Source organism: Phoenix dactylifera, chromosome 2, assembly GCF_009389715.1.
Source record: "Phoenix dactylifera cultivar Barhee BC4 chromosome 2, palm_55x_up_171113_PBpolish2nd_filt_p, whole genome shotgun sequence".
NCBI lineage: Eukaryota > Viridiplantae > Streptophyta > Magnoliopsida > Arecales > Arecaceae > Phoenix > Phoenix dactylifera.
The window spans coordinates 25,913,582-25,985,670 of NC_052393.1; the positions used below are offsets into that span (position 1 = coordinate 25,913,582).

At 39.9% G+C, this 72,089-nt stretch overlaps 4 protein-coding genes across 6 annotated transcripts in view; 1 reads left to right on the forward strand and 3 right to left on the reverse strand.

Moving 5' to 3' along the window:
* Nucleotides 1-11,694: 11,694 nt before the first annotated feature.
* On the reverse strand, nt 11,695-13,234 carry LOC103722928 (protein BRANCHLESS TRICHOME). The gene has a single exon (XM_008813663.4). The coding sequence runs from the start codon at nt 12,797-12,799 to the stop codon at nt 11,855-11,857; it is 945 nt and encodes a 314-aa protein (XP_008811885.2). The 5' UTR covers nt 12,800-13,234; the 3' UTR covers nt 11,695-11,854.
* A 24,571-nt stretch (nt 13,235-37,805) lies between these two features.
* Nucleotides 37,806-39,838, reverse strand: LOC120109936 (3-ketoacyl-CoA synthase 1-like). The gene has a single exon (XM_039123765.1). It carries the CDS (start codon nt 39,629-39,631, stop codon nt 38,054-38,056), a length of 1,578 nt encoding a protein of 525 aa, XP_038979693.1. The 5' UTR covers nt 39,632-39,838; the 3' UTR covers nt 37,806-38,053.
* Nucleotides 39,839-49,709: 9,871 nt separating this feature from the next.
* Nucleotides 49,710-59,085, reverse strand: LOC120103768 (sugar transport protein MST3-like). Of its 3 annotated transcripts, XM_039123767.1 has the most exons (6): nt 58,856-59,085; nt 57,198-57,248; nt 52,967-53,120; nt 52,543-52,865; nt 51,581-52,210; nt 49,710-50,332 (listed from the first exon to the last, which is right to left on the reverse strand). In XM_039123767.1, the coding sequence occupies exons 3-6, from the start codon at nt 53,097-53,099 to the stop codon at nt 49,871-49,873; spliced, it is 1,548 nt and encodes a 515-aa protein (XP_038979695.1). In that variant the 5' UTR covers nt 53,100-53,120; nt 57,198-57,248; nt 58,856-59,085; the 3' UTR covers nt 49,710-49,870. The 3 variants fall into 3 exon arrangements, with proteins under 3 accessions (XP_038979695.1, XP_038979696.1, XP_038979694.1); XM_039123768.1 differs by lacking the exon at nt 57,198-57,248; XM_039123766.1 differs by lacking the exons at nt 57,198-57,248; nt 58,856-59,085 and having other exon boundaries at nt 52,967-53,590.
* Nucleotides 59,086-70,537: 11,452 nt separating this feature from the next.
* LOC120110017 (pyrophosphate-energized membrane proton pump 3-like) overlaps nt 70,538-72,089 on the forward strand; it is a 10,003-nt gene continuing 8,451 nt past the window's right edge. The window contains exons 1-2 of the mRNA XM_039123978.1: nt 70,538-70,755; nt 70,875-70,960. The gene's annotated coding sequence lies outside the window, so the exon portion shown is untranslated. The remainder of the gene's footprint in view (nt 70,756-70,874; nt 70,961-72,089) is intronic.

A 72,089-nucleotide genomic window follows, 5' to 3' on the forward strand; every position in this document is an offset into this window, starting at 1 on the left:
GGTTATTAACGTCGCAAAGCTCGGTTTATCACATCAAATCACCGCTATTCCGGACAGCTAAAAGCCTAAAGGCGGCTGCCATCAATAATTATTCTAGATAAATTGGAGCTCGGATGGCTCGTCTTTTTATGTTCTTATTCCGGATAATATCAACGATAAAAGAGAAAGGGCCAACCTCCCAAAAGAAAACAAAAAAATGGGAATGGCGTAATAAGGAGGTGGGGTTTGGAGGGATAGCTATTTCCCGAGAAAGGACTAGAGAGGGGAGAATGACGTGGGCGCAGTTGGTATAGCATTGATGAAGGCCTGCTGTGAGCCAGCTGTCTCCCAAAGGCCAAGTCCCTATCACACTCTCTCTCTCATCTCTCTTCTTTTAAATTTGGTTCACAGAACCTTGGTTTGTACTCCACCGCTCTTTTTACTCTCTTCTTCTTGCTCAAACTTTTAAACGCACCGATCACTGGAACTCGTTTTGACACCCTCTCAGTGATAGACGGGTTTCAGCCTTTCCGGACGTCAACTTCTTAGCGTGTCAAATGGGATGGTATGCAGGATGGTGCTTGGACTAGGTAGTAGTATTGCGTTACACTTGTTTTAAAGAAGAGAATTTTTTTTTTTTTTTTTTTGTTGTTGTTGTTGTTGTTGCGATAAAGGAAGCAAGATTCTTTTTGCTTTAACGTTGCCGCTCTCGCACGTCCGTCCATTCGTTCACCTCGAACGGCGAATCGTCCTCCTCTACGTACATTTGTACGTGCTCCAACCCAAAGCAACCAATTTCCCGTGATTCTTAGTACCCGTCGTTAACTATGGTTAGCCCTGGGGAAGGGTTTTATTATTATTATTATTATTCCTTCTTTTTAAGCATTGTTCTTCAGCCTGAAATTTTTAATGCGAAATAGAGAGTTTTTTTTCTTCCCCTCACAACAGTATTAGCATGTTATAAAATATTTTCCTGAAAATGATGGTCAAACTTGCTTTTGCCTTCCTGCTATAACAATAAATCAATCCTTAATATATAAATCTTGGATATATGAATGCAGTCTCTAAAATTAAAAATAAATAATAAAAATTAATTATTTTAAATAAAATTACAAAGAATGCCATCCAATCCAATCATTATGTAGACATTAGTAATCAGATAGAAGCTTAGTTAATTAGTAAGCAACGTCATGTAAGAATGATGTAATGTACAAATTTTTAAATAATGATGATTCACAAATCACAACAATATCCTCACAAAAATTTAAAAATCAGTGTTCCCTCCTTCTACTATTTTGAAAATAATTTATTTGCAGAATTATCTATTTTATATGAATTGATGCTCAAACAGTTCACATAATCATGATGGAAGGAAGATTTTGGCACATGCATCTGTATATATTTTTTTTAATTTTTAGTTATTTCTTCACAGTTAACCTAGCATGCTAGATTGGCCATACTTGCATGAGAATACAAGCATGTAGCTAAGGCTGTTTAAATTCCATGCAATCTGCCTTTTTGATGAAGTTGATTCTATGGCTCCAACTGCTTCAGCCTAGGAAACTAATAGCCAACTCCATCATTTAGGACTCTTTGGTTCACATTAAAAAAAAAATGGTCTTTGGTTTAGTTGGAATCATAAAGTAAAATTTAATGGACTAAATGAGTTCTTACAGTTTACAAACTCTTTATCTTTTTCCTCCTTCCCCTTTCTCTCTCGGTAGAGGATATTCTCCAACCTGTATATTTTTTGCTTTCTCTTGATTTGGCAGAATGTATTCAAGTTAAAGCTATATGAATTGCCGTTTTTAAAAATATATTTATATATTGGGCCTACATTTTTTTTTTTCTCCGGTAAGATCTGTCCCTTCATGTTTTTATTATTATACTTATATTATCATGTAGGACTCTCAGAAAAATTAAAGTGAAAAAAAGAGATGCATGACCAATTGACCATAACGTTTCCATATATGCTGTGTGATGCTTGTCACCTTCATCCACAGATGGCGTGCATGCGTCCGTCCACTTGAATGACTTGACTCCCGTCACGGGGATGGCAATTGGCATCGCAACCACTGGATGGGGGAGCCAAAGGTGTCTCCACTTGGCCAAAAAAAGGGAATCTCAGAGGACGATAGAACATGGCCAAATTAGCTGGTGGATTGTGGAAGGGAGCTACCACCACCAAGGAAACAGCATGAAACGATGATATTATCTACACAAAGTAAGGAGGTAAATCCAGTGGGCCAATCTGGACCGCCCCTTTATTGCACTGCCGACACTGTCGGTCGGATAGGGTTCGATTCGGATGCTCCCTGATTTCGATTACATCAAGAGAGGCCCTATCTTTTAATCATGGCCATCTATGATTGGCAATTCACCGTAGCACATTAGCAGCATGCCGATGGATCGTATATTCATATCGAACCACAGATAGCCGTGGTAATATGCTCTCTGTAATCCAAATCAGGATGGAAGAGGATCCCAATTCGATGGATTTGGATGGCACTGAAAGTGGGTTCAATGGGCTAAGATAGATGAAGAATTGGTACAATTAATGGTTGTGATGGAATAAAATATTCGAGGACACTATCCTTTATGGTGCTATTTTTCCTATGTCAAGATAGGTATGGGCATGGGTCACATCAACTTGCATGTGGCCTTTGTTCGGTCTCCATTGCTCTTCCATAACCGCGGGCCACTCCATGCAAGGACCACTTCATGCGACAAAGCTAGCTATTTGCCAGCTAGGTCTCATCCCTCCGCAAAAGCTAGTGCACTTCTAGGGTAACATGGAAAATCTAGCAGAAAAGAGTTAGGTGGCCAACATATAATATTTTTGTTAAATTCTTATAGGATAGAGCACTAATTAAGAAAGTTACAATCCAGCTATGCAACTTTTGTCCAAGACTTTGGTATTATTGGAGTGCAAGTCAAATGAGCATGCATATGTGATACCTGCGCGCGCAGCACAGGCTTTCGCTCGACCCGCCTATAGAGGGTTGTCACGCTCCAAACCTATCACTTGGGACGACCACATGATATGGTCGCAAGAAGAAGGTGAAATAGGGACTGCTCTATTTCATGTAATCCGGTGGCTCGTGTACCTCAATCTTGCCATGATTCGGTGACTCTTTCTGGCAAAATTCGAAGGAAAAAACTAGGGAAGTGCTTGGGATCGACAATGAAATCTAGCCTATTCTTCGATGGATCTCAAAGGAGGAGGATGGGTGGTCTTAATAAGCAAAATTTCATGAATTTCAATGTTTGGATCGCCCTGAAACCCTAGTCAGAAATGCGATCGTGCTCGGAGAGGAAGAAAACTCCCAACGGGAGGATTCCTCCCTGTTTCCCTGACGTGCAGCGCACGTGTTGAGTTGGGCCCGGCCTCTTTGGGCCGACCCACAAGCCCAACTCCTACGGGCCATTACATTCTCCCTCTCTTAAAATAATTTCGTTCTCGAAATTAACATACTTAAGGCTTTGAGGATACTCAAATCAAATCTCCTTAACTAGGAAATCAAATCAAGTCTACCATTATAAAACCTTTAGAATTAATATTTTTGATCAGATTCAAAATGACCTAACCTACCATACATTCGCTACGCAATTTTGATAAAATCCCACCGAAGTAATATGAGTTCGCTAATTAATTTCCAAAATTTGTCAAACCCCATAGTTCCTAGTGATTTTAAATCCATGCTCTAATACCACTTCTATAACGCCCCGTATGTGCCACATGTGGAATCAGGTAAAAGAAATATATGTTACTTCCCCATATGGTTGGCAGAGAATAGAAGATTTTAATGGTGGGTTGAGAAGAATTTAATCATAAAATCTCAAAAAAGAATGGGATAAGGAAAATCACCTTCCAGTAGGAATCTAATGTCCTATATTTTCAGGATAGATCTGAGAGCTTCGGCAATTGCATCAAAACTATGTTCTTCCCTCCATTCTCATCGTCTTAACTTCAGCATTTGAGGTGTTTGATCAATGGATTTTTTTTTTTATTATTCAGGTATCCAAAAAGGCCCTAATAGAAATTGTCAATGATATAAAAAAAAAGGTAAATATGTGAAAGAAAAACAAATTAAAAACAGAACTAGGGCATCTTTGGGACAATTTTACCACCTGTGATGCTTGGACCCTTTCCATAAACCCAATCGAAACAAAGTCTTAGCTTAGAGTAAATATATTATTTCACCTTGGCCCAATGAGTAATCTTAATTCTGTATTTGGTACCCTTGAAAGCTTTCATGGATAACGCATAGACACATTCTAAGGTAAAGGTTTATTTAAGTTTACGAATTGGACTGGCGAATCTGCCATCTCTAAGTTACGTAAAAACCAAATAAAAATCTATACCAATTCTAACTTAGGAAGTGATCTATAAAAATATAAACCAATCTTGGTTATGAAAACGATTTTGAAGCTGATCCCTCATTGTCAGTAAAACAGCCAACACCGTGGGAAAGTGACAATAAATGTTGGAGATCAATGAGTTACAACCAAGTAATAGCAGCACAAGCTAAATCTCATCTGCCACATTGAACTTAGGGCTCATTTGGTTCGCAGGAAGCATTTTTCCTCCTGAGAATATGGTTCCTGAGAAACAGATTCCTATGAAGAGGATGCCCGGAAAAGTACTTTTGGCATATTTGGTTAACCATGAGAAAGTGACAGATTTTCAGAGTGCTTCTGTTTGGTTGACCATCCATTTTTCTGAAAAAGTTATATGTAATTCCTATTATACTCTTAATAAAAATTAGGTCTTTAATACCTCTTTAATACTGAAGGGCCTTTTTGGAAAAAAAAATAAAAATGAAGTGATTCCCGTCTTACGGAAAAGTAACTTTTCCATGTTTCTCATTGGAAAGACTTTTCCATCAAATGTGGGAATCATATTCCCATGGGAATACAACTTTCTCATCTATTTCCTTTGAAAACTCCAATCAAATAAGAGGCATCTCATTACTTTCCCGTTGACCACACTTTCCTCCCTTCTTTTCTCGCTGTTGTGGACTAAAAGTAGCTGCGTTTCTCTCTAGAGGCATTGTCCGCTTTGGGGGTCGAGAGATGCGGCGTTGAACGACGCACGTATCCGAAGCTCTCCTCACGGCTTTGTCCCACAAAAGGGTCCTCTAAAGAGAAAGAGGGGAGCCCCCATTTAAGGCACAATACTCTTCGTCACACAAGCAGTATGGGACTAAAAGTGTCTCCCCCATCCCCAACACAACCCTCCCTGACGGAGAGTGCTGTGATTCCACCTCGCGGTTTTACAGGGTGCAGGGGGAGGTCCACGCTCACCGCACCAACTGTTGTGGACTAAAAGTAGCTGCTTTTCGCTCCAGAGGTGTTGTCCGCTTTTCTCTCCAAAAGTATTGTCCGCTTTAGGGGTCGAGAGACGCGGCGTTGAACAATGCACGTACCTGGAGACCTCCTCACGGTTTTGTCCCACAAAAGGACCCTCTAAAGAGAAAGAGGGGAGCCTTCCCATTTAAGACACAACACTCTTCGTCACACAAGCAGTATGGGACTGAAGGTGTCCCCCCCATACCCAACACATGCGAACCAAACGAGCCCTTAATTCTTCACCACATTTGAATGTTCACAAATTTATATCTGTTTGTTGTGCATGAATATAATGCTAATTGCTGCGAAGTAACAATGCAAAATGATTTAAAAGATGACTAAGAGACTACCTAAACCACAACAAGATTTGATGAATTAATTATATAATAAACAAAAGTTGTACTCTGTCATGGACATAAATTTGATTTGATTGTCAATGTTTATTATACCAAGGGACATGAGTGAGAGAGACAAATATGCTTCACACGGCAGTAGAAATCTATGAAAGATAGTAGGACACTTCATGCACAAGAGCTTTAGAAATTTGAGCTCAGAAAAACCTACAATCTTATCTAGAAGGTGATTAAATTTCTCAAGGGAGCGTCTGGTTGTCTTGGAAAGAATTCATTAGCCAAACTTGCTCAGAAGAAAGAAAATTTTAGCCAAATAATGGTCCATACTGGTTTCTGGCCATGGATATTATGCCACCAGAAGGTATAACTGAAAATAAGCTTGAAATAAATCAAAATTTCAGCCAGGCAACATAGCTTCAAGCATAATTCATGGGCATTGGTTCACAAAGATTCAGAACTCCTTTTCAGTCTTGTACTTTTTTGAACATATTACAAATCTTTTTTAAAATTGTAAGCCTAATATATAGATAACTAAATCCAGCAAACAGTCATTATTTTCTACATACCTGAAGATGGGGGCGGACTCTCCTAGAAGGCGTGTTTACATATAATCACACAATAATTCAACAATTTGGAAAACTCCAAAGCCTAATGAAGCTGGCATAGACACTGACTATGCTTCACCATCTAAATACACATGCATAAATTAAACTACAAATTCCACATTACAGGGGGAAAGTATCACACATCTCAGCTTAAATAATTTATTTTCTTGGTGTGAATAGCTCATATCTAGCACTTAAAAAGCTACAGTCATTGTAAGATGGTCTTGCGATCTGTTTCAGGGTGTCTTGCTCCAATTGCACAAATAATTACATAAATCATAAGTTTTATGGTTGTACGTACAGAGCCTCGACAGTTCGATTTTAACATAACTTGTGCTTTCAAAATGCACACAAAACCACCTTTCAGACATACCTTCAGTAATAAATCATGTCAAAGTTCGCCAATTTGTTAATATTTGTGCCCCAGACAAGGGATACTTCTGCAGGCCTGGTATAGGGCATAAGGATGAGAGGGTTCGTATTCATTTAGCTAAATCATAATTTAGTGATGCATCTGTTGTTTGATAGATATTATCATGTTATCATAGTTCTTACATCTTCTAGAATCATCATGTTATGTTGCAGTTTAATAATAGGAGAACAAGGGACATTTTACAAGAAACAAATTCCAATCACTATTGCTATTTGGCCAATCAAAATCGATTAGATTCTAAGTTCAAGAATTAGAAAGAATTTAAGAAAGATACGCCATCTCAGTATCGAGCCATTCTATTACTGTATCGGTACGTCCAGTACATAAGCCTCTAAACTCCATACCGGTACCAAACTGTTAGGTATTGTATATCTTATATCTAAGCTTCTTCACTGTCACCTGCCACCATCAACGTGGAGGAAGAGCAAAATGCCATTATTTAGTGTACAGCCTTCACAAAACTGCACAGGCACGCAAGACTCTGCAAATATTCGGTAATCCAAAAGAGGGATAAGAGAAAGAGATAAGATTCTCTTTGTAAAGATACGTGAGCAGAATTCTAATGGGAGATGGAGATAAAAAGTGGTAAGGAGAAGTATATCCGGGATTAGCACCCCGAATAGTCTGATTTTAAATTTATATTACTTTTTTTCATGCTTGCTTTTTGAAATATAACCAAAATATTTGGAACTAAAATTTATGAAAATTATTTATGCATACTTACATTTATATTTAAATTAAATATTATGCATGCTCTATATTAAAAAATAAATTTAAAAATTGTGGATCAAGCATGAAGTATTTTACTTGAGCATAATCATGAGCATTAAAAGAATTATGGTCACTGTATGTCTGATTAAACTAGTATTGAAATGGATTAAATGATTACTTTCTAATCTTATTATGATCCAGGTCTAGCCAACTGTACTAATTATTGGGCATACATTCAAAAACTAGTTTCTTTTAGATCTAGGTGGACAGGGCTTCTTGCTATTAGAGCTAATACCTTTCAAGCCTAGCCAGCTGAGATTGATTGATAACATATGCTAATCATAGGTATATCATATTGTTAGGAGCTAATCTCTTTGGCCTTGTTATGGGACTAATTGTGGTTGTGTGAATTAGAGTTAATTCCTTTTGAGCCTAGCCAATTGAGATTGATCGTTGGCACATGCTGATCGATAGCATGTTTTGTACTCAAGAGCTAGTCTCTTTCAGGTTTGTCATGGGATTGATCGCGGCCATGGTCACTAAGATTGGAAGAGAAAAAAAGTTGTAATTGCTTTGAAAATTTAATAAAAAGAGGGTTTAATTTTTTTTCAAAGCAAGCATTTAAAATTAATTTTTATGATAGTACTTTGAAAGGTGAATTTTTAAGTTGTCAAATATTTGCATATTGATTGTGGATTTTTTTTCTGAAATTTTACCATGTTAGTTTCTATTACACTTAATCATGATATATGGCACTTGTTTGAACATTTTTATAAATATATATGCTTGATCCAACCAGAAGTGCAGTTATTATTTACTGGGTTGTTAGCTCACTTGCCTTTGCCTTATATTTTTACCGGATATTGATGAGTAGCTCAAACAGGATTACGCGCTGAGCATCGAAGGATTATGGTTTAGCTAGTTGTCCCTCGACGAGTAAATTTATATCAAAAATTTATTGTATGATTTTGGAGGAAAATTTATTTAATTGAAACTTTTAGATGATTTATCATTCTCTACTCCTTGCTTTGATGTATATTTTTTTGTAAATTAATTAATTTATATAGGCCTTGCATCTTATAAGCTAAACCCAATAGGATGTGTAGCCATCTATCAAGGTGCATGACATCGTATTAAAATTCAAATGTTGTCCTTCTCCACCTTTCCATGGCAAGATAGTTGGATGTAAATGGGTTTGTAAAGTGAAGTAGAAATCTGATGGAAGTATTGAATGGTTTCAAAGTTCTCTTGGTGGCCAAAGGGTACCAACAATACGCGGATATTGACTTTGATGAAACATTCCATCCGGTTGTGAACATAAATCATTAGATTGGTACTTAGTCTAACTATGTCAAAACAATGTCCAATTAAGTAGTTAGACTTAAGAATGTCTTCCTTCTTCTTTTTTTTTTTGGTAACAAAAGAATGTCCCTCTTACCACAAACATAACATATTTTATTTGTATTTTTATTTTATTTATTTTTGTTTGAGGCTTAAATTGATTATATTTATCCTTTATAAATTTCTTATTTTTGTTTCTCTCTACCAAATTTACCTTATATTGAAAATCATTGGACAATTTATCCTTTTCTCTATACTTTTCTTCTTTTTGAAGCGAACAATTAAATCACTCATAGCCAACAAATCTCTTTTATGTTTTAATGAAAAGGCAAAAGATTTTCACTTAAGGGGTAGTTTGTCAGTAACTACAACCTAGAAATTTCTAATCAAGATTAATTCCTTTTTGAGTCATATCATGAACCAAAGCTTTCAGTTCATGAGTTTGTTGCACTACTAATTTTTCATCTATCATTTTATAGTATAGTAACTCTCCTACAATGTATTTTTCCAAACCTTCATCTTCTCTACCATTTTTTTGTTCTGGTGCAACCCGTAACTCATGTGCAGTGGAAGTAGTACAATTTATATCAGAAAGAGCAGATAAAATTCTACCATAACAAATAAAATTCTTTTTTATATCTGATTATGTGCGGGTGGTAGTAGCAGTTGTTGAATCTCCAGTGATAGAGGTGATGATACTCTTATTAAGATTAAAGTTTTCAATAACTAAATATAATCCTGAAAAGGCCAGCCAATAGCACATCTGGCATTGCCAGCAACTAAAATTTTGTCCAAAGAATTTTTCTAAATTTGCAGAGGTATAATCATCTAAGGATGACATAAGCAAAGTAGTAAAAAAAACAGAATTCTACTCTAAAATTGTTGGAAAATCTATCTACTAAAACATTATAAATCTCTTTTATATGACTTTTTTGTTTTATCTTTAATATTTAATTAATGTCTTTCTATACATACTGAATAAATAAATTAAGTTTTGATGTTATTCAGTTTGAGGTACGCTACAAAAGGCACTTACTTTAGAGTAGAATTTATTCTGTCTAAGTGCAAATAGTTGATAGCGGTCTACTTCCAAAATACTAGGAACTGCTTCGTGTTTTCCTTGAAGTGGACTCTAATGAAGGAGAATCAGGGTCGAACTGGAACTAGCCAAATTCAGATGTGTTGAAAATCAACAAAACTGATTGAAGCAATCTTTCTCAATCCTCTTATATGTGGACACAATCTTCTTCTCAAATATTTAATGGGTGTACTAGAGTTCATTCACTTAGTACTCTCAATTTTTTTCTCTAATTTTGGTATTATTCAGATGAAAGGAGATGTTGTTCTGATGGATGGAAAGTACAGTTCCTTTCCTAGTTATAGATGTCAAAGGGTGAGTATGATTAGATGCTTAAGTATCTTTCTTTTTTTTTTGCTTAAACGCTTAAGTATCTTTTCGTTGAATGTATCTCTTCTATTCAGGCTATGACTCGAGATGGGCTGGTTATTCAGGCCAAGCATGTCTTTCGGGAGGCCAATGGGGCCACTGACTGGGTGGCTTCTTTTGTTGCCCATCACTCCGGTGTACACCTTTGGGTGGGCGAGGTGGAGTTGCCTATTGCTCTACGAAATATATTGTTTTTTGACTTTTTTAGCTGTATCCGTACAAGCTTGGTATGATACTTCCGTTTTAGCACCAAAAAAAAAAAAATTGCATCTCTTCACATAATCCATCCATTCATCAAGGGTTATGTCCCTTGGGATCACCATTAGATCAGATGCATCTTTTTGTGAAAACGTATCTCTTCATTTACGGAAGTCTTCTACAGAGTCCGTTTGCAAAGCATCCTATCGCATGTCTTTTGAGAAGAGAAAGCATCTCTATGCTTTTAGGCTCAACAATCTATGTGGGCACATGTATATCTTCCTTCGGTGGGAATATGGCACAGAGGTGGAGTATCCTATGGTTGCTTCCATTGTTGCTGAACCACAATGGCTTTGGATATCCTCTGTGATTTGGTAATTTCATCCATTCTTTATCCTCTCTTATTCTGTGATAAAATTGGTGCCATGTATCTCACTGCAAATTTTGGATTTCACAGTCGAAATTAACATGTCGAGGTTTATGTCTGTTTTGTTCACTAATTGGTGAAGAAGGGATCGGTGTGTTTCCTTCATCTCTAATGATGCTCAGATTGCAGATGTCATGACAAAGGGTCTTCTACCAACTAGATTCAGGTTGTTGAGAAGCAAGCAAACCATCCTCTCGCTGCCAAAAAGCTTAAGGAGAGGGTGTTAAAGATCAGGATAAACAAGTGGCTGGTTGATTTTGTTATTTTGGAGAAAGTTAAATTTTAATATTTTCTGTTGTAATTAATGAATGTAAAGATAAACTCGATATATAGGTAACTGAACTCAGTATAAATATTAACCAACACAAGTCATTTAGATATCAAGGAAAGAGGGTTTCCAAATCAGAATTCTTTCACTGATAAGATAAAAACAAAATTACATGTTACTCCATAATGCCTCCACATGAACACAATTACCCAATGACAAGCCTTGTAGCTATACGTTCATTACAAAAATAAATATCATGATACAAGACAGTAATTGCAGCTGTAATTTTAACATTTCTTTGATTAGAGTTCTCACCACAGTCTAATACTCCTTTTAGTTAGAACTTATCCACTATATTTAAAAGGCCCATGAATAAAAATAACGACATATATATATTATTAATTAACAAGAAATATTAATTGCCTCAAGAGTCCCTTTTTTTTTTTTTAAGTAATCACGTTCATCCCCGTGCAGCAACTAGGTGCAGGTGCAGTGAACTTGCTCAACTTTTGTAAACTATAATATGGAATAATTAATGGAACAATTAACGAATCATAGCGAGAAAATCCCAAGCAAGAAATAATAAAAACAAACTACATTGCAAATGAATAGTGTCTGATACAAGGTGTACAGTCTTTATGCGTGATTGGGAGCAAAAAGAAGGCAAAAAAGAAAACAAGGAAAAAAGAAAAAAAAAAGAAGGCAACCAAAGCAACACTCCATAGAATTAACGAGGTCGGTCACATAACCAGATTCTCTGAATTTCCCAAGAGGCCCAAACCCACCGGATTCCTGTGCCTCAGAAGGATCCGCAGCTGAGCCCTTTGACACTCTAGATTAGACCCCAAGTGCACCCTCCCCTCCTTAGAAGAGCCATGAACCCGAACAACCCTAGGGAACTCCACAAACCCCTTGATCCCTCTCTTGATGTGAGGATTCTCCGGTTCCCTACGCTGCTGACTTGGCTGGCTGGCTGGTCCAGTTGATCCCACCGTGCCACCATTGTTCTCACTGAAGCTCTCAGCATTCTCACATGGACCTCTCTGGATTGATGGAACAGTATTAAGCTTTAACTCACCTTCCTCCTGATCCCCTTTCTTTGGCATCTCTCTCTTGCCCTGGATCGCTGCCATCTCCTGAAGCTTCTCCTCCATCAGCAACCTGGCCTCTGAGAGCTTCATCTGCACCCTCTCCTCCCGCCACACCTCGGCAATCCTCAGCATCCTCCTCTCCTCGTCGATATCCCTCAGCACCCGGTCCACCTCCTCCTTCTTCCTCGCAAGCTCCCCCTCGAGCCTCCTGCACAGGCCATGCGCCGCCTCCCTTGCCTTCCTCTCCTCCGTCAGCTCTCTCGCCATCGCCTTGTTGAGCGACTCCACCTTCCGCCGCATCCGCCGCTCGAACTCCAGCTCAGCCTTCAGCTCCTCAATCTGATCTTGCGCGAGTTCGAGCTCGGAAGGAGTCCGGTCGCAGTCCATTGGCCTGAGCAAAGCGGCGAGATCGAGTTCGGAGGCCAGGATCAGTCGAAGATAAGGAGAGATGCAGCTGGAGGAGTGGAGGTGGAGAGTGGAATCATTGCAGCACTCGGCGTAGTGTGGATTGTCGTAAAGCTTCCAGGTTGGTAAGGTGCTGATGATGGGTCCGGCGACCGGAGAATTTCTGAGGTTTATTAAGGATCCTTCCATCTTCTCCGCAACTGTTTGCTTAGCTTCTTTTCCCCTGGGGGATGATTGCTTCGCTTCTTTTCGGCCTTGAGATTATTATTTTTTTTTAGATCACTTCTTTTGGAGCAAGGAGGAAAAGAGCAAGGTCATTCCACCCAACAATAAGGTGGGTTGGTGGCAAAAGGGAGGGGAAGGGCCATCACATGCACCTTCCACCCTTTCATATCATCATGGCTGTCATTGCTTTCTTTATTTCCAAGCATGGCTGCATCTCTTTTAGAGATATTGACCTTTAATCTCTGGCTGCCGGTCATGGCGAAGCTGGCTGCAGGCTGGGTCATATGTTATCCAAGGCATAGCCCTTTGGAGCTTCTGTTGATTTATAGGTTATTGTGGTTATCGAGTACGTGCTACCTTGAAGCCTTCACAGTCTCGATATGATCTTTTATAGCCTTGCACATGATCGAAATATTTTTTTATTTTGGATGGGGATTACGTGCACTTTCTTTCTTTTTCTTTTAGGAAAGGGTTACTTGCAATTGGGACTACTACGGCATCATGCTGTCAATCCAAATGAATCATATCATGTACATTTGATATGCTTACAATATATCACGCATTTATGTGTGGCTGACTCTTTAATATTCCCTCTATATTTTGCAGCTCCATGCATTCGAGCCTAGGGGTAAGTGGGTAACATCATAATGCTACCACCTTGGTTTTCCTTTAACAAATTCATGTGATTCAACGTTTAGCACAAAAAAGTAGTAGAATTTTAGAATGGATAAATGTGCTTGTGGGAATAGATCTAAGATATGATTCAGGTCAGATCTAAGTTGGCAGCTGGCACTGGACCCTTGCGGCCCTAAAAATGAATGTTCTGGAGCCCATAGAATATGGCAAGTAGGATTTTTTAAGAAACACAACAGCATTTCTTAGGAGGATGGGAGTTGTATCTTTCATGCCAAAGAAGGATAGTCTTCTTTCTTCGCATGAACCCATCTTCATCGGCTGAGCTATAAATTAAGCTGTAGCTTGAACCAATGTGAAAATAAACCAGGTTTATACCTACTTTAAGGCATGTCTAAATGTCTGATTCTAACAAAGATTCACGGACTAGTCCCACAAAGCGGGTCAAGATCTGAAGTCCACTAGGAGGCTTGCCAAGTGCACCAGGTCAACTGGTCGGCAGCCGGGGCGTGGAATTGGATGAGTCCAATCAGGGAATTGCAGGCTAAGGATAAGGAACCGATGTTAGGAAAGATGTTGCCATCACAGGGACTATCACATGCAGGAATCTTCAAGCTATCTATTTGCTTTTTTTATTTATCCTTGTGTTTAAGTTGCTTTTATTTGCTCACGAGGGAGAACAAAGATAAAAAGGCTAAGGGACCACCTGGACAAGGATAAATTGAGTTTATCCCGTTTATCCCGGGATAACTTCAGGCAGAAAAAAAACTGATCAGTCTCATGCAGATTCCCGTGCCATGCTCCACGAAGGAGGCCAAGGCCGACGCCATCTGTGCCACGCTCGACCACTGCGACGTCTCTTCCGTGGGGTTTTTGTTCCGACAAGACCCATCTCCATCGCCTGGAGGCTATCATCACCAGCGTCGCCACCATCGCCACGGCCAGGACTTGAATCCAAACACTCACAAGGATGGAGAAGGAGAGCAGAGTGGACTCACCTCAAGCGGATTCAAAAGAAAGTCCGCCTCGTAGATCTAGATCCAATCTGCCTTAATGAAGCTGCCGTGGATTCGGGTTTCAACCGAACCCAATCAAACCTGCAGACACAAACCCGATCCATTTGGGTTAAGATAGCTTGTCACGTCATCAAGCCATGTAACCTACCATGTCATCCGCCACATCAATAGAGTCATCACGCCTGGCTAGCTACGAGTACCATATAAAATGTCACATCAGCAGAGACAAGCTATCAGACTCAGTCGGTTGCCACATTAGCCCGCCACATCAGTGATCCACCTCAGTGCTAGAACCTTGTCAGCAAGCCATGTCAGCATCTGGAGTTGACTGGTATGGCTTGGTTGCATTGACCAGACCCGTCCGAACTAGTTTGATTCTTTTGACCGCTCAGTTCACACATTATTTTTGAACCGATTCAGGTCGATTCTCTACATTTTCAAGTGTCTTCTTTTCATTTTTGTTCTTCATTTGCCCTGATCCTGCCTCTATAATTGCTTTTTTCCTTCTATTTTCCAATTCATCATCGCATACCGGCAACTATGAATAAATTTGATGCCCCTTTGTCTATTTTTATCGCTTTCAATGGATCCAGAGATCAACTGGCTCTATTGGCATACAAAACAACCAATTTTTCCAAGCTTAATGACTCAAGTTTGGAAACCAAATGGGGACAACAAGATGATGGCAATTGGATCAAACCATAGTATAACTTATAAGCTGCAAATAGGTATGCACACATGTACCTCATTTGAATTGAATATTTATTAAACTAACCACTTGTGGATGATTTCAAATGCATGAGATCTAGCTTTCACAGCTTACGACTTCTCTAGAATTTGAGAACTAGATCTATCCAAGCATGAAGGCAGCTTTAGCCGAGTAGCAAAGCCCTAGATCCATCAAGGCTCAGTAATGGTTCTTGGAGACCAACCTCTTAATAACTCCTTGAGATCGACCTCTAAGGACTCCGGAAGACCCATCTCTAATGACTTCTTGAGACTGATCTATAAATGACTCATGAAGACCGACCTCCTAACAACTCCTTGGGACCGACTTTTAATGGCTCATAAAGACCGACCTCTAATAGCTCCTTGAGACCAACTTATAATGGTATGTAGAGACTTACCTCTTAACAACTCCTTAAGACCAACCTTTAACGGCTCCTTAAGATCGACCTATAACAGCTCATGGAGACTAACCACGCCTCCTTGAAACTGACCTATAATGGCTCTTAGAGATTGACTTCCTAATGTCTTCTTGAGACCAATCTATTGTGGCTCTTGGATACTGACCTCCTAATAGCCCCTTAAGATCAACCTATAACGGCTCCTGAAGATCGACCTCCCAATGGCCCCTTGAGATTGACTAATAATGGCTTCTAAAGATCGTTCTCTTAACGGCTCTCTGAGACCAACCTAATAATGGCTCTTCGAGGCCAACATAATGCTCCTAAAGATGACCTCAGGCAATGATGACTAAAGGAGGACCCATCCACCTAAGATTGAGAAAATGGGGGCAAGGGTCTAACAATTGATCTTTAGGCCATAACATCTCCCAAGTCGACCATAGAGGACCGTGACCTTAGCGATACAACTTCAAAACTTAGACAAGTTCTTTACTCAATTGTAAGTATTAAAGAAGATTTAGTTCTTCCTATTGATTGAATTCTCATATAAAGAAAAGATCAGGATCTCTCCAGGCATGAAAACATCTCCGGCCAACTGAGAGGGCAAAGGAGAAAGTAAGCTAACAACAGCTTCTAGAGACCGGCCTGATATCAACTGTTGGAAACCAACCTCACTCGATTATAGCTCTGGCCGACCTAGAGAGCAAAGTCAAAGATAGGTCGACCTTGCACAACAATAGCTCTTAAAGGCGACCTAAAGAAGAAAAACCTAATATACCAAACTTCAAGATGTCACGACATCTAAAGGATGAGCAGAGATTGCGACCTTTACAAGCTGACCTCAAGCAATAATAGCTTGCAGAAAGCCGACCTAGCCTCCCAGCTTAAGACTTCCAAAGGCTAGACCGAGGGGCAAGGGTCAAAGAGCCGACCTCAACGACTTTTTGGTTAAAGAACCGACCTCAGCGGCTCTCACGTCGAAAAGGTGACCTCAACGACTCTCAATACAAAAAGCTAAGCCCAATAGCTCCCAAAACAAGAAGATCTCAATGGCTAAGATCAACCAAAGATCTAGATGGCTAATCACATTCCCGACCTGATAAGATACCACATGTCTCATCATACAAACTACCAGCCTTTCTGCATTTCAAATAAATTCACCCAAAACAACCCGCTAAAAATTTACGGTTACTACCTAAAGTTATCATAACCTAAACATGTGAGCTACGACTTGAAAAATAAGCGGAATAAGGCAGATCATACTTGACCTATCGGTGTACCTGTCTACTTTCTTAACCCGAGCTAAAGGAATGGCTCGGCATGGAAGTGAGAGGCATGTGATGTGGCCAAAAGCAGCCTATCACAAGTTGACACATAGTATAGCAAAGATCTGTTTCAATTGGACTTATATTTCTAAGCTAAACTAGATAAGAAAAGCCAAGAGATAGCTTTTCACTTGTTTCAAAATTCTAAAGAGTCTTAACTTCAATAGGACAAGGACTCCCCATCTATAAAAGGAAGGTCAGGATACCATGTACTCATCATGAGATTATTCTATCTTACTCTTAGGTCAGATCCGGCAACCTCCTTTGCCCTTCTTTCCGTGTAACCAAGTTGATTGGTGCTCTCCAGTTCTTCACCATCATCCGACCAAATTTTGGTGGCAACAAACATGAGAAAACACACACACACACACACACACACACACACTCACGTACATTTCATAAATATTCTACATTGAAGGGAAAGTTTAAGCTATAAATACTCCTCTTAATTATTTAAGCTGCTAACTGCGTGATATCATGGAAAGTTTCTTTCCCTTCATTCTATTGTTCGCGGGTAGGTGTGGAAGCCTTTCCGAAGGGGAAGAATGGAGGAACTCACGGACCCAAATCTAGTAATGTATGAACATGAAGATGCTGCTATATATGGAGGAAGAGATATTGAGAGTGGGGCTTGTTGGGCTTCTATGCACCCAAGAAGTTCCTCCCTTATGGCCATTTATTGCTCAAGCACTGCAGACGCTGTCGAGAGTGGATGAGCAACTCCCTACTCCCACCAGACCGCCTTCCACCAATGAACCTACCTTGGAATTAAAAGTGATTTCGGAGTGGAATTTGCATGTGATCAAAGATCATCATGGCAGACTGGTAGCGGCGGACAATCGGCGTACTCCTAGCTCGACTATCATTAAGGCGTAGCTTCGGGCAGCATGGAAGGATCTCTCCTATGCGAGGAGGGTACTTGGTGCAAATAGGATACTCCTCGAGAAGGATTCATCTATAGTAATCGATTGGATACGGAGAGTGGATCAATATGGGAACGGCCACCCACCGATTCGCGAGACTCGCAAACTGGTCAGGAGGATGTTATCTTTTCAAGCAGCATATGTGTATCGGAAGGTGAACAGAGCGGTAGACTAGGTTGCCTCCTATGTTGCTCGGCACTCCGAAAAAGTTACCCAGACTTGTGCCGATGAGCTTTCTTCTTACTTGTATCATTTTATTTCTTTTGACTTAGTAGGCTGTACGCACATAAGAGCTATATGAAATACCGTTTTTACTACTTAAAAAAAAAGACGATTTCAGAAAATCAATTTTCTTTCAGTTCCATGGCCAGTGTCCCAAACAGCTCTGTCTGTCCGCTGTGATGGTTTCCCGGACGGTTTGCAAGCGGCAACACTCAAAATACTAAGCCATGTCCGGCATTGTAGTGGTCGTATGCTGGATGTCAACTTGGGAGCAATGCACAAACAATTCCTTATTTGTTCTCCTCTTCTTTGTGAAAAAAAGCTGCACTTCTTTCTACAGTCAAAATAATAATTTTATAAAAGGAGAAAGTATTTCATAATAAATTGAACAGCATTTTTTTAATTTTCTTTTACATCTTACAGAACAAATTGATGCGTTTCACCTTCTTGGGATTTCCAGCTTCATATTTCTTTGACTGATGTGAATATGAACACCTTTATCATATAAAGATATATAAAAAGAAAACAGAAAACCTCCAAAAGTATGGTACCTAAAGAATGAATCCTGCGCATGACTTCAAAGCTGCGTCCCTGTTCAAATGTGTCACTTATGCTTCCTGTTTGGTAAATTCCCTGCCACAATTAATGTTGTGCCTTAGGTCTCAGTTTGCCCAATGTGGCGTTCTTGGGATGCCAAAGTGCTTGCAGAAGATATTTGAGCTGGATAAGGCAGGACAGGGGAAGCAAAAAAAAAAAAAAAATCACCGATGGCTGTCATTAATGGTAGTGGTAGATGTGCTAGTGGCACAGCCATGAGGTTCTTGTCACCTACAGGCTCTTGGCGTACATGTTTAATGGAAATCTTTGCATCCATTGACAGTGGGACAACAGAGATATGATGCAGACGTAAGCACCAGCCGAAGGCTGTGGCCGCACTTTGGGATTGTTAGTAGTAGTACTCTGTTATATATCTCCTAACCTGAAAACATACAGAAATTTTGGAAAGTTTCTGGGCAGAAAACTTTATGTTTAAATTTTGGTGACCAAATATTTGTCAGTTGATGACTGATCCATTTTTATAAGTTGTTAGGTTGGTGAATTTTTGAAGGTCTTGTTCCTTGCTTGATTATGAGTCCAAATCCCTGTTCATTTATTGCAAGCATGTCACTCCTTTTTTCTATTTTATTAAGGAACGGTGGGGATACCACCAAAAACTTTTCTATGTTTTAGAAGCAGTAACTTCATATTCATTTACCAATTTTAAAAAAAATGCGGAAAATTATTCACACATAAATCATTCTTCTTTGACATGTATCCATGATGAAAGATGCAATTAGTTCTGCGTTGGAAGAGATATTAGAGCTTTCATCCAGGAAAATCTTGGTGATCATTCACAAATCTTGAACCTTGACTACCATTTTTAATGTATGAATGAGGAACTTTCAGGATCTCAAAACATGAAAGAGGTTATGTCAGATATACTAGTTTTGAAGAATATCAGCTCCCCCGTATTTGGAAAAAAGGAATGAGAGAATATAGCATACTTTTGACTTTGATCATGCTTTGGGAAAGAAAAATAATAATATAATATAACCATAAGATAATGATTAGTCTAATTAATTGTAGCAACATAGGACCTAATCTTAAAAGATTAACTGAAAGATGTTACCTAGGTTCTTTGTCTTTGTATAAATATCTAATATCTACCCAGCATATAGGCAATGTGGGATTATTAATCACACATCCGCACAGGTCCTCATATATGTATTTGTAATAATTTAAAATCTCATCCAAAATGGCAATCTGAAATGTATTATTTAAGTTCTTTGGTTATGTATAAGCACTTAAGATCTACCTAGTATATAAACTGATGTGGGACTTAATATATGCCTGCATAGGTCCTCACTCCCCAAGTTTAAATTATGATATCCTCGCCAAGCTAAGGATCCACATTCATTCAAATCCAATCATAAGTACTGTAAATTTAATTACAAATATTATGATCAACCTATGGTTAACCCAAATGGGCTTCTGATGTAGTGTTCTCTAGTCCACATAGGTCATTGGCCAGGTCCACGCTAATTCTATTTGCAACAACTCCGAGTTTCATTCGAAAAGGTTAGCTGGAAGATATTATTTGAATTTCTTAGCCCTGTACAAATATCCATGATATACCTAGTTTATAGTTGATATGAGACTAAACACATGCTCGTACAAGTCCTTATATATATATATATATATATATATATATATATATATATGAGCTTAGCCCATTCCCATGTAGGTTAGGGGATACGAGCACTTTTGGAGACGTTCATGATGGATATCATAATATTTGTGATTAAATCTCTAATATTTGTGAATGAATTTAGACCCTTAGCCTTAGCCTAGAAAGGATTTCAAGATTTAAACGAAGAGAGTGTGTGAAGATCCATGCTAGCATATATTTAGTCCCACATCGGCTAAGTAGATCTTAGACATTTATATAAGGTCAAAAAATCCAAGTAACACCTTCTAGTGGTTATTACAACAATTATCTTTCCTATTATAATTAATTTACATTTTCTTTTTAGTATGTGATAAAGAAACTAAGGCATCTTGTGAAAAAGATGATGAGAGATAAAGCAGTCATTACCTATATTTTTAAGTTGGAGGGACAGGGTATGCGTCAAGGCCACATGGATTTTCCTTCCTGGCTTATACACAAGATTGTATGCGTAAAAAGAAATATATAGAGTGAGAATTAATATTTATATTTTTTTCAAAAATATTCGATCAGTATAGTCATGTATCTTATTGTTATTTTCCTTGCCACCTCTCTTTTTTATCATTCTTGTAAAGCATTGGGCATATATAACATAACCACAATTTTCATGAAAATTACTATAATGATCCGTTATACCAAAATATATCACTTTGCAAGCCGTACCATACCAGTAGGATACCAAGACTCTATATGCTCTCTATATGAAACAAATGGTATTGAAATAGGTACTGTACCTCATATTGGTATATATACTCAACCAGTTCATTTCATATACCAATAGTTCAAATCTTGCTTACTAACAATGAATTGCACTTACTGCCCTCTAAACTATATCTCAAGGAAAGAAGAGGCTAGCGTTTAGACTAACAATGAGAAAAAGATAAACAGTAATCTCTTAGGAATTAATGTCCTAAAGTTCTAACACCATATGTTGTTGTAATTCATTCAAGAACATCAGATAATATTTCGATGGGTGAACTGCAGAAAAAGGCTGACAGATTCCTTCGTTGTGCATAGAGTGGTGGTGGCTAGTTGTTTGCTTGCGTCAAACGAAAGGGGAGCCGACAGGTGGATTGTGCGTATTGCTATGATTGGGTGCATGTCTGAGGAGGAGGCCACTGCCACCTACAAAGTATTCGTAAGCGCAAGGAGAGGAGGAGAGGAGTTGGATGCCATTCTCTGGTGATAAATCCTACTCTCCATCTTTAAGGAGGTATCCACGTATCAGCACACTTTTGATGATTGATGGTGGAAACCGTGCACTCCCCACATTGGAAGTCATCTCTGTTGAGAAAAACAGTAGGTTTTTTGGCATCCTGGGTCCGCTTCTTGGACTCAGTTTGCACCAAGTAAAGCCCCCTCCACCAACAATAGATATCACAGATATATCATTTTGCACTGGAAGGTCCAAGCTCAAGATCTCTAGTAGTGCCTCCAAGGATATGCCATCTGGTCTCAACTTTGCCTTTTTTTAAAATAATGCAGCCAAGAATCTATAGAGATGAGAGCTCTTGAAACATGGATTAGGCCTGATTAAGTGGGGTCAGGAAATGAGGACAAAGTGGGAGACTACTAGAGTTTTCTAGCCAGCAGAAGTTCAAGATAAGCAGGAGTTAGTGGATGCACTGTTAGACCAAAAAGTAGACACAATCCAATATTCAAAAGTAGTGCTCCTAGAGAATGAGGTTCTTCTGTTTTCTGTAGAATTATTTTGTTGCAGAATCAACTAAAATTTCCATTGTTGATTTGAAAACTACCTGAATGACTATTTTGGTGATGCCAAAGGAAAGGCTCACCTCACCTCTTCCATGATTGGTGTGATGCAATAATGCATGAACCGTGTTAGGCATAAAGCTCACATGTAGATCAATGGCAGAGAAATTCTTTTCATTAAAAAAACAGAAAGATGAATAGTAGAGTTGTAGGTGAGGGCTAGAGATGCCAATTCCTTAGAATAGAAGGTGAGATTTTGCACTCCTTTGCATCAGAGCAATTAAAACAATCCACTTGAAAAGTAAGGGCATGCTCAGGGACGTAGCTTAGTTTATTCATGGGTTTATTCTCTACTTCCCGCTTTACAGCTATAAAAAGGCTAAGTTCAGAACTTCAGATTCAAATTTCTCCACTTCTTTCCTCTTGCAGAACACCTATCTCCATAAATTACTCCTTTTTGCCTTCATTAAGCAATGGAAATTCTCTGGCAGGAATCTCTGCATGGGTCTTGAATAAGAGCATGGACCTTGGAGGGAGGGGAGGCCTTGCCTCCGTCTCCTCTCCAAATCCACCAGTTTTGTCCATGTTTTGGCAACCAGCTTGTCTCATAGGTGCATGACTGCAAATTCTGGCCGTGTCCAGTGGGGCTTCTGGCTCAAAGCATGGCGAACCGGCAAGTCACAAAACGGCGATGGGAAACTCCAGCAAGGATCTCCCTCAGTTTCCACTACTAGCTAGTTCTTTTATCAGGAAGGAATAATGCTTAGTGTGCTTATTTGGTACTTCTGTTAGAATTGGTGTTTTCAGGAGCATGATGATGGGGTCTGGGTTTGCTTAAAGGCAATAATTTGCTACCTAACTGTAACTGGTTCATGTAAATCAGTCTGCAGTAATGTAGTCATCCGAAGTTACTAATGATATCATTCCCTCTTTTAGTCATCTTTGCTACTGCATACTTTCAATTTGCACTGTATATCTAAGGGAGCTAATGTGAAGGCATCTATGTGCAAATTACTTCTCTCTGGATATGATGGTGCAAAATAGCATGCTCCAACTGAATAATCTTCTCAAAGAATTGAATTTATATAGTAGCAGGATTTTATTTGGCTATAAGCTTTCGCATAAGAACTGAACTTTTTAAATGAAATTAGATAATACTGATCTTTCTCGCGTGCAACTATCTCCACGGACAGGAAAAATTAAAGACAGAAAATTCCTTTTCTCATTGCTGACTCGCAACTCGTACAGTACATATAAGAATGCCCATGGGGTTCTGCAAATCTTTTAGCAGACTAACGTTCTGGTAAATCACTGGTTATTTTATTGTTTTTCTGAAGTTTGAATACTCTTCCATGCAAAAAATTCACAGAAAGTTGGTTCCCATCTTCTTGCGTTACTACTGTTTTTCTGAAGTTTGAAATACTCTTCCATGCAAAGAATTCATAGAAGGTTGGTTCCCATCTTCTTGTGTTATTACTCTCTGCAAGAGGATTTCACTCTGATGCGCAACATAGTATCCATGTTAGTGTTGATTTTTAAATTACATGCAACTACCAACAGTTTTTTTACCTTCCCAAGAAAGTAGAACCTGGATTCCGAACCTATGAACTTCTATGAAATCAATTGCTGGAATCTGATCCTCTGGATACATCATTCTCATTCTTGTTCATGATTTAAGAAGAAAATATAAAACTATAATATGAAAGCAATCACTAGCACAAGTTTAGTTATATTCCTATGGTATCTCCAACCAACCCTTCCCGGCCCCCACCCAAAAACATAAAAATTTCTGCTAAGAATGATAAAAGGAAGCAGCAGCAGGCCAGGTTCTGCAAGTCAGATGGTATTCTGATAAGTTTGGGAGATGGTTAATATTATCCTATCTATTTGTCCGTGATGGCCTATTAGTCAGCCGTCCAAGTGGCATCACTATGCGTCGAGAAGAGACGTGTCCACAGCCAGAGCCATGACTTTTGTCGGGAGAAGAACATCCACACCAAAGCAAAAAAAAAAAAAGGAACATCCAAAGCGACAACTTTGGGTCATTCATGAGTGACTCAAGGGCATTAAGAAAGACACAAAAAGTGCGGGTAGCTCCTGATCTTATATTTTGATAGAGACCATGATTGTTTTTTAGGTACGGATCCTATTTTGTTTTAATGGAGAGATGAGGATATCTACTTTTCTTGAGTCGATCAAAGTGAATAATGCCATATCTAAATAAAATATTCTCTTCAGTGATCATGATCTTTACAAATAGAATACTTAGAAATTAAATATCACTTATCATGGTAGTGATCTCTAATTTACACATCATATAGGTGCAAAAATAAGTCATTTCCATTGTGCTAATATGCTAAAATAAATAAATAAAAATATTTAAATTGAAAGTCTACCTATTGATCTTAATCTCCACATGCTGCAACATATATAACTTGATAATTGATAAATTTCAATTCTTAGATCATAGCAAAACACGGTCTTATATTATTTTTAACTATTTTTTTCTACACTTGTTGTATAAATTAGAGACTATCAAAATATATAATTATTAGTTTCTTAATATATTTTAGTCGGAATATGTCATGATCACTAATGTGGATTTTTGATTTGGATATTCTATTGTTGATTTTGGACTCAAGACGAGTGGATACCTCTTCTCTCAAAGAGCAATGTCCATCTTCTACTATTTAAAAGCTAAAGCTTACAATAGTAAAAATTCCAATAGGAGGTCTTTTGTGGCTAGAGCCACCTTTCCAAACTTAATTTTATAGACAGAGATTAAGTGTCCTCTTCTTTAGGATAAACCAAGTGCATGTGACATAGAATAAACTAGTTTTAGATAAAATAGAGTTTTTCATAGAAATAAACAAATTTACAGAGTTCATGCAGCTTCAGCTGCACTATATCTCTAGCGCGAGATTTGAGATTGCCCCCAAATGCAAGAAAACTTATCATCTAGCCAATTTTAAGGTGCCAAATGGATAGAGAAGACACATCTAATTGAGCCAAAATTTTAAGAGGATGAAATAGATGTATATGACAGTGAGCTAACAAATATGGATCAAGTTTGACTTCGTTTGACTAGAAAACAAAGCTAGTCAAAGATAAGACTTCTGAAGGCTTTAACTGGCTAAAAATAGTGAGATTATGAGGATGTGAGAGCAGAAGCATGCACTTGGGCCTAAATAGTTAAGTATTAGAAATTAGTGAAAAATTAAGGGCAAGGGGCTTGTTAGGGGCATGCACAAAATTCCACTCATATAACTTATGGCTCATGGAATAATAAGAGGCTCCCACTATATTATTGTAGTAAAGCATATCCATTAGGAGCTCAAAATAGTAATTACAAGATTTTCTTATTTATTCTTAGGTGTAGGATGAGCTCAAATTTGTCTAGAATGGATATACTGGGCTATTCCCTACTTTAAAAAAAATAAAAAAATAAATAGAAATCTAGGTTTTGTAAGTATCATTCTAACTGTTTTTGTTTGACAGCCCTACAAAGGGATCAGATTTAACAATTATGAGCTAAAGCCAACCATTTTCTTAGTTATGTCATCAATCTGGCTGGCCAGGTGTAAGGACATTGTTCCAAACTGCGACATATATATTAAAAACTAGGTAGGTGATCACCCATCAATCTCTATCACTATTATCCTCAAAGAAAAAGATTTGAAAAAAAAAACCAAAAAAACCTATTGGGGATAAGAAGAAGCTCAAATTTGTCTAGAATACATATACTGGGCTATTTCCTACTTAAATAAATAAATAAAGAAGAATTATGAGCTAGAACCAATCAATTTCTTAGTTTTGTCATTAATCTGGCTGGCTTGGGAATTATGAGCTAAAGCCAATCATTTTCTTAGCTTTGTCATCAATCTGGCAAGCCAGGTGTAAGGACATTGGGAAAGAAGTAACAATTAGCAGAAGAAGAATTATAATGAGCTAAAGCCAATCATTTTCTTAGTTTTGTCATCAATCTGGCTGGCCAGGTGAAGAAGAAGAAAAAGTAACAATTAGCTAAAGCTAATCATTTTCTTAGTTTTGTCAAGGAGAAGTGATGAGCTGCCAGGTGTACGGACATTTGGAAATAAGAGGAGGAAGAAATAAACCTAACAATTATGAGCTGAAGAAAATCATTTTCTTAGTTTTGTATCCAATCTGGTTACCAAGTGTGCGAGGACCCGTATGGACGTATGTTTAGTCCTACGTTGGTTATTTATAAGGTAGATCTTGGGTATTTATACAAAATCAAGGAAGCCAAATAATACCTTCCGGCTAGCCATTTTGGGTGAAGTCTTGGATTGTTACAAATGGTATCAGAGTAGATCCTGCTTATAACTTATGTGGACTAGAGAACACTACAGCACGGATTCATTGAGGCTGATCACGAGCCGATCATGGTGTTTGTGAATAGATTTGAACCTTTAGCCTAACGAGAACGTCAGGGCTTGAACGGAACAGTACGTGAGGATCCGTGTGGGCGTGTGTTTAGTCCCACATTGGTTATTTGTTGGGTAGATCTTGGATATTTATAAAGGATTAAGGAAGCCAAATAATAACTTTCGGCTAGCCATTTTGGGTGAGGTCCTGAGTTGTTACAAGATATAAGAAGAAGAAAAAGAAAGAAGAAGAAGAATGTATAGCCATTCACGCATCTAATTACAGCCGCTCATTTTATGAGCTTTAATTATCAAATATTTATGGTAACACGTGTTTATGTAAATGAACGGCCGTGATTGGCTGCATACACTATTATGTATTTATGTTGCGTTGGTGCGCATGCAGCGTCGGCAATAATTAAGAAGTTTGTTGGGCCGCTTAGCATCACTTGGCAACATGCCATCATGGACAAGTACAACGTTCCTGCTTCCCGTTTAACACGGCCTATACCCTATAGTCGGCACTGCAGTAGCCGGGCCTTACATTCCTGTCATTGTACAGATTCCGCTATCAGGACGTATGCCCCGCACATGTATTTAAATAATAATGTTATAACCATTATAATGAGTGCTTAAAACACTCTCCATTATATTATTAAAATAAATAATATCAAAAAGATATAATGGCATAATATATGGCTACTAATATTATTAAATTAATTTTTTATTTAAAAATTCTTTCCAAAAGTTGTGTATGTTTCGAAAAGTAATATAATTTAGTCTGAGAAGTGAAGAAAAAGTAGGACCACTTTTTTTCATTATAGCCTATTATTTTTTAAGTTAACACCATTATAATAGCTTTTATTTTAATAATTATTTTAATATTAAAATTTTGGAAAGCTACTTTTTTTGTGATAAATAATAGCCATTATAATTTTTATAATGGTCAATAACTTTTTCAATGGGGTTTGTCTGCTTTAGACACTTCTAATATAGTAACCAAGTGACACTTGAGTTGGTCATGCTCACACTTTGTACATGGACCCAATCCAACCTGAATGACCCGTTGGGTCAAAATTATAGTCGTGGACCCGACCCGACCGGACCCGATCTTCAAGATCGGGTCCGGTCTGAGTCCAAAATTAGGATCTGAACAAGAAAGTGGGTCGGGTCGAGGTCACTCAAGATCCGACCCAACCCGAACCATTCGTACCCCTAGCCGGAGAGAATTGATGCAGGAGCAGGAGCCCGAGTCATCCTAGATGTGCGTCGTATTTGGATCGTCATTTGGATGTGCACGAAACATAATGGATCTAATATTTTCAGCACCTAGTTATATTGGGTCCTTAATTTAGGTTTGTAATTTGCTGATTTGTATTTGATGATTGGGTCTATGTAATTGAGTGCCAAGTGACAATTAGATGGTGTGAAGATTAAAGCATGATGTGGATACTTTGACTTGCTCAAAGTTGAGTTGTCCTAGGAGTCCTAGATTGGTTTGAGTCTAGTCTATTTTTATGATGTGGTGTGTTGGAGAAGTCCTTATGAGTTTGGAGTCTTTTATTTGTGTTCCATGGCGTGTGGGAAGGAGTTCTAGCCCACTTGGACTCTAGTCCATGTGGCATGAAGAGTCCAATAAAAGTAGGAGTCTTGTCGAATTGGTGAATGCTTGGAAGAGTCCAAGAAAATTAGGAGTTCTTATTTTGGTAGGATTTGATTCCTTTTAAATTCTGCATTGATAAGAGTTTAGGTTTACCCCAACCTCTTACACTATAAATAGAGGAGGTATGAAGAATAAAGCAATGAATTAGAGAGTTAATTTTCAGAAATCATATGAAGCTTGAGAGAGGTGAGACACCAAGGTAGGCTAAAGTTGAGAGGGTGTGACTCCTTCCCTTCTTCACGCCAGCCCCTTGAGATTTATGCAGAGGTGAGACTCTTCCTCAATTTTTCATAAATATCCCACCCAATTACCACCACATTGACCAATTCCATAGAGTCCTAATCCAATTGGGACTCATCCTAATCAGCCACGTCCTCATTCAATTCATATCAAGAACCAAATTAAATCCAAAGGCCAAATCCAAATTCAGCCGCCACCCTTCAATTGGCACCAATTCCTTTGACTTGGTCTAATCCAATTGAGCCCAAATCAAGATTATCGTCAATCCACCTTTCTTCTCCCTTCCATCCACGTGAAGCCCTAGCCTCCATTGCCATTACCAAGAAAGAAAAGGAAAAAGGTTTAGCCACCATCATCATCATCATCAAAGAAAAAAAAAATTATAGCAACCCACCCTAACTGCGTTAGCGAGTTTCAATCCGATCGGGAGGGCCTCATACTCTGTCTCATCATTTGATGCCTTAAAGCTAAAGTGTAGCACATGCCCAACTACAACTCCCTCCAGGCTCATTAAGATCAGCCCAGGCTCACTTTTATTTATGTTGAAGGATCCATCGACGTAAAGCATCCATGAACTTGGCACTAAGATAACCTCGCACTGAGACAAGCAATGGGGCACTAAAATAGCCTCGCAATTGCTCAAATGCAACTTGGCGCTTGATAGTCAACTTTAAAGACCACGCAATAGCACGTATCTGGTAGGATAGTGATTACGGGTATCGATCCACAGGGATTGGGGTATAGTTGTTTTTCTTAAAAATAAAAATATTTAAAAGGATGAGTTTGTGAAGACTATTAAACTAAGCAATTTAATAAAAGAAAATGCAATTAAAGTGATATCAATTTGGGAGAACCTAAGGCAAGGAATTCACCACTAACATCAGAACAAGGGTTATTTATATTTTAATTTATTCTTGGATAAACATGCAAATTGGTTACAAGCCTAATAAGCATTTAAATAAAATTTCACAAAAGTAATTTGGGCATAATCCATCTTCAGTTGGCATGAAATGTCTACCCTAATCTAAGGTGGTAGCACACTGCATCTTCCTTAAGCATGGACTATCTTATTTTTACTTAGTGATCATGAAGAACAGTTGTACGAACATCATACTTAAAATCACAGAAATTAAATATGATTCAAAAGAAGATATCCATTAAAAACAATAGGTTCATACAACCCCAAGAATATAAAATTAAAAATATAAAATCATTATCCCTTTGTTAGGGCTGCATCCAGCCCTTAAAGAGAAGATCAGCCCTGCATGGAGTTGGAGACGGCAGCAGCAGCACAGCAGCGGGCTCCCATCTCTCCCTCTTGCGATTCCCTTGAGAACGGCTCCTTCTTAGCTCTTAGGGGAAGTTATTCCCAAAATAACCAAGAAATCTTCTCTCTCTTTTTCTTTCTCTCATGTTTTTTAATTCTCCCGTGGGAACATAGCTGTGAACCCGAGCTCTTCTTCTTCCCGTCGTGAATTTGGCCTCTGAGGAGATGGGAGAAGCCTCCCCCCCCGGTGGGGGGAGAAGGAATGGGATCAGCCCCCTCCCCTGGTGGGGAAGAGGAGGAATGGAAGAGAATGCCTCTAGCCTTCATCATCGACTCCCTTTTATAGCCTTCACAGCCGCTGTTATCTCATCACGTCGTGGGAAGATAAAGATGACAGGAAGTAGGATAAGGCTCACGAGTGGTTAATCGTTGGGAGATAATCCGTGATGAAGCTGTTATCCTGATCCGTGATGAAGAAGATATGAGCTGCAACTGCTGCGGAGAAGATCTCGGATGCGGAAGGAGCTGGAACGGTGAAGCTTTGTTTTGAAGAAGACGATCAGGATGATCCTCTGTTCCGTTTCTGAAACAGGGGATGATAATGTTCGGATAATGTTCACGGCTGGGAGATGAAGCTCAATCGCAAAGGATTCGGGAAGATGAGGAGAACATGATGAAGTTCAAAGCTGTTAATCCAAGGGATGAAGTTGTTTGGGATACAATCATCTCGGGAGGTAGATTTGAAGTGATCCAGTTAGATGAAGAACTGATCGGTTTGGGATGCAGGAGCTTCGGAAGACATGGGAAGCTGATTTACTTGGGATTCCTTTTGACGTGGATGAAGGGAAGGGATCACGAAAGCATGGGATCATGGGAGGATAAGATTAAGATGCCGTTGGGAAAGATATGAGTTAGTTCACGGAAGGAAATGGTTGGGATTCATTCGGGAAGATGCAAATGGGATACTCGTAACAGGGGAACTGCTGGCAGTGGTTGGAATCGATTCATGGATGGATGCTGCTGGTTTGGATTTAGTTTAACAGAGCCCTGTTCGTTGGAAGCGGGAGATCACCCACGGTTGGCTGGTTTTGCTGAGATTTGGAGCTATCCATGGAGGGTAGACAGATCCGTGGGTGGTTGGATCGATGAAGACTCGGACTCTGTTCCGAAGCAGGGGTTGCGGAAGGAATGAAGATCTTGGATGACCGAAGCATGGAGGAAGTCGACGAGATAGGCTTAGATGCTGGATGCGAAGATCATGGGATATGGCCTGATCTGTTCAATGCGAAGGAGAAGCTTGGACGATGGCTGGAAACGGTTGGTTTGGACGCTGGGACTTGGCTGGGAGGAGCTGGATCTTATCGTTAAGAATGGGGAGGATTTGAATTGATCTTGAAGCAGAGGAGCAATGTGAACGTTGGGAGATTCCATGGGATCAAGCCGGAAGAAGTGGGTTTTGATTTTATCCCACGGGTCATGCTACTTTATTCCAGAACAGGGGAAGAAAAATGACGTGGAATGAGCTTGGGATTCGCTTGATTTGGAAGATGAAGATGAGATGATTTAGGAGCAGGGGATTTGAATGAATCAGTTGTTTCGTCCGAGCGGGATGAGCATGGGATTTGAGTTCATCCTGTGAGCGTTTGAGAAGATTTCGGAGGAAGAGGATGCTGGGATTTTACATGCGGACAGCTGATGGGAATTCGGCTGAAAGAAGATTGGAAGAAAATCTTGGACGATGTTATCACGAACGGGATTGGCTGGGAATTCGTGGTGTTGGCTGGGGAATGAAAAGATGAGCTTTGAACGTGTTCTGTTCGTGGAGAAGATCTCGGAAGTTGGGAGATTCTTGGTCTATTCTGTGGCTGAAGCAGAGGAAGTTGGACTTGGCTGAAGGCTCGGGAACGGCTGGATTCGGCTGGTAACAGAGGATGATGTGGATTTGTAAATAGGATAAGATTTGTTCCGCTGGGAACAGAGGAGCTGGTAGCAGGGGATAGCTTGCTGTTGCGTGAAACAAGGGAGCTCGAACGGATGCGATCGCGGATGGGGAAAATCCGGAAGAGGTTGATCACGGACGATGAGAAAGATGGAATCTTTTGCATGCATCACGGGATGAAACGAGTGTGTTAGATTGGCTTCGGAATGGGATGAACGGCTGAAGCTAGAAAGTTTGGATGCAGAAGGAGATAAGGATGTTGGGATGTTGACGCGGAATGAAGGGAACGTGGGGTGAGACGTGGAAGGAAGGTTGGATGGTTGAAGGTGTTGATCCACAGGAGGTTGATCCACGGCTACTGCTGGTTGTGATTCACGTGAAGCTCGGAATGGTTGAAGTAAAGCTGGGAAGAACGCGTGGACTCATCCATTGATAGGCTGGAATCTATCCGGAGAGATGTTGTAATGTGGGAAAGTAATGAAACGGATCTGTGAGTTGGGATATTGGGGCTGGGAGTTTGAACAAGATGTGAGAAGTGGATGGAGCTTTGGGATCTATGCAACTACGATGGTATGCTTTGAGATCTGAAAGACAAATAATTGAAAGGATTTTATTAAAATAGGAGAATTGGATCATGTGGAAAAAGAGTTAAGTGACTGAATCAAAGGGTCTTGATTTGCGGGGTGCATGTGGTTTAGGTCCAGGAATAATCCCTAATGAACTTGACTCAACCTGCATACATTAGACTCAATCAGTAAATGAGTAAATCAAACTCGAATTAATTTATTAAAATGCAATGATGAGGGTAACACATTTTTTTTAGTTAAATTTACAAAATATATGAATTAAAATAATGATAAGTGCTATGAATAAGATATTAATTTATGCATTATTTAGCACTTATCAGCGCTCCTCTATCCAACAGAAACCCTATGGTTGCCTCAGAACTTTGAAGAAAGACTAGCTCTTCTTAGTAAACCTTGCAACAAACCTACTTAAAACCGCTACGCGCTCGGCAAGGCATTGCACCGCTCTCTTGTTCTTTGAGTCCAATACAGCTCGGATCTTCTCAGAATTTGTTTCTATCCTATGCTGAGTCACCATGAACCCGAAAAATTTGCTAGAAGAAATCCCAAACACACACTTACTCAGGTTAAGCTTCATGTGGTATCTCCTTAGGGTCCGGAATGTTTCATCTAGATTAGCAACACGGTGCTCGACTTATTGGCTCTTCACTAGGATGTCATCAACATAAACTACCATGTTATGATCCATCTGCTCCTTGAACATGTTGTTGACCAGATGCTGGTAAGTGGCTCCGGTGGTCTTCAATCCAAAAGTCATGACTTTGTAGCAATAAAGCCCTTTGTTAGTGATGAACGAGAATTTTTCCTCATCTTTTGGTGCCTTCTGAATTTGACTGTAACCCGAGAAGGCATCCATAAAACTAAGAAGCTGGTGGTCTGAGGTGGAGTCGACTAACTGATCGATTGTCGGTAGGAGAAATCTCTCCTTCGGGCAAGCTTTATTAAGATTGATGAAGTTCATGCACATCTACCACTTTTTATTCAGCTTCTTGACCAACACGATATTGGTCAACTAGTCAGGGTAGTCCACCTCTCGGATGAAACATGCTTAGAGAAGCTTCTCCACCTCCTCTTCGATTGCCTTTTGCCTTTTCAAGGCAGAACTCCTCTTCTTTTGCCAGAAAGGCTGGTAGGTTGGGTCTACACTTAACTTGTAGATGATGACCCCCGGGTCTATGCCTAGCATGTCAGATGATGACTAGGTGAAGACATCAGCGTTTGCGAAGGAATTCCATGAGTTGGGTTCTAACGACATCATCAAGACGAGCTCTGATCTGGATCGCTTAACTCAATTCCTCGGCTGGTTCTCCATGTTGTTGGCTCTGGTCATCGCGGGTGCCGAAGCTTTCGATGGGCAGAATCTTCCTCGGCTTCTTTCCCTTGAGCATAGCTATATAGCATTGTTGAGAAAGCGCTTGCTCTCCTTGGATTTCTCCCACGCCATTTGTAGTCGAAAACTTCATCAGCGGGTATTAGGTGGAAACCACGACGCACAAAGCATTCAAGCCTAGCCGCTCCACGATAGCATTATAAGCTGATGGGACCTTGACGACCAAAAAATCTAGCATAATGGTGGTTTGTTAATGGGGTCTGCTCTGTTGTAATAGAAAGGGTAATGACGCCCTCCACTAGGATCAGATCTCTAGAGAAACTGACCAGAGGAGAGCTGATCTTTCTGAGCCTATCAACTAGCAAGTTCATTCAAGAAAAAACCTCATAAAATAAGATATCTGTCGAGCTTCCATTATGAAGTAAATTTTTTTATATTATAATTTGCAACAGTAAGAGAAACTGCAACGGCATCATCATGGAAGGTTTGTATCCCTTCCACATCAAAATTTGAGAAGAAGATGACCTCATTTGTCCTCGGTCTCTTTGACAACAAGCTTTCTATATGGGCGGCTAGTGCGTAGGCACTTCAAGTAAATGAACTGGTTCCGCCAACAGCTATTCCTTCGGCTATATTGTTGATGACTCTAGCTGTTGGTCGATTGTCAACCTGTGCCTCAGGATGGGGCTACTCCCGACCGGGTTTAGCTTCGTCACACAGGCCTCGGATGTAGGCACCGAGGTAACCCCTTGAATCAGGGCCTCGATCTCATTTTTCAGCTAAAAGCAGTCCTCGGTGTCATGTTTGCAGTCGCGGTGGAATTGGCAGTATTGTGTCATGTCCTTGCAAGCAGCCACCTTCATTTTTCAAGACCACTTCACATAATTATGGTTGTGAATCTCCATGAGAATCTACCACCATGAGGCACTTGGAGGTGTGTATCTCTCGAACCTTCCAGGAAGGTTTTCGCCTGCTAAAGACCTTCATCATTTCTCCTCAACTTCTTGGTGGGGGTTACTAAATCATCGTGGGTCCGCTTATTACTTCCCTTTGTGCCGAGCCTACCCCTAGCCGACTCTCGCTGCATTGTCATGGCCTCTTCGACTTTGATGAACTTGATCGCCCTGCCAAGGAGCTCAGTATAATCCCTCAGGAATCTCTTCTTAAGAGAAAAAGAACCGAGAGGTCTTTAGTCCGCTCCTCATGGTGGACATCAAAATCGAATAGTTTAGGTTATGTACTTTCATAGTGGCACATTAAAGCCGCTGACGTAGTTCCATAAACAAATGGACTGAGCCCAATTACAGCCTGATGTAGCAAAATCGAGCCATGTTGCGAAGGGTGGCCAGGAAGGCACTGCATAGTACCGCATTAGTGGCCCCATGGAGCATCATGAGAGCCTTGAAGCTCTCCAGGTGGTCTAGTGGGTCTGTAGTGCCATCGTACATCTAGCTGCGGCATTTTAAGGCGGGGAGGAATGAGATTCTCTATTATTTTTGGCGAGAATGGGGGTTCAGTGGTGAACTCCACATCCCTTCCTTGATCGGCCTAGTGTTGCCTCAGATCTTCGAGGTGTCGGTATATCTCCTCGAGTTTATGATCGAGGTTGGCTTCCCTCCTAAAAGTCCACTCAAGTCGGTGAGAAGAAGAATGGATGGATGTTGACTCCTCCCAAGATGGGGAGTCAGAGGATCAGGGTCGGCCCTTTTTTGCCAGACTCTGCAGCTAAGCGTGGTGACTGTGCAGACCCTTGCTAGAGCTTCGATGGCGAGCAGGCTGATCAGGCAGTGCTTTCCCCCCACTCTGAGGTGGTGCTTGCCCTCCATGGGCTCTGTAAAGAGCCGTAGGATTCCTCTGGTGTGTTTCTTTGGGCATTGGAGAGTACTAGTTGTGCCCTTCAAGATTTCATGATGATTGGTGAATGAGACCTCCTGTAGTAGGATAAGCCCTTCTTCTAGCTCCAATCTATTACTGCTGAAAATCATCCTATCCTAGGCATCGAGTGAGTGAGGGGTTGGTGCTACAAGACTCGACGATCGGCTGCTTAGATCATACTGGGTTGAGACTTGATGTGAGCAGCAGCTGCTAGGATGCTGGTCTGCAACCATACTCCGACTTAAAATAGCAAAAACGAGAAAGTCCTCTTATCGGGGTGTATCCGGTGGGGGACCCTTCGATACCTAAGTCAGATCAATACTCAAAAAATAGGAGGAGGTTCTTAGTAGCCTATCAAGGTACACAAGCAATTACTTGGAAAGTCCTCCGAAGAGTTGGTTGTATAAGCAAAGGCGAGAGCCTGTCGCCATGAAATATGGGCATGTGGATCGCCCAAGATTGGCAGGCCTTTGCATGTTCCGAATATCGAGCACAGGCATTTCTTACGAGCATCGCGCTCCGCCTGTTAGGTTGGTGTGTTTTCGAAGATCGCCTAAGATCTTAGCTATAGTGTCACTAGCTTTAAGGAGCTTTTAAAATTCGAACCTAGCAGCGCATTTTTGGGCGTGCCAAGTGATTGGCCTAACTAGTGGTATGCTGGCTTTATGGCAACCTTTGGTTGAACGGCTCTTTGTATGAACTGTGGTCAGTTTCGATGCAGATCAGCACCAAAATTCTTTTACCCACTAACAAGAATGAGATATTAGTGGTGGTCTTTTTGTGACTATATGTGCAGTTGCCGCTATTACTTGATATTTTGTGGCAATAAGAATTGTTGTCACAAGAAAGGAACAACTTTGAACAGTCATCACAAAAAACACAACATTAGTAATGAATCTAGATCACAAAAAAGTTGGTACTAAAAAGGTGAAGTTTTGTAGCAACCTTGAACAAAATATGAATGCGATCACCATCTGCGCCCTTTCAACAAGCACCACATATATGGGCTATTGGATGCAAGCAGCATAGCATACTATTTAGTTACACACCAATAAAAAGGTTACACCCATATATACCTTCTAGTGTGTTGCTATCAAACTTGTCTTTAAACCGGCATGGCTCTAAACTTGTATATGAACCTATCTCTAAACCATTGATAGGGAGCCACATCAAGCTTGGGTAAATTTTGAAATAAATTTTCTAGACTTTTTTGGTTCACCAGAAGAATTTTTTCTCATTGGAATGTTTTTCCTGTGAAGATGATTCCTAAAAATATGAAGCCTGAAAAAATAGTTTTGGCATATTTAGTTTATCATGAAATAATAGCACATTCTAAAATGGCTTATATTTGGTTGAGCATCTACTTTTCTAGAAACTTATATGAAATACCTATTATGCTCTTGATAAAGAGAAAGATTTTACCTATAGATTTTGATGGCTTAAGAGTACTTTTTTTTGGTACAACGGCAGTTCACACTCTACGGGTGTGGACACGACCAAGAAAATCAGAAAACAACAAGGCAGAAAAAGAAACCGGCAATCTATCACCCCCCAACCACACAAAATCACCAGAGTGGTGGGTTGCATAGGAGGCAACCCAATCAGCTGTTCCATTCGCTTCTCTGTAGGTATGTGTGGCCTGATGGTTAACACACACCTACAGCAGTCTGCAAATATCGAGAAGCAATGGCCTACCCTTCCCCGCACGCCCCCGGCCCTAGATCCAGTCGATCACCGTAGCTGAGTTACCCTCAAGAATAAGCTGATCTACACCCAAGGTCCGATAGGCAAAGAAGATGCCCTCCCAGGCCGCTCTGAGCTCAACACACACCACCGAGGTATCGAAGATCCGCTGACCTCCTGCCACCACTAGTCTGGACTCATGATCTCTGATGACAAAAGCTGCACCTCCACATCTCTCATCGTCCGCCACACTGCCATCAAAATTCACCTTCAGGAAGCCAGGGGGTGGGGGCACCCAAGATACGCACACAAACCCGGGCACTACAAGAGCAGGAGGGGGGGCCAGATGTCCCTGGCCAGGCTAGAGGGTGAAATCTCAGCAGCAGTGGTGAACTCTGAAGCATGCAATAAAGCTCTGACTGCCACAACTTTCAGGGGCGTACTGCTGCTATCAAAAAAAAAAGTACTTTTGAAAAAAAAAAGACCTCAATTCCCAACTAGTGGGAAAGTAGCTTTTTCATATTCCTCATAAGTTTTTTTTTTATAAAATATGGAAATCTTATTTCAATGGGAATGCTACTTTTTTATCTTTTTTTAAAAGAAAAAATTCCAACCAAACAAAAAATATTTTTTAAAATTTTTTGTTGACCATACTTTTCCCCTCTTTTTTTTGCGGACCAAACGAGTCTTCTGAGTTCCTTATTCCTTTCGCTCTGGTTAGCTCTGGATGGAAGTGGAACTAACAAGCAATAATATGAGTAGAGCAATGCCATCTCTAGCTAACTTCAAGCTTGCTTTAATTTCATTAAACATGCCATAAATCAAACAATCTCATCTATATTATAACTTCAAGCTTCCTTTCACTAAACATCGTATTGAATGAGCCACACGTTTACAGCCTAGCACAGCTATTATGTGAAAGCTGAAAAAAGGAAAATAAAAAATAAACAAGTAAAAGGCAATTAACTTATGTTCTTGCCTTTCCCAACATTACAGCAGTAGATAGTAGGTCACAGCCAGCGTGTCATTTAACCGGGTAGCTATCAATGCAGTCGGCCCAAGGGTTGCACCCGCCTCCACGGCGGCCGCCGACGGCGCTTCCCACCGGCGGCACGTCCCGGATCGCCAGCCAAACCGCGCTGTTGCACTTGAACCCTGACCCGAACCCAATCTGCCACACCCTGTCCCCGCTCGCCACCCTCCCCTTGGCCTCCGCGTACGCGAGCTCGTACCATAGGGAGCTGCTGCTCGTGTTCCCGAACCGATGCAGGACGCTCCTCGACGGCTCCATGTCCCGCTCCCCCAGCCCCAAGTTCTTCTGCACCTCCTCAAGCACCGCCCTTCCCCCGGCATGCACGCAGAAATGCTCGAACGCTCGCCGGAAGTCTGGGATGTATGGCCGGACCCCCCTGAGCCGAAACACTCTCCGCGCCACCAGCGTCGTCAGAAACTTGAGCTGCTCCGACAGAGGCAGCACCAAGGGCCCCAGCGTCGTGATGTTCGTCTTCAGCGCGTCGCCGGCCACCGCCATCAGCTCCCTCGCCAGCGACACCCCGACCGCCCCGTTCCCGTCCTCACGCTGGTACACGCAGCCATAGCACCCGTCGTTGGCCCCCTTGTGCGTCCGCACCGTGTGCACCAGCCGGTACTTGGCCTGCCCCGCGTCGCTTCTCCGGTTCGAGAGCAGCACCGCCGCGCCGCCCATGCGGAAGATACAGTTGGACAGCAGCATCGACCGGTCGTTGCCGAAGTACCAGTTCAGTGTAATATTCTCCGTGCTCACCACGATGGCGTACGAATCCGGGTTGGCCTGCAGCAGGTCTTTCGCTAGGTCGATAGATATCAGTCCGGCGCTGCACCCCATTCCGCCGAGGTTGAAGCTCTTGATATCCTCCCTCATCCTGTAGTGGTTGACGATCATGGCCGTTAGTGATGGGGTCGGGTTGAAGAGGCTGCAGTTCACGATGAGAATTCGGACGTCGCGCCGCGGGTCGATGCCGGTTGTCTTGAAGAGTGCGTCGAGGCAGCCGAACATGACGGCCTCCGCCTCGAGGCGGGCCTCGGCCAGGCACAGCCTGGGGGGCCGCGCCTGAATGCCCGGCGGGAGGTACGTCTCGTCCCCGAGCCCGGACCGCTTGGCGATCTTGGTCTGGAAGTCGAGGGACTCCGCCGTGAAGCTCCCCGTGCTCTCCGTCATCTCGAGGAACCCCTCCTTGGAGATCTTGTGCTTGTCGTCCGGCTTGTAGCACGCGAAGTCGATGAGGTAGACAGGGCGCGGCCGCTGGAAGTAGTAGGCGGCGAGGAGGACTGCCATGACGGCAGATGAAACGAGGCAGGTCGCGAGGTCGACAGAGAGCTGCGCCGGCATGGTCAGCATGCGGTCGAGCCGGAGCAAGGAGGTGGCCGCCAGGGCCAGGAGAGGAACCGAGAGGAAGGCATAGGGGTTGGTGTAGCGAATGCCGAGCTTCACATACTTGAGCTTCACCGACTGGAGGAAGTCGGGAAGGCGGCGGCGGATTTTGATGACGATCGACGAGTCATTGAAGTCCATCTCGGCGGTCAGCTGTTCTCGGTCCATCACAGAAGGCTCAGTCACCTCCATCCTCGCCAATGGAGAGAGTATCGAATATAGAGAAGTTGAGAAGGGGAGAACATCAGAGGATATATCTATAGGAAGCGAAACGCCTTAGTTTGTTCAAAACGAAGCTGCAGGGTGCGTTTATGAATGACAAAGAGAGAGGAAAGAAGGCGTGGCCGCGAGGTCAAGAGGCAGCTGGGCTACAAGAGGGCTGGATGGATGGATAGGTGGGGCTGGTCGCCTATTAATGAGAGTACTTTGCGAAGGGGGCGGGGGAGCGCTCAACTACCGGGAAAGAGAGGAAATTAAAATCCCAACGGTCTTAGATGCGTACAAGTATCCGTCTCTCTGTCTCGCTTCTTGGTTGATGGTTTGCTGTTGGTGTTGGTGCAATTAAATTCGGGCTGATGGGTGGGTCATCAGCTTGAACTGTTGACACCTGGAGAAACACCCAAAGGTCAAAAAAAAAAAAGCCACTCTGGCTGCTTGAAATTTCGGGCGATGGTTTAATTACGTCTCTCGCGGACTGCATGCATTGGGTCCATGTCCATCAGCCAACCGTAGGTATTGAATGATTTTAAGTTAGGATACACGTGTTAGTTGGTGTATCCAGTCGCTTCCTAACTTATTAAAGGCGATCGGAACTCTTAGCTGCTTCCCACTTTTTCAATTTATAACGCGTGTACTGCAAGTTGGCTGCTACTAGCATCTTTTCATCTTCGATAACACTAGAAACATATCATTTGGAGAAAATTTTAGCGTCATTGTGATGCTTCAGCCAGATTATAAGGAGCTATCAATACTCTTGATTTCTTTTTTGAAGAGAAACCAATCACCATCTGCTGGTGAGAGATTTCTGGACCATGATTTTTGATGGACTGGTGCTTCAAGCAAAACATGTGTTTAAAGAGATTAATGGGACGGCAAATTGAGTAGCTTCTTTTATTGCTAACCACTTAGAGGACCACCTATGAGAGGAAAAGCCAGAGTTACCTACTGCTCTCCATGATGTATTGTTTGTTGATTTTATTATCTATATCCGTACACGTTATGTATAAGACTTCCGCTTTCAGCCAAAAAAAAAAACCAATTAGGAGAGAATGGGGAAGACTGTAAACAACACTAAGGGCTCGTTTGGTTCGCGGCAAAAGAAGGGGAGAAAGTGTGGTCAACGGAAAAGTAATAAGATGCCTCTTGTTTGGTTGGAGTTTTTACAGGAGAGAGACGGAAAAGTTGTATTGCCATGGGAATATGATTCCTACATTTATGGCTCGTTTGGTTCGCGGGAAAAGAAGGGGGAAAGTGTGGTCAATGAGAAAGTAGTGAGATGCCTTTTATTTGGTTGGAGTTTTCAAAAAAGAGAGATGGGAAAGTTGTATTCCCATGGGAATATGATTCTCACATTTCATGGAAAAGTCTTTCCCATGAGAAACATGGGAAAGTTACTTTCCCATGAGGCGGAAATCACTCCATTTTTATTTTTTTCCCAAAAAAACCCTTCAGCATTAAAGAAGCATTAAAGAGACATTAAAAACCTAATTTTTATTAAGGGTATAATAGAAATTATACATAACTTTTCCAGAAAAGTAGATTGTCAACCAAACATGTCGAAAGTACTTTTTTAGGCATTCTCTTCCTAGGAATCTGCTTCCCAATAATCATATTCCTTCCGCAAACCAAACATGCCCTAATTTAGATCATAGTTGCCATAACTACATCCACCGAACCCTGGCCTTTCTTCGTTAGATGATAATTTTTTTCTGAAGAAGAGACCGGGCAATCAGTCTCCGAGTTGGGTAAAGATAAAGGCCAATGCCCTGATGGGTTCCACTTTGACCATTTGGTCGGCCATCAAGGCGGAACAAGTTGCTGCCTTCAACTCTCTATCTCATAGTTCTTTGGAGGGCTTGGTGAATCCCAGTCATTTAAACTACTCTTACGTCCTCATACAACAAAACGAGCATAGACTATGCTTATTAATGGCATCGTCCAAATCATTTCCAAAGTGCTAGCCAACCGTCTGAAGGGTACGTGTAATCTATAATATTATCAGCACTTCCCAAAGTGCTTTTCTGCGTGAGAGATTCATTCTTGATAGTTTTGTCACTGCACAAGAGACCATCAACCGCTGCAAATCCCAAAAGGATGAAGGGGCACTGCTTAAACTAGATTTGAAGAGGCCTTTGATAAGGTGAATTGTTATTTTCAGTTCACCATCTTGGAAAAGCTAAACCTCATTTGTGCGGTTGGATCAAGGCTATCCTAATAATCTTTGTACTCTCTGAACAATGGACTTAGACCTTGCTTAACTCATCATCATAACCATCCATATATAAGTGGACCTCCCATTTCCCTATCTTTTGTCCTGCCCTAAACCCGTTATCTGAGTCGACCGCGTGATACGGCCACATGAACCCTACAGCGATGTCTCAGACACCTTGCAAGGTTTAAGATAATCAAATTCCAATAATTCCATAAGTTTAAATCAGCAGTTAATGAGCAATTTATTCGACTAAATATAACCAACTTGCTCAACTACAAATTTTTTTGATGTTCATCAATATCAGAAAATAAACTAACTTATGGCTCTAAAGCTTGGACTCCAGACCCACCCTTTTGAGCTTTTCTAGCCCAATAAAAATTCCCACACATCCACACCTTTATAATAACAAATGAGAGAAATATCAAATCATTTTTATATAAATTTCATGCCACAAAATACTATAATCACAAAATGAGCATAGCAAACACATATCATTCTAATGCAATAATCACATAAAATAAATATTTCAAATTAGTATATCGGATTGATAATATTTAGATTCTCAATTCTATACTACCATAACCATATTTCTGCCCCATAGCGGGGCATCAACTGTACCATGTTTCAAACTTGTGACGGGGGCATCAATAATACTATATTTCCAGCATGTGGCGAAGTATCAACAAGTCCCACTTTTCTGACCCATGGCGGGGCATCAACAGCGTGGCTAGTCCTGAGTACCACAACCCATAATTCAATTACATGCTTGTTATCTGAGTATAACTAAACATCATACTCTTTTACAAAATTCGAAACACGCAAGTACCAAAGTTCACAAAAATCGTAATACATGATACACTCTTTCATAAAGATCTATATATACTTAACAAATAAATATATAATAAGAAGTCATCATATACCATACAAAACAAAATAACTGATGCACAAAATAGTTTATATACATGATGACTCATGTCCCAATATTATTCAGTTGATAAATTGAATAATTATGTATTGCGTGCCCTCGGAGCCCCTGGTCATGCAACCAGTACCAATACTCGTTCAGGGTCCCTGATTGCACGATGCTATCCTGGTAATCCTCCAAGGGTCATGATAAAGAGAGAGAAACACGAGAGAGAGAGAGAGAGCAGGACAGAGAAGGAGATAGAAAGTAAGAGAGAGAACCATCTAAGAGAGAGAACCGTCACGGCGGCTGCCCCCACGGCGGCCACCCCCGACGGCAGCAGCTCCGGCCGGCTCCGGCAACGATCATGGCAGCAACAACATCGACCACGGTGGCCGGTGATGGGGAGAAAACAAGGAAAACCAACCTTAGATCGACTCAAAAAAAAGGAGAAGAACGGAGCTCACCGGCCGATAATGGCTCTACCTCAGGTCATGGAGGTGGACGAGAACCCCATTAGAGCTCCGACAGGACCCTTGGCCCCAAATAATGATGGATCCACACCGGAACAGGGGAGAAAAATTTAAAACAGGGGGACCTCTCATAGCCAAATCCGACGGCCGGTAGATCTAATCAGGCCGTCAATGGCGGTCAACTCTGGCGAGGTACTCGGCTGCACTCCCCGACGAGCACGGTGACTGCGATGCTGCAAGGAGGAAGAGAATCAAACAGTGGTTGCTTGGAACTCGACGGCGAGGTGCTCGAAGGAAAGGGAAGAGGGATTTTATAGATCGATTCCTTGGGTTCACCGGAATCTAGCGTGCCCTGGGAATTCTTCCTTTCGCCGGACTCGGGGAGGAGTCGGACTCCCATTGAGAGTCCTCCTCATTTACGTCACGTGCCAATCACGTGACTTTTCTTTTTTTTAGGGGGGGTCATGCCTTAATAATTGTGCTGGACCATGGACCGGTCAATGGACTGGGCCCTCACCCTTTTCCTTCTAGATGGTCATATTCCTTGTTTCTTTTTTTACGAGGCCTAGGAAGTGGGTGTAATCACTCCAAAGGCATCATCTCCTTCTATGAGCAATAGTTTAGTTAAATGCTAGTATACAGTTCTTTCATTATGCTTTTGAGCTGTTCCTAGGGCAAAATATTAATTACTCAAAGTCATCATTTGTCTTCCTCTGTGAGTAGACCTAGTTGATCACAAGCTTGCTCGATGGAAAGTTCTTTTTTTACGGTAGGACATTTAGTCCTCGTCAACGCGGTTGTACCTATATTACCATAATTTTTCATGTTTCTCTTCTCCTTATCCTCTTGGCTCATATACTGTTCAGACTATATTATCTGGAGGCTTCTTTCTAAGCAACTCTAAAAATAAAGCTACAAACCTAAACGTGAAGGCAAAACTGGCAATGATGCTTTTTGAGTAAGTGGAGATGGCGACTTTTACAACAAACCTAGTGACCTCGGCAGAATTTGATTTTGGAGAAATATTATGTAAAGCTGGAACTCGGCTCGAGCCATCCTGAGGCCCGTCGAGCTGGGCCAACTTCGGATCAGACTATGGGGTAGGCCTAAGAATTTTTAGATCAGGTTGGGCTTAGAATTAGGGCTCGTGTACATTTTCAGCTGGGCTCTCGCTGGAGGAGTTGGAGAGCGAATTGGTAGGGCTACAGCTAATGCTTAAGGGCTCGTTTGGTTCGCAGGAAAAGGAGGGGGGAAAGTGTGGTCAACGGGAAAGTAATGAAATACCTCTTGTTTGGTTGGAGTTTTCAAAGGAGAGAGATGGGAAAGTTGTATTCCCATGGGAATATGATTCCCACATTTCATGGGAAAGTCTTTTCCATGAGAAACATGGGAAAGTTACTTTCCCATGAGGTGGGAATCACTCCTTTTTTATTTTTTCCCAAAAAGACCCTTCAGCATTAAAGAAGCATTAAAGAGGCATTAAAGACCTAATTTTTATTAAGGGCATAATAGGAATTATACATAACTTTCTTAGGAAAGTGGATGGTCAACCAAACATAAGCACTTTGGAAATTTGTCACTTTCCCATGGTTAACCAAACATGCCAAAAGTACTTTCCTAGGTATCCTCTTCCTAGGAATCTGATTCCCAGGAATCATATTCCTAGGAGGGAAAATACTTCCCGCGAACCAAACGAGCCCTAAAGATGCAAAGAATGGGGCAGTTACCCATGAGATTAATTAAGAAGAGGAGAGGAGGGAAGATGCAAAGAATGGGGCAGTTACCCATGAGATTAATTAAGAAGAGGAGAGGAGGGAAGATGCAAAGAATGGGGCAGTTACCCATGAGATTAATTAAGAAGAGGAGAGGAGGGAAGTAGGGCAGTGGAGGACCATGGTAGGGTGATGGAAGCCTCTCTTTTGGTATATAGAAAAATTAAGTATAATTCGCATGTTGGGTGGTTGGTGATTCAAGGACTACCTCAAGGCAGCACCTAAAATCAAGAAAAAATGATAGATAGAGCTAGGACTAACTTGGGTTAGCATCTAAACTATTTCAAGACAAAGTTTGAGCAAAGTGTTTCAAGTTTTTTCATTGATACAAAAATGTCCATACAAAATATAAGAGGCAAATATTTAAAGGACCTCCTAAAGACCTCAACAACTTTCTAAATTAATGGACAATTCAAATTTCAATTTCAAATTTCCTAAATTAAAGACAAGTAATCCTCCTTAAATCAAGGAGTATACTAAAACCAGACTTCCTAAAATAAAATACTCCATAAGCAAGTAAACTTCCTAAACTAATTCCCACGCCCACAATTAAGGAATTTCCTTCTAAAATCCCACTCTTAGAAAATAGGAATGCGTGTCCTTAGTCTCTCCTTCTTCCAAACACTTTCCTTCATTTCGGCCACCAAGAATTGCACCCAGCTCCCATCCAGAAAAACCCAAAATTTTTGGATCTAAGCCCAGCCTGAAGGTTGACAAAATAATTTAGGATGGGCTCGCTTAGGGGCATGGCTTGGACATTTCCAACCTTTATTATTACGCAATAAGTTCTCCATTCTTCACCTCCAAGAGTCTAGAAGTTCTTGCATCCCATTTTTGGAAAGTTATGCTGCAATGCTTTAATAGCTTCCTATGCAGCTTGCAAATTAAATTAGGGAATGGTGTTCACCTTAGAGTTTGGTAAGATCCCTAGCTCCCCTCCAGTACTACCATTGCCACCAACTTCCCTTCTTTGCCTTTGCTTGGGATTCTCCTGTCAAAGGATCAAAGCAAATCAGGGACTCAAATATCTCCCCTCAAGCCATCTAGTCAACATGCCATTGGATCAATTTATCCAGAATGAGCACTCAAAGCTGCACTACTATCTGTTGGACTCCATCAACATGGTAGAATCTCATACCTATTCTTCCAAATAGACCACCACCAATACTTTTACTATGAATTCCTACTACAAATTCCTAAATTCAGGTGGTCTCTCCTACTTTTGGGCAAGGCAAATCCTGAAATTATGATTACCTCACAAAGAAATCCTCTTCACCTTACTAGACAACTTAGCAAAGTGCAAATGACCTATGCCAAATCAATGAGTCCCATGCAATGCTGACCAAGAAATACATAAACATATTGTTCTCAATTGCCCACTCTCCTAACAAGTTTGGAGAACCATAAATGGATACTTCAACTTCTACTACAACCCATCAGATGTTGAATCTATTTGCTCACCATTGGGGCGTTATAGCTTGGACCTACAAATGGAGATGGCCTCTCTTACTTTTACAATCCTTTGGATGTGGTGGAAGGAGCGGAACAATCAAATCTTCGAACATCTAATAAGGATCGATATTTCCACTTTAATCCTTTGGGTGTCAAGCAAACTTCTTATCTTGATTATAATTTTTTCTTTGTTTCCCCATATTTTCATATTTTGTTTTCTTATCGCTCCTTCTGTTCTTTCCTTTTTTTTTATAATGCCTTGATTTGATCTTCTAAATAAAATCTTCAGGTGAGATTTGCCCTCCCTTTCTTTGGATTAATGCTATAATTGCCATGAGGAGAAACAAATGCAAAAACGAAACAAAGGCGAGAAGCAGAGATGATGCTTAGGAAACAGAAAAACGCCTTGATTTGATCTTCTAAATAAAATCTTCAGGTGAGATTTGCCCTCCCTTTCTTTGGATGAATGCTATAATTGCCATGAGGAGAAACAAATGCAAAAACAAAACAAAGACGAGAAGCAGAGATGATGCTTAGGAAACAGAAAAACGCCTTGATTTGATCTTCTAAATAAAATCTTCAGGTGAGATTTGCCCTCCCTTTCTTTGGATGAATGCTATAATTGCCATGAGGAGAAACAAATGCAAAAACGAAACAAAGGCGAGAAGCAGAGATGATGCTTAGGAAACAGAAAAACGCCTTGATTTGATCTTCTAAATAAAATCTTCAGATGAGATTTGCCCTCCCTTTCTTTGGATGAATGCTATAATTGCCATGTGGAGAAACAAATGCAAAAACGAAACAAAGACGAGAAGCAGAGATGATGCTTAGGAAACAGAAAAACGCCTTGATTTGATCTTCTAAATAAAATCTTCAGGTGAGATTTGCCCTCCCTTTCTTTGGATGAATGCTATAATTGCCATGAGGAGAAACAAATGCAAAAACGAAACAAAGCCGAGAAGCAGAGATGATGCTTAGGAAACAGAAAAACGCCTTGATTTGATCTTCTAAATAAAATCTTCAGGTGAGATTTGCCCTCCCTTTCTTTGGATGAATGCTATAATTGCCATGAGGAGAAACAAATGCAAAAACGAAACAAAGCCGAGAAGCAGAGATGATGCTTAGGAAACAGAAAAACGCCTTGATTTGATCTTCTAAATAAAATCTTCAGGTGAGATTTGCCCTCCCTTTCTTTGGATGAATGCTATAATTGCCATGAGGAGAAACAAATGCAAAAACGAAACAAAGGCAAGAAGCAGAGATGATGCTTAGGAAACAGAAAAACGCCTTGATTTGATCTTCTAAATAAAATCTTCAGGTGAGATTTGCCCTCCCTTTCTTTGGATGAATGCTATAATTGCCATGAGGAGAAACAAATGCAAAAACGAAACAAAGCCGAGAAGCAGAGATGATGCTTAAGAAACAGAAAAACGCCTTGATTTGATCTTCTAAATAAAATCTTCAGGTGAGATTTGCCCTCCCTTTCTTTGGATGAATGCTATAATTGCCATGAGGAGAAACAAACGCAAAAACGAAACAAAGCCGAGAAGCAGAGATGATGCTTATGAAACAGAAAAACGCCTTGATTTGATCTTCTAAATAAAATCTGCAGGTGAGATTTGCCCTCCCTTTCTTTGGATGAATGCTATAATTGCCATGAGGAGAAACAAACGCAAAAACAAAACAAAAGCGAGAAGCAGAGATGATGCTTAGGAAACAGAAAAACGCCTTGATTTGATCTTCTAAATAAAATCTGCAGGTGAGATTTGCCCTCCCTTTCTTTGGATGAATGCTATAATTGCCATGAGGAGAAACAAATGCAAAAACGAAACAAAGGCGAGAAGCAGAGATGATGCTTAGGAAACAGAAAAACGCCTTGATTTGATCTTCTAAATAAAATCTTCAGGTGAGATTTGCCCTCCCTTTCTTTGGATGAACGCTATAATTGCCATGAGGAGAAACAAATGCAAAAACGAAACAAAGCCGAGAAGCAGAGATGATGCTTAGGAAACAGAAAAACGCATTGATTTGATCTTCTAAATAAAATCTTCAGGTGAGATTTGCCCTCCCTTTCTTTGGATGAATGCTATAATTGCCATGAGGAGAAACAAATGCAAAAACGAAACAAAGCCGAGAAGCAGAGATGATGCTTAATTATTCCTAAAATCCTACATGAGGTAGATCTCCACTTCAACTTCAACTTTGTCTCTAGCTACTTCATTTAATTATTCCTAAATTGGAAGATATGCACAATCGAAGTATCCCTAAAAAAAAAAGTTTTACTTAACCAACTCGTTTCAAAATCCAAACAATAGAAGTTAGCCTTGATCATTTAGGGAGCAATGTCATAGAGCTTGAAAGAATACTAGATTTCATAAAGAGAGCACCTCAAATAGATACAATCTAAGCAAGTATGGCCTCTAGAACTTTGGCAAGCAATTCGGCTTGCCAATGTAGCAAATCTCACTTCTAGATTCTATCCAATCCTTCTGTAGTGGCCAGAGTGATCCACGTCAAATCTGATAATCCTCGTGGATCAATCTATGCTATATTTTTATTTTTAAGGCATTTAGGTATGTTGATATGGTCCAAGATCTGTAACCCTAACCCCTTGTAGAGCCCATCACTATCAAAGCCCCTAAATTCTAGGCCTAGACTTTTTTTGTCCAGGATTAAAGGAGTGCCTTGACCTTCAAACCTTCCCCAACAGTACACCCAACTCTTATTGAGGCTCGAGGCTCATTGACCACCATTATCAAACCTTTGCCTTGCCTTTTTTTCATTTTTTTTTCTTTCTTTAATGAGCCAATAGCGACTCCACGGCCTCTCTAGATCATGTTCTGGCCCTCCTTGTAGGGGTGTCCGCATGCTAGAAGATAAGATAATGGTATCTTGGAAATTGTTTTGAGCCGGAGAGGAAGTTTTACATCACCAAATCTTCTAATATTACATATAACCATTCTCTATAACTTATATGCTACAAATAATCTTCAAACATCGACGTACCTATTTGAAATTATATCTAGGTGACATTTCAACGCATCTCTCTCATGGTTCAAATTTAGTAACTTCTTTTATTTCAAAAACAATCACCTTTTCGCTTAATTATATTGTCGCCCAAAAAAATGTTATATAAGAATTAAGTGGATTTTTTTGATGCATTACAATTATATTTAATGTGGATCTTGTGTTCCTTCTTGACTTGTATTTTCTCATGCAACATACAAAGATAAAGAGCTACAAAGCGTACAAATTGTGCTTTATTCATTCATAATTTGCTTTCTTCAGCTCGAAGTCTTCATGAGTGATATAGGTGGCCACAAGAGGTCAAGATTTTTAAGCTCGATTACAACAAATAAAAGAAAGAAAAGAATTCTAAACAGATCATCCATCAGTGGCTCATGGTTTGCTGTTGCTCATCCCAATATTTCCAACATGAACATCCTCATCAGCAATGAACTTGCCCCAAAACCAATGTTTTTTCCACACAAGGACCATCTCTTCAATGGGCACATTCTTGGTCTCAGGTAGGAATAGGGCAATAAAGATGGTCATCATGGTCACCCACCCACTAAAGAAGTAGAAGAGCCCAAATTTCATGTGGCAAAAGAGAGTAAGGAATATTTGCGCATTGACGAAGGTAACAAACATATTGACAGAGACTGTGATGCTTTGGCCTGCCGACCGGATCTCAAGAGGAAATATCTCACTAGGGACCAACCATCCAAGTGGACCCCATGACCATGCGAAGCCAGCCATATAGAGGCAAATGAACACCACCACAGAGATAGCATAAGGTTTTGATACAATTGCATGTCCCTCAGTCCCAAACTTGATCGCAATCAATGTCCCCACTATAATCTGCGTCACAGCAGAATATTTCAATATGTGTGTAAGAAAATATATAGAAGAATTGAAATATAAAGTTCAAGCATCAATCATTAGCTTCATTAAATTATTCAAAGAAGAATACCAAATTATCAACTTTCATTATTTTCAAAAAGTGATTTTTTTTTTTTTTTTTGAGAAAAGAGTTAGGAGGACCCAACTTGCTTTCATTAAGAACATGAGAGCTGCAAAAGCAAAGAAAAGAAATGGAAGAAGGAAAGGAGAAGGAAGGAAACAATTACAAAAGACAAGAGAAAGAATAATGGATTCTATCAATAACAAGTTGTTGGAAATTAATTAGCTCTTTCTCAATTAGCCAAAGAACCCAGGGAACAGATGAAGAAAAAACGTTGTTTTTATCTATCAGGTCTGCAATAGGCACTAATAGTCAAAATTCTCCACAACTTCCAAAGAAGCAATACATCCATGGGAATGAATAGAGGACGAAGCAAGAGAAAACTAAAAGAGAACCAAAAAGATTTAGAGAAGTTGCACCAATAAAAAAAAGAAATGATCAATGATCTCTTCTGGAATATTCATAAGTGGCTGGAATATTTCTAGTAGTTCCAATTTTATTTCATCATATTCTCTGCTTTCAAGATCTTGTTCATGCAAAGGAGCTAATTAAAAATCCTGAATCTTGTGCACAGGGAAAAGCCATAAAAAGGACTGAGACGAGGGATCAAAAATTCCTAGATGATCAAGAAGACTATGGAGAATTGGCTACAGTAGTGCCCAACTAGGTTAAAGAAACCAGTTGATTAGAAAGTGGCAGGTCTTGAAGCAGGAGTAGAAGGTTTTTTAGAACTTCTAAAATGCTTGATCATCAAGAATGGAGGAGAACTAAATTACAGCGCATCAAACTATCTCTAAGTCTAACATTCTTACAGGTTGCATACTTGAAGAGATTAGAGAGAGCCAACACATTGCAACCTGTTTACAAATCTTTCCTAAACTTAATAGTAACTTGGAACTTGTATCTGATGCCCAAGAAGAAGAACGATTTGGTTTTAAAATTTCTAGAATTAAAGCCAATTGCGAGAATAATTTATAAGAAATTCTATTAATAATCTCATTGCAAAGGTTGTTAGGGAAATCGAGAAAGCGTCAAGCTTGCAATTTCAGAAAAAACAACAAAATGTTCAACTTGCTCACAATGAATGAAGCTATCGACAATGACCTTGCTACTAATCGAAGTTACGAATTCATGCTCATTGTTACCTGGCATATGATCATTTGTGTGCCACCTTGTAAAAAGAGCACCCTCCTACCGAGCTTGTCGACGGTGGCAATGGAGACTAACGTCGAAAGGACTTTGACAACACCAATAATTACAGCAGACATGAGGGAGGCCTCGGTGCCAAAACCAATTGTCTTGAAGAGAACAGGAGCATATAGCATGATAGCGTTAATGCCAGTGACTTGTTGGAAGAAGGGGATGAGGATGGCCATGGTGAGCTGCGGTCGATACTTCCTCTTTAGTATATTAGACCAGGGGTGCTTCACAGCTTTGGACTCCTCACTCGCTACCACCAGATCATCATACTCATGATAGATATCATCAGTGCCACGAATCCTGGAGAGCACAACTTTAGCCTTCTCTTTATGGCCACGCTCAATAAGGGAGTTAGGGGTGTCAAAGAGAAACAGTGAGCCAATGGTTATAATCACAGCAGGAACAGCACCAAGCGCAAGGCTAACGCGCCAACCCCACCCACCACTAATTTTAGCAGTTCCATAGTTGACAACATTGGCAACAAATATCCCAATTGTAGTCATGAGTTGGAAACAAATATTGAGCATGCCTCGAAGCCTCGCAGGTGCCATCTCAGAAAGATACACTGGTACAGACTGCATATATAAATAAAAGCGCAAGAGAATGTTGTTCAATAGTGACAAAATGATTAATATATCAAGATAACAAAAGATTAGCATTCACCCATATCATCATCATCATCTTGAAATGCTTATAAATAGAAGTTGGATTTAGAGAAATTTAAGATACGTAGCAGTTGTAGATAATTTCCAAATTTCAAAACTAGGAAACTTTTTTTAAAAAAACTTTATCTAAAAGGTTAAATATTGTAGAAGGATGTCATTCTATGTTTATATATTCAAGATATAAATATTCTTCAAGTAATCATGATTATTGCTAGCAAAAGATGATTCGGATCATTTCTTACCTGATTCGCGAATCCTACACCAACACCAAGAAGGATGCGACCAACGATGAGAATAAGCACATTCTCTGCTAAACCATTAAGGGCAGAACCCACGAGAACGGAAACTCCACTCACAAACATTGACCACCTCCTCCCATACATTCTTGTCATTGTAGATGCAACGAATGAAGCAATGAGCGCTGCTAAGTATAGAGATGATGTGAAGGCAGTAAGAAGCTGGCTGTCAAACTTGCAGTATTGGTTGGTGCTTACGTTCTCCTTCTCCTCCTTGTAAACTGACGGGAAGAACTTTAGCAAGAATGAATCCATCGACGTCACCCCACCTTGAAGTGAAGCAAAGAGAATTCCAAAAATCCATCAAACTTAGTCCAAACTGCTAAAAAGGATACAAAATTACTAGGGAGTGTTCTTTCTCTAAAGTTACCAGAAACCCCGATGTCATAACCAAAGATAAGTCCCCCAGAGGAGGCCACAAGGCAGGTGAGGAAAACAAAGAGCGTCATCTTCCCTGGGTATTCTACCCTTCCATTGTTGCTTATGATCGCACCTCCTGCCATGGTCGAAGCTGAAGAATCCCCCTACAATATTTGGAAGAAAGAAAGCGAGGAGGGGGGAGGAGGGGGAAGGAGAAGAGATGGTGGAGGAGGAGATGTTATATACCAAAAAACAAGGGAATACATTCTAACATAAGACGTGTTTGGACGGAATTTACGGGCACACGAATATGAAGGAACACCACCAATTACATTGGAAAGAGAAGATCCACTAATTTTTATTTTTTTTCCACCTTTTGCATGAGAAACCATCATTCTATTTGATATATTATTCCTCTTTTGTCCTTTCGTTTCCTGAAATAACAACTTGGCCTTCTTCTTTTGTTTCTTTCACCAAGTATTTCCTTCTTTACCATTCTATATGTACGTATGTATGTATGCATGTATGTATATATATTTAAACACATGATGTATGGGTGCAATTTTTTTACATTGTTTTTGCTATTCTTAAAATGCAATATAGAACAGATAATAGAAATATAATGGAATAGGGTAGATATAAGAGCCTAATTATTTTCTAAAATAAAATTTTGACACTAGTATTATGACATGCTATCACTATAGAAAATTCTAATAGTATATATATCTACCGATATAGTAAAATAATATGTTATTATGAAATAATAAAATCATGATCAAATCTGCATATAATAAGAAGATTGCATCTCGTGGATATTTAAATACAATATAGTGGAGTTATTAGTGATTGTACATTCACTTTTAAGTAAGATTATGATCATTAGAATTAATAAAAATTAATAAAATATTAGTGTAATCTAATGATTGATATGTTCAAGGTACTAATAAAAGGTGTTTGTTATTAATATCAGCATACATTAAGAGTATTAATAATGTCATAAATTCTGCATTTATTTTATAGTACTAATAAAAAGTTCTTTATGATTTAATAAGATAATAAATATCTTATTAGAGAACCATATTAAACAACCTTATCTATTATCCAAAATAAAGAGCTTTATCAACAATGCTATTTCCTATTTATTATCCACAATAAAGAGCATATTAGTGATATCATTAATATTTTGGAGATCTAAAAGGTTTTAAGATGGTGCTAATCCAACAGTATTAGCTGCTAAAATAGGTTGACACCATCAATAGAATTAAATAATGAGACTACCTGGCTCTGACCTTTTTATTGTTTGGGAATGCACCATGTATACTACCACAAACTTACTCAAGGGAAGGCCCATTTGATAAAAAAAAAAAAGAAGGTTCCAATTATCTAAATTGTCGTTCCAAAAGATAGATCTTGATGCGATGGATGCCATGTTCCCATGAAATACCCCCTCTTTTCTCCCAAACCGTAAAGAGGCCCTATGTTTCTGTATGGAGTTAAATATCATGGCCATTGTGCCTGTCAAGGATGGCCAATTGGCTCTCTCCGATCCAACCACAAATTGGAGAGAAAATCTTCTACTGTACAAAATTGAAAGTATTGTTTGTATTAATCAATTAGAATGAGTTATAAGTATCTATGTAAGCGAATTCCCATGATTAATAGGATTCAAGACAATTCTAATACACTACAGGAAAAAGGACCTATTCCGGCGCTTTTTTTGACCTTTAGCGACGCTTTTTAGCGTCGGCTAAAGTACCGCCGACGCAACGACAAGCGTCGCTAAAGCGTCGGAGATACCCGAGTGGGGAAAGTTTTTGCCGACGTTAAGTAACAGCGTCGGCAAAAGTCAAGCTTTGCCGATGCTTAGTGAAGCGTCGGTGTATGGTTTTTTCCAATGCAAAAAAGCGTCGGCATAAACTACAACAGTCGCGTGGCGGTTAGTGGCTGTATTTTGACCGACGCTTATCGCATGTTTTTACCGACGATTATTTGCGTCGGTAATTACCGACGCGCTTTCGCGTCGGCGAAAGCGTGCCAGCTTGTGCCAAACGAGGTTTTTAACGACGCTTTAAAGCGTCGAGAGTGGTTTTTTTATTGAAAAAAAATTAGAAAAACAAATACACATTAAGAAACATATTATAGCAATATGAACCTGCATTACATTTACATCAAAACAAACATTCAGATCATTCAAAAAATACATATTGTCATATATGATGAAATTTACATAATAAGTTTAGAATTACAATATATTTTAAAAAATATAAGAAAAATACATATAAAACTTCTTAGATAACTGTCTCAAAAATATCAGGAACCGGATTCAGCACTATCATCATCTCTACGAGTTGTTGAAGTATCAGAAATCTACAAAAAAAAAAAAAAAACTTTAGAAGTTAGGAATATGAAAATCATTAACTAAAGAAAATAAGTGATAATTATGTAAAGTCATCAAATATATATAGTTATTTACTTGAGGAGGGAGAAATCGCTGCAACATAGATGAAATATGCTCAAGCTGAGACTGCAAAGTTTGTTGGTTCTGCTTCAGCTCCGCCAACTCTGCCTAATGGCGATCCTTCATATCTTCAATTGTTGCCCGAAGTCTACTAACTTCTGCATTGCTACTATCTTCTCCAGCATTTCTTCTATACATTTCCACTGCAGACAACTGAGTGGGGGTAACTCCAACGCCATAACTGTCACGCCCCGGACCCGGATCCGTGACACGGCCGTGCTATTGCCGACTACCGCCCACAATAGCACGCAGCCTCATACCTGGGTAACAGGGTAGTCAAACCAACCGAATCTTTTCATGTGAAAGCATTCTTAGTACAACATGCTGGTCAGTACCCAAATACAGAGCTTCTATGTAGTTTATGTACACAAAAGTATACTTGCTTTACCCCAAAAGAAAGAAGCCCTGATACCAAATTAACGTGTCTCTGGCAGCTATCAGTGGTAAGGATCTGAAAGAAAAAGTAAATGAACGGATATGAGCTACACGGCTCAGTAAGTAATCCTGCATAATCCTACCGGATCAACTAGTAGGCTAAACATGTAAATCAGGTTTTGAGAAGCTGACATGCATATTTATCTAATAATCATCATGGCATAATATGTATGCAATTTAAACAAAGCAGTATTTTCAGTCAAACAAAATTTTCATAAAACATAAGAATTCATGCGATTAGCATCATTTAAAGGAGATAGCGGTTTTAGCAAAATACAACATTTCATAAGGATATATTCAAAAACCCGTTGTAAAACAATGTATGCTTTGGCGAGGCACGTTCATAAATGTCACGGCCCGCCTTCGCAGGGCACGTGACTATCGGGCCTACATGAGGGGGAAACACGGGGCTCCCCTGCCAGATGTTGGCCGGTTCCGGGGCTTCACGCAAGCGTCCTTCACCCCTCACCGATTTTGCTTCTCCCCAAAACGCATCTGCAGGATTTGGAAACACCCGCCTCATATACCCAGGCTCTGAAATGAGCCTCATGATCATGCTTCAAATATCATTTTCATAAAGTATGCATATGAAACCGTGCCCCTGGCATGTCGTGGTCCATTCTCTCGGATGCTACTGCGAAGTCCATTCGGCCACTGGCGGGGCCAGCTAGTCATTCTCGGCCACTAGCAAGGCCAGCGAAGTTATTCTCGGCCACTAGCAAGGCCAGCTCAGTTGCATTCGATCGGTAGCATCTTTGAGCCCATTATAGTGCCTCTTGGCTAGATAGTATTTCGTTATACTAACTTGCATGCATGATTAAAATATAAGTATAATCATGGTACATACATGGCCATAGTTTATGAGATTAGGCAAGTTGCTTATCCATCATAACATATCATGCATGAATAACACTTTAAAAACTTAACAAACATAGTACTCATATGATCTACAATAAGATTAAAATAGATTACTTACTTTTCTCACCAATCATGTATACAATTCAAATTGTATGAAAAACACTAGTTCACCTTATAAAACGTAATACGAGATCTACGATAAGATTAAGACAGATTACTTACTTTCTTCACAAATCATGTATATAATTCAAATTGTATGAAAAACACTGGTTCATCTTATAAAACGTAATACAAGATCTACGATAAGATTAAGATAGATTACTTACTTTCTTCACAAATCATGTATACAATTCAAATTGTATGAAAAACGCTGGTTCATCTTATAAAACGTAATACAAGATCTACGATAAGATTAAGGCAGATTACTTACTTCAATTCGCTTTCCAAATTGCTCAAGTCCAGGTGACAAATCCTTAATCACCTAAAACAACATCATAGGGTTTACATTATTCCCCATTTATTTATTATAAAATCTCTTAGCTCATCATACTATGAATTTACTTGCTTGGATCCCATCCAAGGATCTAGCCCAAGTCCAATTTACCCAATTTAGAGCCTTTGGGGCTCGATTTAAAACCAGATTAGGTCCACATGGGTTGATTGGGTTTTTAATTAAAGGATTGGGCTTCGTTAATAATTGGGTCCAGCCAATTGGGCCCTTTGATTTGGTCAATGTGGCTCATTTGGGCCTGAGTCAGGATTAGCCCAAGGTCAATTCGACCTTCTGTCAATTGAATTGGGCTTGAATTGAGCCTGATTCACAATCAATTAGATCTGCTGAGACCAACTCTGCTTAATTGGGTTCGGACCCATTTCAATTTAACCTAAATTAGCTCGGATTTAACCCAACTTATAGTTTAGACTCGCCCAGACTTAGCCCAATCTAATTAGGCTCGGATTTAGACTTAGCCCTGCCTAATTGGGCTTGGGTTAGTCAAATTTGGCTAAACCCATTTCTTTTTTTTTTTTTCTTCTCTTTTCCTTCTTTTTCTTTTCTTTTTCTTTTCCTTTCCCCCTTTTTTTTTTTTTTTTCCTTTCTTCTCCTTCCCGAAGCTTCTTCTTCTCCTCCCTTCTTCTCTTTCATCCCGATCTCCTCCTCCCTTCTCCGACGAAGGGGGGAACGGCGAGCGGAAGGGAGGACGGCGAGCAGAAGGGGGACAGGCCACGACCGGCGGCGTCCGCGGCCAGGCCCATGACGCCTTCGGCCGCGCCTGCGGCCGATGCCCACGGCCAAGCCCCGCGGCGTCCCCGGCCGAGCCCGCGGTGCTCTCGGCCGTGCCTGCAGTCGACGATCGTGCCGACGGTGCTCGCGGCCGAAGCCGGCGGCCGCCACACACGATGACAAGCCGGTGAGTCCTCATTCCTTTTCTTCTTTCCTTCTTTTCTTTCTTTTCTTTCTTTTCTTTCTTGCCTTCTTCTCTGCTTTCCCTCTCTTCTTCCGTGACCATAGAGGGGGCGACCCCATGCCGGGGCTCGGGAGGGGGGCCGAATGGAGGTCGGCAGGCGGCTCCTGTGGCGCCTGTAGCAGCCGCGGCCCGTGGTCGCCGACCCTCTCTCCTTCCCATGGAGAAGAGGGATCTCGGGAGAGGAAGAGCCAGCGGCGGGGACCAACGGCGCCGGCGACGCTCGCGGCCGCACACGGGTGAGTCCCCTCTTCCCTCTCTCCTTTTTCTTCTTTCTTTCATTTTCTTTTCTTTCCTCCCTTCTTCTTCTTCACCGAGACCCCCCCCTATCCCACTCTAATCTCCTCCCCTTCCCATCTCAAGGAAGAAGAGGAGGCGGCTTGGGAGAGGCCGAGCTTGGGGTCACGCCACGGCCGGCGGCGCCCGCGGCTGACTCCTGCGGCCGTGTCCGTGGCCGTGCTCGCAGCCGGTCCGCAGCCTGTGCCTGCGGCCGAGCCGAGGCCGGCAACGTTCACGCCGTCGGCGACGTCCCTGGCTGCGCATGGTTAACCCCCTCCCCCTTCATCTTCTTTTCTTTTAATTCATACGCTGAACAATTGAAAGGAGGTAGCCGGGAGGGATTTACCTTGATTCCGAAGGAGATTGCAGTATCCCGTGCTCCAGTGCCTCCATTCCGACACCTCCTCTGCCGGTTCACAGGTTCTTGAGATTTTTGAAGGGAGAACTAGTAGGTTTTTAAGTGGTTTAGGTGGGGTGCGAGGTGTCACGCCCAGCTTCCTCCTCATGAAAGGCTTAACAGCTGGGTCTTCCACAGCTTCCCAGCTGGCCCTACCCTAGTCACATCCATCCTCAGGCTATGAGATAGCAGCCATCAAATAGCTGCCAACAATGGGCCCCAGTTGGGCCCATTAGGTGTCCTGGCCCAATACTCAAGTACGAGCCCAAAAAAGTATTGGGCTTAAATTGGGCCCGGATATTACAATAACCCCTCACTCGTCCATAACGCTCTGGGCCAATAATTCGGCGAGCACCTGAGCTTCGACATGACTGGTCGCATCGGATGATGATGACTATCCGACACGCTCTGAAATAAGAGTTGTTACCCTGTCCTATAATGTACAAAAGAAAAAGTCATATTAATGTATGGCAATAATAGAACTGATAATAATATCGTTGAAAGATTCAAAGATTAATATATACAACTATATCTCTTGCCTCCTTCCGAACAAAACTGTCATCTTGGTGGGTATGAGTCATCTTATAAAACTCCACCTTAGCAGGCTCCCTCCCATTATCATCCATCTACAACAAAAAGTATATTGACAAGCTAGTTATCATGATACATGCTATATGATAGAACAATTTAAAATAGTTGTAAAGAGTTTCAAAAAAACTTACGAATTCAGCTCTACGCCTAGCATAACTCATCGAGCCTAAAGTATGAGGAACAGTCTGAGAGGCTCGTGCAGCTCTACCAATGTTGAAATATGTTTTTCCAAAAAAAGAATAAACAATATAATATATTTAATGTGTAAATTTGTAATCTATATTATTAGTAAATACAATCTAAGGTATTGAAAAAATATACACAACCTGAGCTTTCTCTGAAAACCAGTAGTGGACAAGCCCCCTCCATTGATGAGGGATTACATCAGGAGGACAAACACGAGCCACCTCCTCTTCAGTCATGCCCACGTGCTTTCAGTCCGCCTTTAGTTTCGCCTTATATTCTTTCCATTTGCGGTTGACGGACTTCAACACCCAATCATGGCTATTTGCAGGAAGGACAAACTTTTTTCTACACCAAAGTCAAGAATGTTATAATAATGATAAATCAAAAAATAAAATTATGATAGTAAGCAAATTCAATTCTTTACCTCAATAACTTTAAGAAGCTCAACCTTATACGAAGGAAGCATTTAATTCTATTTCGTATAGTTGAGCGGACACAACTGACCCTTCCGTGCAACCGATCCTAGAAAAGTCGATAAAATGCTTGCAGCCCTCTTGATAGGCTGCCCCAGTTCATTGCATTGAACGACGATCTTCTTATCCTCACGTAGACTCCACACGTCCTATGCTCGAGTGGGTCCTCGTGTCCTCCTCACTCTCCCCGGTCCATCTATAAAAATAAAATAAAATATCCATGGATTGTAAGCAAAATTAATATAAAAAATGTAAATCAAATTACCCTGGATGTGCACGTCATCCATGTCTGGACAATCAGCAGGTGACACGTGCTCAGAATGAGACTCGTGCTGACGGGGCTCGTCGGGCTGCTGAGACTGTGGGGACTGATCGGAAGAAGATCCCACGGATGTGTGCTGAAACTCAACATCTCTGAATCGTTTTCCTTGCGGCATGTTGTTACTTAGTATGCACAAAAAGAAGCAATATTAGTTAAATAATAAATAAAATCTAAATAAATTGCTAATTAATTCAATGTATAGAAGTAATTTCTATACATTAAGCAAATGTATAGAAATGCCAGAAATGCTTAGAACCTGCCACCATTCTCCAATTGATGAACAAATAGCCCACGATTTCCTAATGCTCAGCACAGAACACATCTCAAAGGCAAGTTCCAGTTCTTCTTTGTTTCATTCTCTACTGTTAATAGCTTTTTAATCAACAACAGCCTCCCAATATCTCTAAGCTTCTTCAGAATTGCACTCCTCCAAGTAGCATAAAAATAGGAGGAACAGATCCCTCCGCAGTGGGAAAAAAAAAGAAGAATCATAGAAACCTTTCACAAGGAAGATCCCATATCCAAGTCACCCTGTCTATGCCCTCATTCAGAAGCACATGCTGTTGGATGCTAACCAAATCAGCAGTCTCATCTTGCTCCTCCTCAACTTGTAGAAGCTTTAAGAAATCAACTGGTTACAAGATTACTCTTAAGCACTAAAAATGAAGGCATATCATTATAGGCTTTTGCTTTCAGAACATGGTTCCAAAACACTTAAATGGTTTCTAAGAGCTCTCAATTTTAAAGTAAGTATTTATAGAATTTTAAAAGTTACATAGTTTCTATGAGAAACAGTTATAAGTTTATAAACTATCAAATTAATGAAGAAATAAGAGAATTATACAACATATTCTATGTTATGTGGATTGCATTATGTTAGATTTAATCTTATGTATCTAATTATGCACTTAGTTTCTATTCCAGCGTTAAATCAATAATAAAAGAATTAAAAAAATAAATAGTGATTTAGATGTTTGAGAGAATATTTGTACAGCTAAACATATTATGGCTTCCTAGTGTTTAAACCTTCATGCTTCAATCGAGTTCTGCTTTGGTGTTTAAGTGGCTGTTAGTGTTGACAAATTTGATTGAGTAAATGATCAAGTTGCAGTGGCATGCTAATGTTTCAAGTCAGTCATTCCTAAGATGAACGATCACTTTATTTATTTGTTGGTTGCTATAAGTCCACATTTCCTTTTGTTGATGAATTCATCTCATGAGTAGTCGTCAAGTTCATGGAACTGTAAAAGTTGAAGTAATCTTTGAAGTTCCTCTTTCCAATTCTTGTATTCATACTTTATAGGAATAGATTCATTTATCTACATAAACAAATAATGTATATTGTAAACAAACTGACAGCCTTACTCTTCTATACAAACTCTAACAATTTCTGATTCCATTCATAATCACAGAAAATAGATTTTAGACAATTAACTAATAATATCTTGTTCCATCAAGCTCAACAAGCTGAATTTATGTATGCAATGGTTAAGTTAAAATTTGATAGTAAAAGAAAGAATGAAAAAAAATATCATTATTAAAGAGGCCAACGGTAACACTTCAGAAGTTACACATATTACCCTTGGTCGACCCACAAGCCAGCAATGCATCAATCATTGCAGTATATGCAGTTCTATCAATAACAAGATCAGGCAATGATTTCATCTCCACCACAATCTTCAGAACTGAAACCAGGTCTTTGTTGTTTCCTAAACCCTAAAGCACTTATCAGACACATGGGATACGCACCAAATGCGATGCCTATCAGGATTTTTGAGTCAGTGAATTGTTACACTCTGCTAAAGGTGAATCTAACACCACTCTTTGCAAATCCAAGCTCAAAAAAGAGGAGTCTAGGCATGGAAAAGGAAAGGAATGGAGGGGAAATAGAGAGAAGAAGATACAAGAAATCTAGTCTAGAAATAATACTAGTCTACCATCCAAAATCCCTTTGCTTTCTCATCTGCTGCTCAGCGCTCTCTCTTCCATTGTTCATTGTTTTGTCTAACCCCAATAACAGGAAAATCTGTATAAGGATCAAGACGGAGAGTATGAGGATCACTTACCTCAGACGACGGCGATGTCGATGGCGACGGAGTAGCTAGAGCTCGCTCGGGATGTTGGTGAGCTATCAGCGCGCAGCTAGGGCATCGACCGGCAGAGGATGAGGAGACCGGGCCGGAAGAGAGTTAAAGACAAGAAGAAAACAAAGAGGAGGAGGAGGAGGAGGAGGCTTACCTCAGATGACGGCAAGGTCGACGGCGGCGGAGAAGCGGAATCTTCGATCGTCGATCGGGGCTAGGGATGGAGGTGAGATTAGTTTGAAGAGGAGGAGGAGGAGGAGGAGAAGAAGGAGGAAGCTTACCTCAGCCGAGGGCGAGGTCGACGGCAGCAGGGAAGTCGGCGCGCAGGTAGGGCATCCACTGATAGAAAATGAACTCGAGAGGGGGCCGAGCGAGCGGTTGGGGGTTTTATGTTTTTTAACGACGCTTATAAGCGTCGTCGTTTGTAAAAGTTTTAACGACGCTTAATAGCATCGTTGTTTCTTGAGATTTCCCGACGCTAAGTAAAAGCGTCGGCAAAGCTTGGCGCTGAGCCAAACTTTATCGACGCTTTTTCCTAGCAACGGAAAAAGTGAGTCGGCAAAACCCACATTTGTTGTAGTGATAATTGCAACCAAATTGGTTGCAGAACGTTACAATAAATCTTCATAGGGTCAATCTCATCCTCCTAACCAACACTAGATCATTCTTATCTCCTAATATGGCCCCTAAGTAGGTGCAAGAAGATTTCAAATTCCTAACTTGGATGATAGAAATTGAAATTAAGCTTTGCCAAGTGGTTTTTTGAAGATGATCATCTGTTGGTGATTAGTTGGACTATACTTTGTGGCTGTTAGAACAATTTGTAATGTTTCATAAAAAATGTGACAATGCAACTGTAAATGTTTGATGCACTCAAGGAATATGGCATTAAGTACAATATAAAGTATAGCTTGATTATCATAAAAGAAAGACACTAGTTTAGTATGTGACAACCCAAGATCAGTGTGGAGATATCTAAGCCTAGTAACTTTGCAACATTCTACAGCCATGGACTAGTATTTGGCTTTGGTGGAAGATTATTAGATCATAGGGCAAGCCATAATCGACCTATAAATGCAAAATATAAGACTACTTGCATTTAAACCTTCTACTAATGGACCTTAGTTAGGCTTATGAGTTTTCGAGCCAAACATCTAAACCCCAAGCAGTGTTCAACTCAGCTCAATAGTACCATGCACTTGCCCAACATGTATTTGGCTTCCTTCTTAGCCCATTTTGATATTTACATTACATCTATTTGGGTAACTACACAAGTCCATGGACTAGAGAGTCATGTTATAATACTCCTTGGTATCTTAATTAGAACTTCCCCCCATTCATGGTGTTTGTGTTTTGTCTTCCCCCTCCCCTAGGATCCGCAGCCTACAGACCTCCACATAGGCCACTCTGAACTATTGACCCTTGTGCCTTGGCCTTTCTTGGCCAATGTTTTCCCATGTCATGCCACACCAATAAAAAACCAAAAGAAAATAAAAAAAAAAAACAACTTTGATAGGACGGGTTTAGTTGATACACGTTGAAAAAGAAGCATAAGAGAAGAGAATTATATTCCTGTTTATTTGTTACAATGTACAGGAGCAGTCTTTATATAGTACTAGGAGCCTGACTAAGTTTGGTAAGCCCGACTAAGTTTGGCAAAATCAATCATAAATCAATCAAGATGAATTTTGGTAGGGCCGACCAAATTTGGCATAATCAATCAATCAATGGTTCTACAATGATTCTAACAATATCTTTTACTTTATGGGATCTTTTTTTTGGTAAATACTTTGTGGGATCTTTGAAATTCCACCTATTCGCACCAAATCTAGTGGCACGATGCCCCCTCTTCTCTCACACACAACATTTAAAACTTGTAAGTTTTTTTCCCTCAAGTCCCCACCGATCTAGAACTACCCCAAAGCCTTGGAACCCAAGCCTACCCGGCAGTTCTCTCTTTCTCTCTCTCTCTACTTGGTTCTCATTAAGCTCCTTCTGTCTGAAAGCTCTTAAAACCTCATGATGCAAGGTTTCTTGCTCCCCCTCTACAATGGTTGTGAATCTCATGTTAAATGTTTTCCTCTCGAGGTACCCATGCTTCAGAGGTAATTTGTTCAATCTCTTTGGCATTTGCTTTTGTTCTCTTTGCAAGACGTAGACACATAATGAGTTTTCAATTTTCTGAAAGTGTAATTCTAGCAGTAATCTTTTATTGTGCATCAAGAGGTATTCTCTAGAACAGATGTGGAGTCCATGTATGTTTGATTCCATGCTATGAAAGGTGATAGGAAATTGGAAGCAATAGATGCTAGCGTAGATTACTGGAAGAATTGCTTCAGATCAATGGAGGATTTTTCTAAATTCTATATGACAAATAGGATTCTAAGCAAATTGGGATTCAGCTTTTTTTCTCTTCTCCTGAGATTGATTCGTTGTGAAAAAGGAAACAAAAAAAATACTTCAAGGTTATGTTTGATCGGTGGTGTGAATGGTTCTCTTTCTCATGGTTGCTCCCTCCTCCTTATTCTAAGCCTCAAATTCAATGATATGAATTTTATGATATATTTAGAGTTTGAAGTTTTAGGTTATTATTTTGATAAAAATAAGTAGAATTTGGGGAAATCATATAACATTTTTAAAAAAATGAGAATCCATTGAGAATCTTGTACTGCAATCATGGACATAACAAAAGCGTGCCAGATAGCAACGTTTATGCATTCAAGGTTTTTGCCACTTTATATTTTGGTTTAACTAGATTTTGTGCAGGGCCAGTGTCTTCTTACGATCTTCTGCAAAGAGGTTTTATCAAGTCTAGGATATATTTATACTTGAAAATACTTGTTGTGATCTTCATGATCAATTTCATAAGCCATTGTCTTCAGGATTGATTGCTCATAATTACTCAAGTTGTAACTTGATATTTACTTCTTTGTTTGTAGCTGATTTCTTTCCTTGCTTGTTCTATCTTTTAGCCATCTATCTACATCTTATGATCCAAACCAGTAGGTTCTTCATTATTTGATGTAAAGTCTCAAAAGTAATTCTCAAGTGATGTTATGCAAAATGATTCATGTTTTGGTTGTGATGGTCTTTGCACAAATTTCAGAGAACTTTTCAACTATTGGCTCAAGAGCATAACTGATAGCGAAATATGCATTCCATTCTTGCAAATAAGAAAAAATGAATCCATTTTTTCCAACTATCCTTTTTATATTTTTCTTCGTAAAAAAATGAAATGCCATGCAAATTTTTCTTTTAGATTTTGCTTAGGCTTTTGGTGCAATTGATACTAGAAAATGTCTAAATCACAATAACAATAAAAGCGTTCGAGCTATTTTGCAAGACTAATTGTATTGGTTTTGCGACTAACTATAATAGTCAATGTTTGTCAAATCTATTAGTCGCTCTTTTATGGTTTGCTGACATTATAGAAGTAAAAAAACAAAAACATAATAAAGTTATAGTTCTATATATACATTTAAGATTCTAAAAACCAAAAATATCTTTTTTATCCTGAAACCCTCAACAAGGTAAATCCATTGGGAGACAAGTCTGCCACATGAAAGTTTTATTGGCCAAACTGTAGGTAACATTGGCAACTTATAATTCAATAATCCCATGAGAAAAACAAAACCCTCTTGGGCCATTCTCTGAATATAATTTCTTATAAAATATTTTTATATAAGAATTTAGCTACTAGAAAGCCAGCATGATTGTCGTGAAAGAAGTCATGATTCTAATGGAAGACAACAGCAGCCCCAAATTGTAGCTCAAAGTTGATAGAACACCAAATGATGAAAAAAGAATAATATAAGCCTAAGATATAAGTTGTAAAACCTGGGCCCTTAAAGACCTAGTCTATTTGGATGGTTGATCGGCCTGGAGTAGACACAACCCAATTTGGACCTGTTTTATTTTTCGAGTCGGGTTGGGGTCAACCCAATCTCAACATTTTGTGGTGATGCTGATGTTGTGACCCTTTATTTGGATTGTCATATGGGGTAGAATTTTGCTTTAAATAATCCTGTAATAAGAAATATATCTGGACATCTCAAGAGATGAAGTTAATTGGATTCTATATGGTGGTTTTTCAAAGTTGTTGTTGAATAATTTGTTTCTTTGCTACTCTGCAGGGATGTCAATTGACCAAGGAATTGACTATGTGCTGATGCTGGTGGCCCTAATCCTCACCTATCTTATCCATCCCTTGGAAGCTTCGTCCACCTACAAGCTCTTCTAAGCCATTCCATTGACTGAATTGATGGGTTCTGTGAGGAAAGGGGGAGAGCATGGTTGAACTGGTTGTTCATTTTGTTTCAATCTTTTGTGGTTTGGGATTTGGACATCTGGTTGTATTGGTTTGCTTGCCTTGATTTTAGCTGGATTCTTTTTTGAGCTTGTTGGTATTGGGAATTTGGGTAACAATGGCTTTGTTGGTTCACATGTTTGCAGAGGGCTTGTTGGTATTGGGAATTTGGTTGGCAACAACTTTCCAGGAGATCATACTTAGCTGTAAGTGGATCTATTGAATATGTCAAAATTGGTTCTTGTGGTTTTGTGCTTTCGTGATTTTTACCATCCCAACCCGACCCAATCCGACCCGAACTAGACCTAATCCGGACCCCACCTGGACCCAAACCAGACTAGACCCAATCCAGACCCGAATTTTTTGGGTCGAGTCTGGGTTATATATGGACCCGACCTGACTGACCTGTTGGGTCAAAAATTATAGATCTGGACCCGACCCAATCCGATCCAATTTTCAACTAGGTCGGATTTGGATCCAAAATTAGAATCCGAACAAGAAATCGGATCATTTTGGGAGATCCGACCCGACCCATTTGCACCCCTATCATCAATAGAGCCCTAGCTATTGGCGAGAGGGTTTGAAATCGGGATTGACTGAGGCTGAGGGGACTGTCTTCTAAATTCCACCTATTTCCATCAGTCGGCCACCTGGTTGTTTTCGTCACTGTCATACCCCACTTTGTCACAGCCAGATCTTGACTTGTTTGCCTCCTCCTTCTTCCTTCGAAGACATTAGGAGGCCTCTCCTCTCCAATGTTCCATCATGTTAAAAAAAAAAAGAAGATCTCATCTCTGTCATTCTCTCCCTGCAATCTATTTATTTGAGTCAGGTGAATCCTAGCAACAATCCCTGTCCTCCGATTTGGGTAAACCCCAGGTCCCCAGTCAACGAATCCTGAACTTCTAAAGACCACATAGACCGTCGGTCCACACCATGGCTCTAGCCATGCACTCCTAGACTCAACTATATATCATTGATCCTTGTAATGTTATCTATACAGTGGTTTAACTCATGTTCTATGATTTATTGGTTAGATTACTAGACCAGACTGACCGATGCCATTGGACACGATCTCCTAGGGATACGATGGTTTGTAAGCTGAGGATTTTAAGAAGACATTTTTTGAGATTACGTGGACTCGTTAGTCTACCTGTAATGCTTCATCTTTTTTAGATTTATCGGCAAATTATAAAATTATTATATTAATAAATTTTGAATTGTACTTAAATGATGTATGAATACGATGAATGGTACTTTATTATTGATTATACTTTTGTTTTGGAATATTATAATGATGCATAATCGGAATTGGTCTTGTTATGAATTGTGCTTGATCGATTTTGATATCGCATGATTTTATTATATTTTTATCAAACTAAAATATGAAACTGCATGATTATTTTGAACTCTCAACCTGACTATTTTAAGGACCTCACCAATGAAGGCTAATATGTTGGCATTTGGTTGGGTTTATGCCACAAGAAGATGCGAAACATGCCGTAAGTAGATACATGGTTCCGAAGAATTTTGCCACAAGATGACAAGAAGATACATGGTATTATGACTCCACTACAAAAAACAAAAAAAATATGGTCCGAGCTGATAGCTGATGGGATGAACTTGATGTTTTGAAAGAATGAAAAATTATGAACGAAATTTAAATGTTGAGAAAGATTGAATTTGGCAGGTATATTATTTTGATAATGCTATATATTTGGATTTGGTTTTGAATTAATAAATTCTATATGCTGATTTTATGTTAATAATTTTTTAATTTATTTCTTGATTAGTCTAGATAAAGTGTTTATTATTTACTGGATTATCTAGCTCATTATTTCAATCTTGAGAACTAAGACGACACGAGAATATATTTCGGAAGAGTGATTAAAAGCAAAGTTTGATTTTTCTTCATTCTAGATTAGGGTTTCTTAAAATCTACTATAAGATCTTGAATATTACTAAAATTTTGTGAGACATTAAAGTTTGAATTTTAGTTATTTAAATTTTGAATTTATTTAGTTGATTATTTATTCTGCTGCTTGATTTATGATATCATGATGAGAACTTTGCATGCATGTGAAAGAGTTACTATGAGTATGCGGCGGTTGCTATTACATCAATTAATGATCTCAGGTCAGAGATGTGACATAAATAAGAGTTCCAAACTGCATCACATTCACCATATTTTTATAAAAATTCGCAGTGCTTCCTCTATTAGTAGCCTCATGTAGTGAATGCCATGGGTGGAATTTGGCAAGCTATCGAACATGCTTCAATATTCCTCTATAACGTGCCATATATGGTAAACACCTCACGAGAGCATGAGTGCATGACCAATATCATGCCAATATTTTCTCACTAATAAATTACCATCATCAACAATTAACACACTTTATAATTCAAAAAACATCCAACCAAATTAAAATTTGAATATGACAATCTTAAATATAATAATTAAAAACATATTGTGTAATTCAAAAAAATCTCACTCTCATTGAAACTCAAAATTAACAATCTCATAATTTTTAATCAATAATTGAGGAGCAGAAATAGATAAATATGAGAAGAAAAGAATAAATAAACAATCTTACCATACACACAATGTTCCATTCTCTTCCAACCATCAACATCCTATCCAAGGAAGTATTTCCAAAATTGCTTGGCAGCTTATCTACATGCTTCTTTGGCAATCTGCCTCGTTTAACTATCCCAAGCTTAATTGCTTTAACTAATGCCTTTCCCACATTCTAAGCTAGTATAGTACTAGGGCTATAATCAAGATGCAGTACTACATATAAATCCATTGTATCAATTTTATATACATCTTTTCAATTATTATTCCAGCTCCACAAAAAAAAAATAGGAATCTCTTTTTAAACATAACCCTCAAGTTTCAGCATAATAAACTATAGACTAATTTGAGTGCGCAAGAAGAGTCTCAAGCCTCATTCACCATTAAGCAAGGGCATTTTCAGCTTCTTTTTTTTTTTTTTCCTTTTTCATTGTGAAATTAAAGGGAAAGGAATGTTACTCCTTACAACAAGTATTAAAGTTTATAGAAAATATTAGGTTGCATTCGGTGGACATCCAAAATTGAACTCGGAATAATATTTTTCAATGCATTTGGTTTGTGACTAGAATCTGGATTGGAATGGAAATGGAATTCGAATACTAGAGAAGAGTAGAGATCGAATTTTAGAGTATAAATCAAAATTGATCGTTGGGATTCCAACTTTTTTCGACCAAATATGCACGTGCCTCCGTACCACATATGGAAGATGAGAACTTGGATGCACTCGGATGGGTTATATTATAAAATATCAATTAACAATAGCATGCCTCCAGATTATTGGCCATGAAGCAGAGAGAGAGAGAGAGAGAGAGAGAGAGAGAGATTCATATATATCTTGCATGGATAAATTATTTATTGCTATAACATCAACCGTAATATTTTTATACATCGATCAAACATGGTTTGATTAGTTCAACACCAAATTTCACGTTTCAGTGGCATAGTTGTCACGGGCGCCCAGCCCAGAATGGCTCGCCCAGTTCCCTCGGGGGCTCGCGTAGCCCAACAAAAGAGCCGATTGGCTGTCCCATTTTCCCTCGAGCCCCCCGATTTAATCCCAATTCGAGGGCTAAGGAAACAAACCAACAAAAAAAAAAAAAGGAGAAAAGAAGAGAGAGATATAGAGAGAGAGAGAGAGAGGTGGAACGCGGCCTCTCCCATCTCTGCGCTCCGATCTCTCCCATCTCTCCGCTCTCCTTTCCAGCCAGCGCAAGAAAGGAGGAGTCCGAAAGCGACAAGCGGCCGTCGGCGGCGACGGAAGTCGAACGGCCGGGATCGGCGGGGATCCGAGAGGCCTCAAGCATCCAGGCATGTCCGCTTCTCTCTCTATGTCGTTCTTTTTTACCCTTTTTTTTGACTGAAATGATCTATTAAAAAGAGCATAAGATCTTTTTTAGGGACTGATCTGTGTTGTAGTTGTGGCTTTCTTAGATCGTGAAGCACAACTGTCATAGCTGCACCAAAAAGGGAAGAAAAAGAAACAACTACAGTGCTTTTCCTCTGTTCACCAAGAAGGGGTCGGGACTTTTTCCGTTGTTAATATTAGGGTTATTATATTATTCCCTGGTTGTTATTTCTCAGATAGCAAACGCAAATTGTAATGATTCTGTCCCTGTCCTCTCTTCCTCTTCATATTTTAGACGTTTTTTGTTTAATTTTTGGTTTGTTTTTGTGTTTCCTTCACAGTCGTAAATGGTAACTGTTAAAAGAGGAAAAGTTTTGAAAGTTCTGCTGTAGATGAGTTCTATTGGGAATTTTTCGAAGTCTTTTTTTCTTTATTGCTGTTTGATATGGTAGACTAGGGTCTAGGAAAACATAAAGAAGATTGGTTATGATGATCTCCTTTTTATTTCAAAATAGTTTATTTTTATTTTGTGTTTTGTTCTTCTATTTTGCTCCAGCCTCTAGAAATATGAATGTTTGGTTTCCTTTTTCTGCCTTTAGTAGTAATCAATTTTCATGTGCTAATAATTTTTTTCTTTTGTTTTTTCATGTGTTAGAAATGACATGTCTTCGTGTGGATTTTTACTTGCCAGTGTTGGATTTTTATTAAATGTTACTTTATTTGTTAGTGAATTTTTAATAATGTTGCATGGTCTATTAAACATTTTTATATTGTTTAAATTGTTTTATATGTGCACATTTAGTCTATATTGATTGATTATCTTCCTGTAGTGTTGTTTATGGGATTTGAATTCACATCAACATCCAATGGAGGATGTTATTCTGTCATTTGTTCTAAGACAACAAGGGTGTTTATACTTTGGGTCATGTGATATACATAGTGTATTGAGCATAATGAAAAGTTTTAATCATTAAGTAAAATATATGAAGATGTGTATTATTTTTTAAATCTTGCACCAACAAATCACTTGGGATATCACCTAGGCCATTGGAGGGTCCATTGCCTAGGGTCACCTGGGCTATTTGGGAACTATGACAAAGGCCATTTCATAGGTCTTGGCTACCAAGGGTCATGGTTATCATATGTCCCATCTTTCAACTCAAGAAAAAAGAATTGGGAATTGGTGTTGTATAACCTATATGCTTAAATAATGAAGAAATGATAAATATGATACCAAACAACAAACAAATCTGCAAGAAAAGAAAAATGTAGTCAATTTTGGTTAAAGTTGACGTAAAGTT

Bases quoted from the DNA above. Each gene is read 5' to 3' on its own strand.
- LOC103722928 (XM_008813663.4), bottom strand. From the start codon at position 12,799: ATGGAAGGATCCTTAATAAACCTCAGAAATTCTCCGGTCGCCGGACCC.
- LOC120109936 (XM_039123765.1), bottom strand. From the start codon at position 39,631: ATGGAGGTGACTGAGCCTTCTGTGATGGACCGAGAACAGCTGACCGCC.
- LOC120103768 (XM_039123768.1), bottom strand. From the start codon at position 53,099: ATGGCAGGAGGTGCGATCATAAGCAACAATGGAAGGGTAGAATACCCA. The intron at 52,211-52,542 runs GTAAGAAATGAT...TTATATATGCAG, and splicing joins GTGTAGGATTCGCGAATCAG to TCTGTACCAGTGTATCTTTC. The intron at 50,333-51,580 runs GTAACAATGAGC...GCTGTGACGCAG, and splicing joins CACAAATGATCATATGCCAG to ATTATAGTGGGGACATTGAT.